The 58,819-nt window shown below is 43.1% G+C and overlaps 2 protein-coding genes across 8 annotated transcripts; one reads left to right on the top strand and one right to left on the bottom strand.

Annotated features, from left to right (window-relative positions):
- Nucleotides 1–661: 661 nt before the first annotated feature.
- LOC132894243 (ketohexokinase-like) lies at nt 662–15,271 on the bottom strand. 5 transcript variants are annotated; one of them, XM_060933817.1, is made up of 9 exons: nt 15,154–15,271; nt 11,546–11,662; nt 11,259–11,393; nt 10,187–10,321; nt 5,855–5,927; nt 5,594–5,740; nt 3,658–3,746; nt 2,809–2,966; nt 662–1,928 (listed from the first exon to the last, which is right to left on the bottom strand). In XM_060933817.1, exons 1-9 carry the CDS (start codon nt 15,243–15,245, stop codon nt 1,840–1,842), a joined length of 1,035 nt encoding a protein of 344 aa, XP_060789800.1. In that variant the 5' UTR covers nt 15,246–15,271; the 3' UTR covers nt 662–1,839. The 5 variants fall into 5 exon arrangements, with proteins under 5 accessions (XP_060789800.1, XP_060789797.1, XP_060789798.1 ...); XM_060933814.1 differs by lacking the exons at nt 10,187–10,321; nt 15,154–15,271 and adding an exon at nt 13,808–14,552; XM_060933815.1 differs by lacking the exon at nt 10,187–10,321 and having other exon boundaries at nt 663–1,928; nt 11,259–11,300.
- A 235-nt stretch (nt 15,272–15,506) lies between these two features.
- LOC132894244 (uncharacterized) lies at nt 15,507–53,230 on the top strand. Of its 3 annotated transcripts, none has more exons than XM_060933818.1 (7): nt 15,507–15,743; nt 15,914–16,004; nt 16,876–17,046; nt 17,610–17,860; nt 29,252–29,340; nt 29,660–29,787; nt 51,615–53,230. In XM_060933818.1, the coding sequence occupies exons 1-7, from the start codon at nt 15,600–15,602 to the stop codon at nt 52,865–52,867; spliced, it is 2,127 nt and encodes a 708-aa protein (XP_060789801.1). In that variant the 5' UTR covers nt 15,507–15,599; the 3' UTR covers nt 52,868–53,230. The 3 variants fall into 3 exon arrangements, with proteins under 3 accessions (XP_060789801.1, XP_060789803.1, XP_060789802.1); XM_060933820.1 differs by having other exon boundaries at nt 15,610–15,743; nt 16,871–17,046; XM_060933819.1 differs by lacking the exons at nt 15,507–15,743; nt 15,914–16,004; nt 16,876–17,046; nt 17,610–17,860 and adding an exon at nt 17,877–19,385.
- Nucleotides 53,231–58,819: the final 5,589 nt, after the last annotated feature.

Genomic DNA, 58,819 nt, shown 5'->3' on the forward strand with positions numbered 1-58,819 from the left:
AGCTAAGCTGTGGTTTAGATGACCATTTTTCTTTGTTTTTTTTTTATAAAAAAAAGACATATCCTGTCTGATAAACGCAGTCAGGTCAAAGCGAAAAAAAAAAGCAGATTAATAAATATGATTTTCTGCTAAACATGATTGTTAAATGGAGTTTAATGTAGATATAATAAAGATACTGTGAGGTAACAACATGTGTGGGATCTGATTGGACCTTTATCACACCAGGAATTTATTATTGCATCGCTGCAGCACTTCTCCATCTGTAACGATGTGTGCATCACTTTTCATGAAGGCCACATTTCAGCATTACATTTTTTTTCCTCCGAAGAACATTAATAACTAACGCCTGGATTACTGGAAAGAAGGAAATGACAGTGTCTGTGTATTTTGAGTGTGAGAGAGAGAGAGAAACAGACGTCATGGTAGGCTGAAAACCCTCTAGAGTTTATTTATCTAATAATACAACCACTTTGCATCCTGCTGTGTAAACTCTGATCTGTCCAGAACACACCCTGTTCACTCCATAGTGCTACTCAGGGAGATTTGCGTGTGAGGATGACCAGGACGAAGCTTGTGTTCCAGTCAGATACAACACCTTGTTTTTTTTTTAAATTCATTTGTTTAATTAAAATTATTCATTGAACATAAGACAGAAAAATACCAAACAAAATTCAACTTAATTAAATTACATTTCTAACACACACATCTATACTTTACAATGGAGATTTACTTACACACACACACACACACACACACACTTAAAGAATGAAATGATTTACTGAGCAAGATCACATAAATATGCTACATCATATTAAAAAGCAGCCTAAGACAATTTAGATGCTTTTCTTTATTATTTATTCTGTTTTCTTTTTCCCCTTCAATCTCTGTTAATTATTTATTTTGTTTGTATTTACTTTTATTCTTGGTTTTCTCATGCTCTTTCTTCATCATCTTCAACAACAACTATTATTATTATTATTATTATTATTATTATTATTATTATTATTATTATCCTGGAATTTAAGGTTCTAAGTATAGCAAAGTGATTTTATATTTACTTTTATACTTTTAATTCATATTTCAGTGTCAAATTTTTCACATGAATTCAGTGAAATGTAAAGAACAGATTAATTGACAGAATGGGCTCATTTTTTAATCCAGGATTTTTTTTTTTGTAAATTCATCAACATCCCATACTGATATCATATCACATCCAGACAAATAGAGCTTGCTGGTATTAAACACTTAAAATATACTTCAGAGTTTGTCGGGAGTAGAGAAATGATTTTTCAGAAATGATTTTTTTATTTTTCGCAAGCTGATATGTACAATCATATCAGCTTGCTAATGTACTAGCTAGCCTGATAGCTGATTAGCATGTGAATTAGTTCACTTGATATTTATTTATTTAGTACTTGGATAATTACCTAAAGTAGATTAGTGATCATCAGCATGCAGAAAAAGAATCAAATATTATTCAATATGAGTATTATTAAGTAAATTATAACTGTTCAGTATTATTTTGGTCTTGCTAATGTTCCCATTTCAGATCACTAACTAATAAAATTTCTGGATAAGTTCCCGAAGTGCACAGAGATGCTAAGTCCCTCATCTGACCATCTTCCTCTCTGCTCTTAAAAAGGGAACTCAAACTGAGGGCAAGTGTACGAGTGAGCGTTATCAATGAAGATTTGAAGGTCTGGAACAAGGCCTGGACACCTGCTTACTTATGATTATTCTAAGTGTTCATGTTGTTAAATCTGCTGATCAGCAGGAATGTGGTGTTTAAACTGCACATGATTTTCCTGAACATCTGCATCTTCATTTCTGTTTCTGTTTTCACTGAACGATCCCGTCATAGCCGTGTATGCCGCATTTCTTTCCTGCAATCTGGCAGCCAAATGTGAGCGCTTCCTGTAAAGACCCTCCTGCAGGAGAAACGGAGCGGAAAACAACAACACTTCATTCATTTATTCCCTCAGTTTTAATTCCAAACACATGAATGTTATTAGAAAATACGTCTGTTTTTCCACTTGGCTGTGTGGGCGTGACCCTCTGCGAATTTGCATATTCAGGAGAGACACTTGATTGACAGATGCTTCGTTAATAAGCATCACATCGCCGACCCTGAAAATCCTCAAAGCTTTGGAACTCAGTGATGATATTTAGGGTCATATGAAAGGACCGATCAATTTTACCACTCATGAATATGTAATTAGAGGTAGATGGTGATTCGCTGGAGTCAGTCAGAATCAGAACCATTTTATAATTATGGTGTATAAGTAACAAGCGCTCTGTGTGTGTGTGTGTGTGTGTGTGTGTGTGTGTGTGTGTGTGTGTGTGTGAGAGAGAAGTAGAGTTACTGTTATCACCCTGAAGTTGATTATTTTCCTATAACAGCACATCCCCCAGCGTTTTATTCCACTTACACCACAGTACCTTATCATCGATTACAATTGATAACGTTACAGTGTTATAGCAGCTATAAACATCCGTTCCCTCACCAGTCTCTCTTTTCCTCTCTTGAAGTTAATAAAACCAAAAAAAATCACTGATTGTCACGTTACCGAGAAACTGCAAAGTGCAAACTCCTCTGTCTTGAAGATGTAGAAAAGTTCGAGCACTGACACTGGAGACTCCTTCCATAAATAAATAAATGCAAATCTCCTGACAGAAAACTTCCCTACATCAATATAAACTTGATATGAACTACTGTCCGAGCTGCCACTGTAGTGTTGGTTACTTTCCAATAAAAGCACACCCACTGTGTTTTATTCCTGACTGTACAAATATTAAAACAGTTATTACCATTAGACAGGCTGTAAATGACTGAGGCGTTAAACGTGTCACCGGCTCCAAGTGTGTCCACCAGTTTCTCAGGAGAAAACGCGTCAGAGTGCAGTACAGTACCATCAGGACCCATCGCATCAGCACCTTTCTCCGCCCAGGCACAGATCAGTACAGCCCTGAACACAGGAGCTCACATATAGATCGTTACATAGAACTGAAACTGAATCTCCTGTTCACACACCGATTAGACGTACTGCAGTAGTGCGAGACCTGCTGCGCTCCTGAAATGGATAGCTTTAATATTAAAAAGTCTGACTTTAGATCAGCTTTAATGGGTTCCTGACTCTTTTTCTGAGTTACACACACTTGCTCTTTATAAAAACAGTGGTTTATGGCAATAAGATTTTAGAAACATACTTTATTGCACAACTGGGACGGAGAAGTAAAGCTCACTACTGACCTCTAGTGGAAAATAAAATATACCACTGCAAATTTCTCACCTGTACAATGCTCTAATCTACTGTAGTCTGCTTTACAAAGAAATCTAATTCCATTATTATTTGAACTCCAGGTGAAGTCTGTCTTCATTAATATACAGAAAGTAACATTTTATTACAGGCTGTAAATAAAATATAAACCTGATTATATTTTCCCTCCAGATTTCAAACTGTTCCAGCTAAAGAACCCCTTTTCACTGATCTTTTAAAGCCAAGAATATAGTTAAAGGAACAAAACTATAAAATGTGTACAAAAAAGAGAAACAATGACAAATACGGTTCACATAAATCTTGTTAATTCTGTTAAGTGTGTGAACAGAATATTCACTGCATTTCAGCATTAAAGATGATTTAGTTGTTTATTTCTTACCCATCTTTAACACGGCTGTAAAACCCCTTCACTGCGCTGGATGCCGACTGAAACCCAAAATGCAGTGCCACATCTTTACTCACAAACACCTACATGACACACAGGAATATACATGTTTATATTTTAAAACATTTCACATAATGTAGTAAAATCGAACTGTAGCAAAGTCAGACTGGAGTAAAGTCGGACTGGAGTAAAGTCAGACTGAAGTAAAGCCGGACGGTAGTAAAGTCGGAAAGTAGTAAAGTTGGACGGTAATAAAGTCAGACTGGAGTAAAGTTGGATGGTAGTAAAGTCAGACTGGAGTAAAGTCGGATGGTAGTAAAGTCAGACTGGAGTAAAGTCAGACTGAAGTAAAATTGGACGGTAGTAAAGTCAGACTGGAATAAAGTCAGACTGGAGTAAAGTCGGACAGTAGTAAAGTCGGAAAGTAGTAAAGTTGGACGGTAATAAAGTCAGACTGGAGTAAAGTCAGACTGGAGTAAAGTTGGATGGTAGTAAAGTCAGACTGGAGTAAAGTCGGATGGTAGTAAAGTCAGACTGGAGTAAAGTCAGACTGAAGTAAAATTGGACGGTAGTAAAGTCAGACTGGAATAAAGTTAGACCGGAGTAAAGTCAGACCGGAGTAAAGTCAGACTGGAGTAAAGTCAGACTGGAGTAAAGTTGAATGGTAGTAAAGTCAGACCAGAGTAAAGTCAGATTGGAATAAAGTCGGACTGAAGTAAAGTTGAACGGTAGTAAAGTCACACTGGAATAAAGTCAGACTGGAGTAAAGTCAGACTGGAGTAAAGTTGGAAGGTAGTAAAGTCAGACCAGAGTAAAGTCAGACTGGAGTAAAGTTGGACGGTAGTAAAGTCAGACTGGAATAAAATCAGACTGGAGTAAAGTCAGACGGTAGTAAAGTCAGACTGGAATAAAGTCAGACTGGAGTAAAGTTGGATGGTAGTAAAGTCATACTGGAGTGAAGTTGGATGGTAGTAAAGTCATACTGGAGTGAAGTTGGATGGTAGTAAAGTCAGACTGGAGTGAAGTCAGACTAGAGTAAAGTTGGATGGTAGTAAAGTCAGACTGGAGTAAAGTTGGATGGTTGTAAAGTTATACTGGAGTAAAGTTGGATGGTAGTAAAGTCAGACTGGAGTGAAGTCAGACTGGAGTAAAATTGGATGGTAGTAAAGTCAGACTGGAGTAAAGTTAATGGTAGTAAAGTCAGACTGGAGTAAAGTTAATGGTAGTAAAGTCAGACTGGAGAAAAGTTGGATGGTAATAAAGTCAGACTGGAGTAAAGTTGGATGGTAGTAAAGTCAGACTGGAGTGAAGTCCGACTGGAGTAAAGTTGGACGGTTGTAAAGTCACACTGGAATAAAGTCAGACTGGAGTAAAGTTGGATGGTAGTAAAGTCAGACTGGAGTAAAGTTGGACGGTTGTAAAGTCAGACTGGAATAAAGTCAGACTGGAGTAAAGTTGGACGGTTGTAAAGTCACACTGGAATAAAGTCAGACTGGAGTAAAGTTGGATGGTAGTAAAGTCAGACTGGAGTAAAGTTGGACGGTTGTAAAGTCAGACTGGAATAAAGTCAGACTGGAGTAAAGTTGGACGGTTGTAAAGTCACACTGGAATAAAGTCAGACTGGAGTAAAGTTGGATGGTAGTAAAGTCAGACTGGAGTAAAGTTGGACGGTTGTAAAGTCAGACAGGAATAAAGTCAGACTGGAATAAAGTTTGATGGTAGTAAAGTCAGACTGGAATAAAGTCAGACTGGAGTAAAGTTGGACGGTAGTAAAGTCAGACTGGAGTAAAGTTGGACGGTTGTAAAGTTATACTGGAATAAAGTCAGACTGGAATAAAGTTTGACGGTAGTAAAGTCAGACTGGAGTAAAGTTGGACGGTAGTAAAGTCAGACTGGAGAAAAGTCTGATAGTAGTAAAGTTGGACTGTACAACGTCTCCATGGGAGAAAAGCTGATAGAGTGAGGGACGGGTTTTCTCAATCTCCACAGAGATAGTGATCCTGTTCTTCTCCTCATGTGTGGCGTTGTAGCTTTTCACCTGCTCGATCATCTTTACCTGTTCATCAGCGTTACGACCCTGAACACACACACACACATTATATATATATATATATATATATATATATATATATATATATATATATAAACATGTTTCACTGTCAGTAAAAAATATAAAAGGATCATTTTTCACCTCAAAGTGAATCCACTTAAACTGACTGAGATCCACCTTTGAGAAATCATCTGCAGAAACATCAGGCAGGTTTCTGATTCAACAGAGACAAGAAATCAGGAAACTCATCCATCTCTCTCTCACACACACACACAAACACACACACACACACACACACACACACACACACACACACACACACACACACACACACACACAGAGCTTTGAATCTAACTGGAGGGGGCTAAAACATCTGCTCCAATCATAAGACAGATGTTTTAATATACAGGTTTTTAATTATTATTAAGCATTATTAAAAACACTAAGAAATAATTTTATAATGAGTGGCATTAATAAGAGCTCTGTTAAACACTGAGTATTGTTTTGGACTCTTAAGAGTATTTCCTGAAATAGTGTGAAGTGTTTTAGGTGTTTTTCGTACAGTCACTCACAGCATTATTAAAAAACAATTAAGTCATTTTAAGAGTTTTATTACATAGTATTATGTACTATAAAAATATTTAAAGTACTGTTTTTCATTAAAATCGTTTTAAATTATTTTTAATTTTAAGAGCCTGTGTGTGTTTGTGCTTTTATGTCTGATATACAATAAACTTTTAAAAATACATCTGAGGAAATAATTAGATTTAAAATTAGATTAGGGTGACCAGACGTCCCGGTTTTACCGGGACAGTCCCGATTTGGGGTTGTGTGTCCCGAGTCCCGACAAAAGTCTGTCAGGACACGGATATGTCCCGGTTTTCGCCACTCGCGACGTTTGCGACTGAGCAGCGTGGGAATCATTAGTGGAGAAATGTCTGCATTTACTATTTTGATCAGTGGCGCCTGCTGGTTTTTAAAACAGGGGAAGCCCATTTTACGCATTTATCGTAAAACCTGTAGGCCGGATATCAAAGCATAGAAAGGTGTGCCCCATTAGCATAGTGAACTAGACAACCCTACCTAGTGGCAGAAAGTATTTTTGCTTGTACATTTCATGTTATAGTCTGGCTTGCCAGGCTAGTGCCTCATATCCTTAATCAAAAATATCAAACATCCAAAAATCACTGGCTATTCAACGAAGAGCCTTGAACATCATACCCTGATATGCAACACAGAGTCTTTAACACAACACCCAGCTGTGCAACACATCCTTGAACATCTTCTGCAACACAGTCTGGAAATTCATAACCAGGTAGGCTATGCAACACACAGAACCTTGAATATTATACCCAGGTATAACTTATAACACAGAGCCCACCATTCTCTTAACATTACTGAACAATATACACACTTCAGATTCATGAACATGAACACTATTTATACACAAATTCTGCCTTCTGCTCCTTTTCCAGAAAATGGTCTGTGACCCTGTCATACCAGCTGGTTGTGCTTTCCAGAGACTTCACCAATTTCTGTTAGCAGCTAGCACTGCAGATCCCAATAAGGCTCAAGCTAGCCTACAACCAGATTGAACTACAAATGAAATAAACGAGTGAATTCACGAATGATCAAACTGATAGAATGGATGAAAGTTAACGGAGCACAACGAGTAATATTTACATTTATTTACAGAGTAATGTACAGAGACATCAATGAGAAGAAACGTTTATATGAAAAGAAATTCGGACAGCACTTTGGCACACGACTGCACTTTCTCGACATCCGCTAGGGACTGACTGATCATACTTCCGTGTTCCTCGCCGAAGTACCACCCTCCTCATGTCTTTCAAACACTACCTCCAATAATCCTTTATCAGCCCGGCTTCTTGTCCCTCCCACTGTCTCGTTTAGTCCCAGAGAAGCCCGGCTTCCCTGGAAGTGACGATTTTGTTGATTTTAACCAATAACAACTAGCCGAAATTGGCTGTTCAGAGCCCTCTCATAGACTGCAACGGATACCCGGCTGCCAGTCAGTGTTGCCAGATACTGCTGACGTTTTCCATCCCAAAATATGTTCAAAACCCGCCAAAATGCACTTAAAACTGCCCAATCTGGCAACACTGCTGTCAGTCCATAGAGCCCATTGAAATAAGAAAGGTTACAACCTGGCAGCAAAGGTGATTCTCGTAGCGAACTGCAAGTTCATCAGACATCACTCAAATAAGTTACAGGATAGTTATGAACATAAATACAATCTTGGGCATATATTATGTTATGCAAGTTATTGTTTTAATGAGAATTCAATATCGTAGACGCCGCAGTTTGGGGAGAGAATTTTAGGGGAAGCTCGGCTTCCCTTGTTGTCTCTGAGAAATCGCCCTTGATTTTGATGAATTGACAGGAATCGCAAACTTTCCTGGTTACTGCCCCCTGGCCCTGTAGCATGGGTGTTTATTTAGCCACATTATTCCAGACAACAGAACGTGTTGCCATGCAACAATAAAATAAACATTAACTGGCGCGAATGTTCTTTGTCTAGCAGCTAGCAGCAGTAATGCCACAGCAATTATGCCGAAAAGAAAATGTACCTTTTCCAAAGATTTACAGGGCACCTACCCCTTCCTCCGAGAGGTGCAGAACAATGCGCACGAAGCCTACTGCACACACTAAGTGTTTTGTTCTTGTACTGAGTTGGGTAGCCTATGCTGCAAATGCTGTGCGCTCCTGTGGGGGCTTTCCTCGGGCTGTCGCCCCTCTCCTCCTTTACTGCTGTTTTGTTTGAGTGTATATTTACGGAAGCCGCGAGAGGCCCTTCATATAATCTTTTTTTTATTCACCTTGTTATCCCGAGATAACGACATAATTAATTCAGGATCTCGAGAAAACAACACAACTAATTCGAGATCTCGAGAAAACAAAACCGTTATTTCATGATCTCAGCTGGATCACTGTATCTCCGTCGGTAGAGACGAAGCCGGGCCAGTCTTCTGCGGAGGTGCCGCGGACTAATTTTGAAATTATCCCTTATTAAAAGACTTAATGCAATCTCTCCCTGTGTCAACCCCTGATCAAAATATTGCCTTATTAGGTGATCGATTATTCCAGACATTCTAATGACCAAAGTTGCATCTATACAGAATGAGAAATAGCCCCAAAGTCAGCATATCATGTCTCTTGGCGCACCTGAATGAACCATTTCTCAGCTGTTTACTCGAGATCATGAAATAATTGTTTTGTTTTCTCGAGATCACGGAATAATTGTTTTGTTTTCTCGAGATCTCGAAATAACGGTTTTGTTTTCTCGAGATCTCGAATTAGTTGTGTTGTTTTCTCGAGATCCTGAATTAATTATGTCGTTATCTCGGAATAACAAGGTGAATAAAAAAAGGATTATATGAAGGGCCTCTCTCGGCTTCCGTAGGTATATATTCTCAAATCACATGTCTCTTTTTTGTTTCTGTTTAACATACCATTCTGACAGTTTGGCCATATTGCTGTGTTGAACAGCTTCCTTCCATTAAACAGCACCTTCCATTAAAGTGTTCACTTTTGTACATATCTTGCTTTATTCATTCAGTTGTGGGGAATGGTTAGTAAGGTTGATTCTGACCTAGGCTATGTTGAGGTCACATATCTACTTTTTAAGTTCATGCTATAGTGCATACAATTTTAGAGATATAGCCTACATGTGCTGCATTCTTCTTGGTGTTCTCAAAAACAGGTGAAATAAATCAGTTTAAATTTGGCCTATGGACATAGCCTGGCCTATTCTCAGCCATTACAAAATCTGTTGTCTGACCATAATTTAACTGATCTGTATATCACTATGCTACTAGATAACAAAATGCCTGTTTGTTTTATTTCATGTGAGATGTTGATAAATGTGAGCTTCAACAAAATGATAAGAGCACCTCGCTGAGTGCCACGTTTACGTAAAAAAAAAGGTGTGCGTGCACGAGCATGGTCGCGCGCAAAAGTGTCCCGGTTTCAGACTAGGGAAATCTGGTCACCCTAAATTAGATATAAAATTACTATTTCATCTACAGTAGTTCAATTAGGAACAAATGTAGCTGATTAGCATATTAATTAGCATATTAATTAGTATACTGATTTGTTGATATTGTTAATTAGAGTGAATTAATTCAGTTCCACTGTAGGCTTTTAATAATGTTCTGGGGTTGTTTTTTTTTTTTTTTTTTTTTTTTTTAGCAAATCCTTCATGATGCAGTATCACAACACATAATACTGATATTCAAGACTGAATAATGCTAAATAATGCTAGCTAACCAATGCTAGCCGATCAGGTCATGTTACGTTAGCTAACAAGTACATAACTGTTCTCTGGAACATCATTATGCTGATTAGCGCATGCCTACAGGGGACTGATCATCAAATATTAACGTATGATGGTCGTGTGATTGTTGAGATTATTTCAGATTATTACTAATACAACTGTTATTATCATCTTACGTGTCATAGAGAACCACGGTGCGAGAACCTGACTTTTGACAAACAATACAACATGCACACGGCGTCTCGCCACACTGTTGCCACACTACACCAGAAATATCCACACCGCGGCGGCTAAAATCACCCACGATGAAGCTAACAACATAAACAAAAGCATAAGGTCAGATTTATTAAGTTTGCATGTGCATCACTGCGCCACGTATTGCTAACATGGAGAACTGCAGTGTGATTATTCACCAGGCTGTTCCTGTTTTGCCATATTCAATTTAGCAAACTTGTTTACTTCCCTTCAGCGCTCAGAAGGAAGCATGATCTCATTGTGCTGCTTGAGTGTGTAGGGGAAGTCAATCAAACGCTGTAGCTGAAATGCTTTTCCTCTCAGATTTACTCCCTGAGGTCGCTCGCTACCTTGCTAACATGCTACACTAGCTAGCATTCTAACTATTTCCCAAACAGGCTACCTTGCTAACTAGCCAGCATCCTCACTAATTTACTAACTGCAATAAAAAGCCCCCAAACATTCTGTATTCCCATTAAAGATTTTTCATTTATCTTTTTTATTTATAAATATGAAGAGTATATGAACTGTATTTGCTAATATGAATTGTATTTGCTAATATCACTAATACTACTTGTAATATTTTTGTTACATTAAAGTACAAATCAAAACTGAATGAATATCGTAAAATCTGTGTTGAGTTATGAATTATTTTATTTTTGATCAATTGCTGTTACACATATTAGCCAGCTTAATATTATTTTTCTTAATTATCTAGCTTACTAGTCACCTATCTCTGGAACTAGCTAATCAAATGTTCACTCAAGTGATCCTGAGTACAAACTGACATCACCGTTTAACACTGTTCATCCTCATCTAACATTCATCAAATGGATTTCACAGAACGGCACTTAGGATGGATAAGTGCACTCAATGAAGAGGAAGTGAACGAGGGTGCACTAACAGCAGGATAGGAACAGAACCCCGTGTGTGTGAAGTGTGGATGTTTCTCTTCAGACATGGACAGCAAGCAAGAAAGTATACACATGCGTACACACACACACACACACACACCTGTTCATGTGCAGGATGGTGCGTGTGCCACTGGTCTGGTTGCTGATGACCACGGAGGCAGGGCATGAGCACTGAGCATGCTCAGTAACAAGAGACACATCAATGTTGTGCATTTTAAAATCATTCAGGATGAAGCTAAAGGGAACAAAGTATTTAAGTGTGTGTACACACACACACACACACACACACACACACTAAAAAACCCATGTATATGGTGCCCTGTGCCCACAGTTTGGTACGGTTACTGATCCGAATGCAGGGCTTTAATGAAGAGGAAGAGCACTTACTCTGCAATTGGTCCAGGAGCCAGAGAACCCATGAAGGCACAGGGAGCACTGAGCAGAGACAGAATCGTGCAGGAGTTTGAGGCGTTCCCACCTCGCTGCCACCTCTGGGACACACATCTGCAACACACACACACAAAGTTTTTAATTGACTTCTATCTATATAAAAGTTCTTATTAGAAAATCATATCCACTCATTTTTAACATAAATTGCAGGAAGTTTGAAATTATTTTTGACAGTATAATTCACTCTCTGACATCAGCGGTGACATCATTACACTGTAAGGAGGCGTGTCTCCTGAGCGCTTTAGCAGAGATCAAGCCCCACCCACATTCAGTATGAATGAATGTGCTAAAATGGCCAAAGTTCACAGTGTGTGGCTTTATTTTATTAACATCATATCCTAAACTGGAACCCAAATATTTATAGTGGTGCTTTAAAGTTTGTGAACCCTTTAGAATTTTCTATATTTCTGCATAAATATGACCTAAAACACCATCAGATTTTCACACAAGTCCTAAAAGTAGATAAAGAGAACCCAGTTAAACAAATGAGACAAAAATATTATACTTGGTCATTTATTTATTGAGGAAAATGATCCAATATTACATATCTCTGAGTGGCAAAAGTATGTGAACCTCTAGGATTAGCAGTTAATTTGAAGGTGAAATTAGAGTCAGGTGTTTTCAATCAATGGGATGACAATCAGGTGTGAGTGGGCACCCGGTTTTATTTAAAGAACAGGGATCTATCAAAGTCTGATCTTCACAACACATGTTTGTGGAAGTGTATCATGGCACAAACAAAGGAGATTTCTGAGGACCTCAGAAAAAGCGTTGATGCTCATCAGGCTGGAAAAGGTTACAAAACCATCTCTAAAGAGTTTGGACTCCGCCAATCCACAGTCAGACAGATTGTGTACAAATGGAGGAAATTCAAGACCATTGTTACCCTCCCCAGGAGTAGTCGACCAATAAAGATCACTCCAAGAGCAAGGCATGTAATTGTCGGCGAGGTCACAAAGGATCCCAGGGTAACTTCTAAGCAACTGAAGGCCTCTCTCACATTGGCTAATATTAATGTTCATGAGTCCACCATCAGGAGAACACTGAACAACAATGGTGTGTATGGCAGGGTTGCAAGGAGAAACCCACTGCTCTCCAAAAAGAACATTGCTGCTCGTCTGCAGTTTGCTAAAGATCACATGGACAAGCCAGAAGGCTATTGGAAAAATGTTTTGTGGACGGATGAGACCAAAATAGAACTTTTTGGTTTAAATGAGAAATGTTATGTTTGGAGAAAGGAAAGCACTGCATTCCAGCATAAGAACTTTATCCCATCTGTGAAACATGGTGGTGGTAGTATCCTGGTTTGGGCCTGTTTTGCTGCATCTGGGCCAGGACGGCTTGCCATCATTGATGGAACAATGAATTCTGAATTATACCAGCCAATTCTAAAGGAAAATGTCAGGACATCTGTCCATGAACTGAATCTCAAGAGAAGGTGGGTCATGCAGCAATACATCGACCCTAAGCACACAAGTCATTCTACCAAAGAATGGTGAAAGAAAAATAATGTTAATGTTTTGGAATGGCCAAGTCAAAGTCCTGACCTTAATCCAATCAAAATGCTGTGGAAGGACCTGAAGCGAGCAGTTCATGTGAGGAAACCCACCAACATCCCAGAGTTGAAGCTGTTCTGTATGGAGGAATGGGCTAAAATTCCTCCAAGCCGGTGTGCAGGACTGACCAACAGTTACCGGAAATGTTTAGTTTCAGTTATTGCTGTACAAGGGGGTCACACCAGATACTGAAAGCAAAGGTTCACATACTTTTGCCACTCACAGATATGTAATACTGGATCATTTTCCTCAATAAATAAATGACCAAGTATAATATTTTTGTCTCATTTGTTTAACTGGGTTCTCTTTATCTACTTTTAGGACTTGTGTGAAAATCTGATGGTGTTTTAGGTCATATTTATGCAGAAATATAGACAATTCTAAAGGGTTCACAAACTTTCAAGCACCACTGTATTATCAGCACATTACATGATATACAGTCCTGTGCAAAAGTCTTAGGCACATGTAAAGAAATGCTGTAGACCAAAAATGGCTTTAAAATAATGAAATGAAATGTTTCAACATTAAAAACCACTATAAACAGCAGTAAGCCATCATACATGAAACAAAGTCAATATTTGGTGTGAGACAATCCTTTGTTTAAAAAAATATATACACTATATTGCCAAAAGTATTCGCTCACCTGCCTTGACTCACATATGAGCTTAAGTGACATCCCATTCCGAATCCATAGAGTTCAATATGACGTCGGTCCACCCTTTGCAGCTAGAACAGCTTCAACTCTTCTGGGAAGGCTGTCCACAAGGTTTAGGAGTGTGTTTATGGGAATTTTTGACCATTCTTCCAGAAGCGCATTTGTGAGGTCACACACTGATGTTGGACGAGAAGGCCTGGCTCTCAGTCTCCGCTCTAATTCGTCCCAAAGGTGTTCTGTTGGGTTGAGGTCAGGACTCTGTGCAGGCCAGTCAAGTTCATCCACACCAGACTCTGTCATCCATGTCTTTATGGACCTTGCTTTGTGCACTGGTGCACAGTCATGTTGGAAGAGGAAGGGGCCAGCTCCAAACTGTAAAAACAGTCTGCATGCCTAGGTGCTTGATTTTATACACCTGTGGCCATGGAAGTGATTGGAACACCTGATTCCGATAATTTGGATGGGTGAGCAAATACTTTTGGCAATATAGTGTATATAGTCGTCTCAGGTACAGTGAGTGCAGTTCTATAAGGAAATGAGCTGTAGGTTTTACTGAGCATCTTACAGAACCAGCCGCAGTTCTTCTGGACACTTTGACTGTCACACTCGCTTCTTCATTTTGCAGCAAAACCCAGCAGCCTTCATTATGTTGTTTTTTTTAAATCTGAAAAGTGCTCTCTTATGTAATGTACTGCTCAGATACAAACTTTTTTTTTTCCCCTGTAACATTTAATTTTGTGCTGGAAAACGAACATTTGGACTCTAAAATGTTTTTGCACTGACTCAATAATGTACAAGTCATAAAAGAGAAATCGATAACAAAGTTTGTATAAAAAACAGGGTGCCTAAGACTTTTGCACACTGTACTGTAAGTTAATGTAATTAGATATAAGGTGGACACTTCTTGAAGCTTTTCTGAGATCAGACCTTCTTTCATTATTTCAGATCCAAACGTTTGCAAAAGCTGCATTAGTAGAAGGTTTTAATAAACACTTTTGACAGTGTTATAATGAGTTATAACAGTATCATACTGCTAAGTTTTTCTAACATTCCTCAGGTTTGTAGGGTGCATTGTGCACATCGCTAACTGATAGTCATTAGTGTATATTACCTGTTAGCTCCATTAGACTTGCAGAGCAACAGCTACACTATAACAGTAATGTCCTGGTTGATCTATCTGTAAAAACTGTGGGGTGTTTCTGAACCGCTCCTTTAACATGCACACAGCAGTAAGAGCTGTACTTTAACCCTGACTCTTGTCTTTATTAATGCGCCGTTATAATAAAGGACAGAATTAAAATATTTTATTAGATTATTTTATTCAGTATATAAACCTGGTGTCCGTGTCCTCTTCCGGAAATGTATCCACCACGTTAATGATGTCCAAACACACCAAACCTACACACAGGATCTTCTTCTGCTCCATTTTTCTGTGTGTGTGCGTGTACTGTGTATCACGTGTGTAGTGTTGTGAGTGGAACATGGACTTGGGGTGAAAGTTAAACCATGCCGCGCTCTGATTGGTCAAAAGAGAGGAAGGGCGGAAGTTTGCGTGTGCGTTCGCCTTCGAAGCACTGAGCTCTATCCCCGCTGTAGAAACGAATGAAGCTGTCTGGCCGCCATCTTACCACACCCATCGCAGTAAACGTCATTCATACGTAAGAGGAAATTGCGCGCGCAGCCTGGACTCAAAAAAGACGCAGCGACGGTAGAGACGAGAAGAAATATTTGGAAGAAATGCCTAGTTGTTGTGTTGTCGGGTGTCAGAATCGTAGCAGTGATGGGGTTAAAATGTACAGAATTCCAGCAGGATCTCACCCATTCCAAAAAAATCGCCGACGTTTATGGCTACAAGCCATCAAACGAGACTGGGATGAAAGCACCATCAAAAATGCGCGGGTTTGCAGCGCCCACTTCATCACAGGTAAGATCAGGCTATTCATTAAATCTTTCTTTTTTGTTCTTTCTAGTCTTTGTTTATTGATGTAGCAAAATACTTTGGTAACGTTTGTCTGATTAGCTGGGTCATAGTTACACAATGTAATGAATATTGTTAGCATGTTAACTTAGCTTTGCATGCAATTTTGTCTGTAGGAGAGGTCTCGCTTGACTCAAGCAGTCCAGATTTTGTGCCATCATTATTTGTGTATGCCGAAAATCACAATTTTAAAGCAAGGATGGAAAGGTAAAATTGTGTGCCCTCACTCTAAATGCCAACTTGCGCTGACTGCTCTAACCTAGCTCCCGCCCCGTTCAGTTTCATTTCTGCTCTCTGCCTCTCGCTTTTTACGCAGCTCTGATTTCTCTTAGCTGCACTCTTTACACTATCATTCCTTTCATGCCATTACCTCCTGCAAACTGCTGTTTAGTGTTGGTATTTGCTGTTGTAGCTAAAGCCACATTGCCATCACATCACTGGCATAATTTGATTAAAACAAAATGAATATGAATGTCCCATTGTTAATCAAGTTGTAGTCTCGCTGTAACCAGAATGTTGATGTCAGGCTACTTTTGTAAATAGTTTTTTTTTTTCTGAGTTTGACATTTTTTGTAAATAGTATGACTGCCTTCAGGTATCAGAGGAAAACTTACTAACATCGTCCGTCCACTCTTTAATTAAATACGGATCTGGTAGGCGATGTCCACTTGTTAGAGTTAACTTATTTATGTAGCATTCTCGATCTTGTAACGACAATTGTTTTGCATAATCTGACAGCTCATAATGCCGGTCTATGGGCAGCGCCATTGTTTCTGAGTCCAGGCTGCGCGCGCATCCTAGCAACGGTCGGGTTTTTTTTTTTTAAAGATATTTTTTCTGGGCTTCTTTCACCCCCATTGGATAGGACAGCGCAGGGGTCTTATGACGTCACAGAGTCGGGGATTCCCTGGTGGCGGCCATCTTGTGGGGCAAGCTTACCGTACGGGTCACTGAGCACACATTGTAACGCGCGCGTTACATTCATTTATATATTATTTACATTTATAGTTACATTATTACTATTTAAAGCTAGCAATGGTGCACACCTGTTGTATTCATGGCTGTCGTAATAGGTCAGGTGATGACGTCAAGCGGAGCTTTTATGGAATTCCCACTGTACGGGAGCACGAAGGCGAGCAAACAGAGAAACTCAGCATACAAAGGAGAAATCTATGGCTTGCGAGAATCAACCGCAAGGATTTTCAGCCTTCCAAACACAGCAAAGTCTGCTCCGATCATTTTATAAGTGGTAAGTTGTTTAAATAAACAATCAATTGTGTTTAAGTTTGTTTTTGGAAACCAAAACATCGTGTAAACAATCTCTGGAGAATGCCTAACTGGAGCCGCTGAGTGTACGTTTACATTGTAATGTACACTTAATATCGCTCACGCAAGGGTCATTTTTGAAAAACATTTTAGGTCTATTCTGTATGATTTGATTTGTGTTTAATCAACTTATTACGGTTACATAACATTCAACAGTCTATTTAATGCTAGAATATATAAAGTTGTATATATCAGACAGCCTTTAAAAGTTTGATGAAGTCAATTTCAGGCTTTGGAGTTTGGTTAGGCTAAATCATATTAAACCATAGAGAAATATAGGCCTTCTACTCAGCCACCAGATGCAAAGTAATATTGCACAGTATTCATAATAGTAGTAAGACAGTTTCAGTAAGTAAAATACACGACTGTGCCAAGTGATTGATAATTAAAAAATAGGTTCAGATCAGTATGTCTCATGATTAGCAAATTGTCTTTTGGGTTTTTTTTGCTTTTGTTTTTTTTAACACCAATTTATTAATTTTTCAGGAACATCGACTGACTTGTATGACACAACCAACCCTGATTGGGCACCTTCACGAAAACTGGCTGCAGGAAGTGTTAGTCCAGATCAAAAAGCAACCATGAATAAGGTCACCAGGTATGAGAGGGCTAAAGCCAGGAAAGAAAAGGAGCAGTTTGAAGCAGCTGGTTCACTTCTACAGATGGCTTCATTCGTAGAAGAGCCTCAACACTTTGCCGAGTCCACACCAAGTACATGCAAGGAAGAAACAGTGGATGTGGGTACAGAAAGCACAAAAGATACTGCAGCCTCCATATGTAATCTTGACATTTGCCAGAAAACTGCAACAGAGTGTCAAAGACTGCTCAGCGAAAATTTAGAACTGAAATCCACGGTGGTGTAGTGGTTAGCGCTGTCACCTCACAGCAAGAAGGTCCGGGTTCGAGCCCCGTGGCCGGCGAGGGCCTTTCTGTGCGGAGTTTGCATGTTCTCCCTGTGTCCGCGTGGGTTTCCTCCGGGTGCTCCGGTTTCCCCCACAGTCCAAAGACATGTAGGTTAGGTTAACTGGTGACCCTAAATTGAGCGTAGGTGTGAATGTGAGTGTGAATGGTTGTCTGTGTCTATGTGTCAGCCCTGTGATGACCTGGCGACTTGTCCAGGGTGTACCCCACCTTTCACCCGTAGTCAGCTGGGATAGGCTCCAGCTTGCCTGCGACCCTGTAGAACAGGATAAAGCGGCTACAGATAATGAGATGAGACGAGAACATGAGAAAATAATCCTGTTTCAACAACTGTCCTAAATAGAAAGGAAGTATTGTACAGCCTTTGTGTTGGTATAATAGATAGATAGATAGATAGATAGATAGATAGATAGATAGATAGATAGAAAGGAAAGAAGAAATATATGAAAGAGAAACATACACCGTGTAAGAGAAAAACTGAAATAATCTCCACTGAAATAATTATAGTAGTAAAAAAAAAGCCATTCAAAAAATGATCAGACTGAACTGGAAAAAGAAAAAAACAATAAGTGAAAGGAAGCGCTATAAAGATATGTAAGGAATGTGGGTAAAGGTGAGAAAATAAGAGGAGGGGAAGTCAGGAGATACTTTTCTTGGGGCAAATTTGATCAGATACGGCGGTTTAATACAAGCCAAATACATGCGATGGGAGTGGTAAGATGGCGGCCAGACGGCTTCACTCTGACGAGCCTGCTCGCTCTCCATATTTTATACAGCGCTCAGTGCCCAAACCCCCCTGACCACGTCATCGCTTGTTTACCGTAATGTATTATGGGCGATATCCGGGGTCAGCTTCGCCATATTCTTTACTTTCGCCTTTGTTAAACGCTGCGTAGTTCTGTGTAACCGGTTTTAAGCATGCCTAAAGTGAACTGCTGTGTGCCTTATTGTGTCTCCACAACAAAGAGAACTCCTAATTTGAGCTTTTATCAGCTGCCAGTCGAGGAGAACAGAAGAAAGAAATGGATAAGTTTAATCCGCAATGAAAACCTCCGAACTGAATCGAAATGGACGAGTGTTTGTAGCTTACATTTCTCTGGTGGGAAAAAGACGTACTTAAACCGTGACCCAGCGATATTTCCATGGTCTGCGGAATGGCCTTCGGTTATAGAAGATTATAACAATCGACACTGTTCATCATCTGAAACCAGCGACATTCCAAAGCCTGGAAAACACAGAAGTGTTATTCGGCCTTTACCTCTCAACATACCCAAGCACTCGGGAGCTGAACGAGGCTGTCGGAGCGAGGAAACTCCCAAACCACGGAAGGTTTTCATTCCGGTATGTTTGTGAACCCCACTAGCACCATGCACTGGATGTTTCCTGATATCAAGTTTTATTTAACTAATCACTCGTTTATAAATGTTTTGATGCTGTTCATCTGGATCTCGGATCATGAAGCAATACAGCTGATTTTTCAGAATAGTTTCCCTTAATGCAGCTGTAACTTTTTCATCGTGCTGGGTCAAGATTAAGCACAAGGCGATGATTTCATTAAAACAAAGCGTTTTAGAAAATGGTAAGGAATAACTTAAAGGGTAACGCCGTTTTTCCACAAAACCAGGTGTGTAATAGGAGAAAAACATGTACGTAATCAATTCCGTTAATTATTTCCATTATATATCGAACATGAAAAAATATTTTTAACTTTGAAATCATGAACTGACACAGAGGAGTCGAAGTTGGAGAAGGCAGCCATTTTGAGATTGTGGGCAACTATAAACCAATCAGAATCCTTCGTTAATGCGCCTCCCTCTGATCTGTGACGTCATTGAGCCCATGAAAACAGTGTTTACAAACGGATCACTGTTATGACATGGGTGTTAGTACCTGGACGGAAATACGGATTTCCGTCAAAAATAAAATGCCAATATTCTGGGGGGGGGGTTTAGCTTTCAAATTACCCACCAGTATATAAACGTTTTTTTGGTTTGGCACTATAAGCTTTCCGTAGTAGTTTTTCATGATTAGTATGCCGTAAAGCTCCATCTCGGGTGTGTTCGCATGTTGTGCACTGTCGCTGAAATCCGAATATTACCGAGCTGTATCTTAGGCCATTCTTGGCAAACTATCAACATTGTAGCAAGCAAACAACGATTGAAGTCTGACAGTTATAATGCCAAATTTTCTGGAAATCGGCGCATCTAAAGCAGAAATTAAGAAACTAGACAGGGGTATAAAAAATCGTTGGCGGGATGATTGGTTGAAGGAAACCGACAATTTTGGAAAACCTGTCCACGCATGGTGTCGAAAGTTGACAGACAAGCCAGGAGTTGCGTTTTGCTTATTATGTCAGCAAGATATTAGGTATGGACAGAATGGAAAGAAGGTGCTGCTTAAACACTCCAATGAAGATAAAACGCACCAAAAAGCCGGCCGACAGCAAGCACTGACGCAAACTCATGGGTGTTAGCACACAGAAGTCATTTTGACTGAAAAAAACTTACTGAAGCCGGAGGCTGAGGGTGCGCAGCAGCCGAACGAGCCGGCAAGGCGCGAAGCAGCGCCTTGGGCTTATAGCCCAAGGTGCGGGAGGGGGTATCCCCCTCCCGCAAGGGGGGTCTGGGGAATCACCCCCAGAAAATTTTTGAAAATACAGTGCTCTGAGGTGCTTTCTGAGCCCATTTTGCAAGGTTATAAATGAAAAATAACAGTGAGTATTCAAGACATAATATGGTCTATATATACAAAATAATTTTAATGGTTGGACCACAATTTTAAATTCAAATACAGGTAAATATCACACTAGATAATAGCTAGCTATTGTACCACACAACAGCCTACATAGTGATGGTAGCAAATCAACTTTCTTCTTTACTATTTGCAGAAGAAATATTTCAAATATTCATAGAACACTATTTTAAGACTGTTCAGCAATGTTTAACTAGTTTATCAAATGCTGGAAATTTTCTTTTTACATGTGTGAATACCACTAAATGTAGGTAAACCATTGCCACATACTAGATCACCTTTTCCATTACTACATACAGTAAAAGAATTATTCCAAAATTCATAGAACACTATTTTCAGTTTTATCAAATGCTGAAAACAATTTTTTTACATGTGTATACCACTAAATGTAGGTAAACTATTGTCACATACTAGATGATGTCTAGATCACCTTTTCCATTACTTCCATACTATGAAGTAATGGAAAAGGTGATCTAGACATCATCTAGTATGTGACAATAGTTTACCTACATTTAGTGGTATACACATGTAAAAAAATTGTTTTCAACATTTGAAACACCTTCGCTATCCAGCGACGTAGGGCATTTACAGGGCGAGCAGAGGGAGAGGTATTTGCAAAAATTGAGGTTAACAGGCTTAGAGAGCGACGTTTATCTGCTTCCGCCTGGATTGTTCACTGACGTACGGAAGTACACGAAGCCCTCGTCTTTACCTGACTTCGGCCCACATGATCTTTATACCTATATCGTTAAAAATCCATCGCCATACACAGGTATTGATCTGAAAACTCTTGTTTTGAACACTTATTTGTAGGCAGTGCTTAATTTGTAAAGTGGGAGGTCCCGGAGTGCAGAGGATGAGCGGCTCCGGTGCGGGAAAAAAAGAGGGGGAGAGGGGGGCGCGGCGCTGCGCTGTGCTTCTGGGCATGTTTTGTAATAACACTGCAAATTAAGTTCATCTGCAGATATTTTGTGGATGTCGTTTCATGAGAGAAATCACCAACAAGACAGATATCAAAATCAGACATTAACACTAAATAAACTTGCATTTTTTATTTAATTATTATTATTATTATTATTTTTTTTTGTTACATAGTCAAAAGAGGTGTCGGATCACCGGATCCAGTGTAAATAGCTGCCGGAGCCAACACCCGAGGTTCCGGAGCGCGCTCCGGCTTGCTCCCCCTCAAATTAAGAGCTGTTTGTAGGACACTGCCTCTGATCTGTCCTACAGTCTACCAACAGCAAAGGAACACAACGCTAGCTAATGTCGTTAGCTAATAGCTACTACAGAAGAACAAACCGGTTACAATGGGTTATTTTAGCCTATTTGGTTACACACTCGCCGCCACAGAATGTTAACAGCAATGTAATGCCTTTTCTGGCTAATTTTATTCGTCTTACCTCCAACAAAGTGGTCACTGCACAAGCGCTGGTATGCCGAGGGCTGCCAATCTTTCCTGTTTATGGCTGCTATCCATCTACCGGGATCCGATAAAATGATAAACCTTGCCTTGTTTGTTGATGGTTACTACATCCAGGTGCACAACAATATAGTGGCATGATGGAAGTCTTGCTGAAAATAAACATTTTCTTTGCTGCCGTTCCTCAATGCTGGCTGTGGTAAACTACTGGTAGTACATGTCCAAAATGGCGGCCGCGTTTGTCGTGACGTCACGTGAAAAGGGTCCATACTTTATTCAAGTTTCCAGAAATGCCAGGCCGAAATTGTGCGGTTTTTGGTTGTGGTTCCTGCAGAAGAACCAAAGGAATCGGCATTTTTAAGCTGCCGTTGGCGAGCGATGAAGCTCATAAGAAATGGCGAGAGGAATGGCTTGGTGAGCTGAAGAAGATGAGAAGTAGACCAAGATTTTAGAGAACAGATCGAAAGGGATACAGTCTACACCTGCGAGCAGCATTTTGTGCCTGAAGATGTTGAAATATGCAAGTATTCAGTTATTGTTTGTTATTGATTGGTGTGAGACCGTACAACCGGGGCGTCACTAGGCCTTTATTACTGGGCCACGTGCCCCAGTAAAAATCAGCTGTGCCCCAGTAAAAATCAGCTGTGCCCCAGTAAAAATCAGCTGTGCCCCAGTAAAAATCAGCTGTGCCCTAGTAAGAAAATGTTGAAAGATTTTCGTAACAAACTAGTTTCTTTGGCAGATCATTTATCTACTGTAAGTTGTAGGACAGAGTGTGTTTCAAACTTCTATCGCCTCTTCTTTCTAACTAATTTTCTGATTGGTCTGGGAGATTCTCACTGTAAACATAGCGTGCGTGTGGCGTGCCATGAGTCCATTTAGCCTACTGGAGAGATGAGTCTACTCTTTGGATGAGTCAGAGAACGGGCTCTGGATGAGTTAAGGTAGCGCAACAAAACTAAGCAATCCATATTCTAACAAACCCATTAAACTACATGGAATTAAACGATATTAAATTACTTTTCCAGATGGATATCAGACAATTCTTCTCACGAAGCAGAGACGGGGCAGGGAAACAGTGACAGGTGAGGAGGAGGGTGAGAGAGGTAAGATTAAGGTTGTAGGCTATGTGCTAGTCAGTCATAACTAACCAGCTAAGTTCGTGAATCGTGAGAGTTGAGGTGACACGTTTAGCATCAGCATGCATTAAAAGCCCAAATGCCAACGATAAATTTTTTGGGGACTGGGATGTGTTTTCCGTCTCGTTGACCTATTCCTCACATAACTTCATCCATGAGAGCATGAGAATTATCCACTTTGCATAGGTTGGGGACAGGAACGTTAAGGTGCATTGTGCAGGGGGGCATTTTGTGTGTGTGTCGGGGGGGCAGTGCCCCAGTAAAGCTTAATTCCTAGTGACGCCCCTGCGTACAACGCTAAGCTTTAGTTGAGCTTCCCTTTACTTTAATTTTTTATTTCTTTTGAACTGTTTTCTCAAAATATTCCTTTGTCTTTATTGTTTTTTTCTTTGCTTTTTTGTAGTTCACTCCGAAAAACTAGCAAAAAAGAAACCCATATTTGGTGCTGTGCCTAAGCTGAAAATGCCTAAGAGAAGCCATGAAACCTCTAACAAGCCAGAACGTGCACCAAGACCAGAACGTCCTGTTGTTCAAGAGGTTGTTAAATCATCAGACACTGGCTACTACAAAACATTGCCTGCACTCTGTCAACGAGTCATGAGTTTGAAATCCCTTGAAGAGAGACCAATGCATTAAAGAATGGCAACAATGAAAGATGTTCAAACAAAGCTTCTGATCTAAAACTACATGAAAACGAGAGTTCGGGTGCAAATGTTTAAAAAAAAAAAAACTTGATCTTCGGCATGAACTTGTATTTTTGGTTGATATCTAGACCACAAGAGATCGAGTTTAGTTGAGTTTAGTCTGGGCAGTCGCGTGGCTCAACTTTCGCGCAAATTCACAAATTTCATCCTCGCATCATCAACTGAGGTCGTAAAGTGCTCCTCTATTTCTTCATTTTCCAATAAAATATCTAAGATAGCATCAAAATCATCCCCAAACAAGAAGTAGTCATCAGATCCGTCCCCCATGTTTGTTGTTGCCGGGTTAAAGTGTGCACTCTCGTGATGACGTCACGGTACAGTTCAACCGCAAATACGAAACAATAGGACGGTCCTTTGAAGTTTGCCGGGTTTCCTAACCAGTCCCCTCTAACTATGGTCTGACACAGCGTTTGTACAGAGAAGGTGCATTACTCGCATGAGAAATACCTTACGCTTGCGTTGTTTTAGGCTGTTCGAATCGATCAAACCGTGAAACTGATAAGTTTCTTCAGGGTTCCTCATGAACTCATAAAAAAGGGTGAACGAATGCAGGATTTCACAAAAAGGCGTAGAGAAAGGTGGCTTTTGAACCTCTCAGTGAAATCGAAGGGAGTTGAATCGAAGCATGCTCGAGTTTGCAGCGATCACTTCGTGAAAGGCTTCTCTCTCTCTCAGCTGTCCTCAGTGTACTTTCCAAGTACTTTTCTTGCTATGTGTCGTTATTTTACGGTGCTTTTTTTTAAGCCCCGGAGCACTAAAGTCCCCAGCTGTTTCTTTGTTTACTTTTCACTCAATGGCCGCCATATTGAAAACAGTGTGTGTGTGTGTTTAAAGGTGCCCTTCCGCCAAAAACGTTTAATACTGGCTCTTTTTGAAATACCATAGTTCACTCCGAGTTGCATATGCATGCTGCATGTGAAAATGTAATTCTACCCCCATTCCCTGTATTAGCTTATGAAAGAAAATAGTCAGAAAAACGAGCGGATCAGAAAAAGCCATACGAAGTTACGTCACTTCGAAAATTAGTATTCATAGCCTCGCCCACCTTGGCTTGCGACCGCCCACGGGAAGAAAGTTCGGATTTAAGCGTGAGGAGAGATAGCAGAGCCCATCTCGTCGGTAGCTAATGAAGAGGACCTAACAGCAAGCTGAAAACATGTCTGAACAAGTTCGTGCCTGTTATTTGTGGCAGTAACACATTAACGTTGCATGTTTGGGGAGGCTGGGACCTCCCCTGCACGAGTTACGAGCGTCCAAAGTCGGGCTGGGGCCGCCGACAGAAACGAAACCTAAGCGGAGCGCCGCGGCTCGCCTCAGGGCGAATTACGTGCCGAGGCGCGGGGCTAGCCCGCCCTGGCAGTGCTGGTTCGTTGGGGAGAAGGCAGAGGTCTTTGGCTGCCAAGTTTGGGGAGGCTGGGACCTCCCCTGCCCGAGTCACGAGCGTCCAAAGTCGGGCTGGGGCCGCCGACAGAAACGAAACCTAAGCGGAGCAACGTTGCAAGATAGAAGTGGTGAAGAAGAAATGTTTGGAATTTCTCTTTGGAACACCACCAGCGAAGTATAATGCAGCATTAGTACTGTGTTCTGATCATTTCGACCACAGTGAGTTTTCAAACCTCGGTGCCTTCAGTAGTGGTTTTGCTTCGAGGTTGTTTTTAATACCTGGATCTGTCGACCACCAGCTCACAAGCTGTAAGTAAAACATGAACTTTTTGTTCGAAGGTTTTTGTTACAAAATAGCATGTTCATATTCTCCACGTTAGCATGCATGACATGGCCACAAGCTAGGCAGGGATGAGAGTTTTCCGCTTTTCGGCGGATTTCCGCTTTTTCCGAATAAAAAACGACCTTTTTATATTATGCCAAATCCGTTAATTTTTTTTTATTAATTTCGGGGGGTTGGGGTATGTTCCTTCATGCTGTTCAAACTTTATTAACTCCAACGATCTTTACACATTATTTGTAAGTCGCCATCTTTAGTCTCGTTTAAATCTCGTTGAATGTGATGTAAAATTCGTGTTATCTACATTGTTATTGGTCAAAACATCGATGTCGAGACCATAATAGCCAATCAGAACAGTTTTTACAAAGACACCCACATCGGCTTGTTCTGACCCACTGGAGGTAGCGTCACAGTGCTGTTAGCCAATCAGAGGTAACACGTTTACATGTCATGAATATTAATGAGTAAGAGCTGAAATCCTGTCGTTCTCCCGCCACCCACTCCTCCACCAAACTAGAACAGCCTGAAACAGGAGAACCACAGCATTTTTTTTTTTTTCACTAAAACCGGCTCACAGGGCATTCATTCATACTAGAGACCACCGCACAATTAATGAAAAAACGATGCGAGGAGACGTTTAACAGGGAGTCCTAGCGGGCTTTTCAACGACGACGATACAGACTGGGCTCCAACACTGAAATTAGGTCATGATAAAGTCAAACAGCAGTCAGAGGAAGATAAAGAGCGCGAAGTAAGAGCAAAATCTTTGTTTTAAAATCTCATCTCATCTGTAGCCGCTTTATCCTGTTCTACAGGGTCGCAGGCAAGCTGGAGCCTATCCCAGCTGACTACGGGCGAAAGGCAGGGTACACCCTGGACAAGTCGCCAGGTCATCACAGGGCCGACACATAGACACAGACAACCATTCACACTCACATTCACACCCACGGTCGATTTAGAGTCACCAGTTAACCTAACCTGCATGTCTTTGGACTGTGGGGGAAACCGGAGCACCCGGAGGAAACCCACGCGGACATGGGGAGAACATGCAAACTCCACACAGAAAGGCCCTCGCCAGCCACGGGGCTCGAACCCGGACCTTCTTGCTGTGAGGCGACAGCGCTAACCACTTCACCACCGTGCCGCTCTCAATAAAATGTTTTTCTATTAAAAAAACAAAGCACAAATAAAAGTAATCTTCGCCAGAAAAACCCAATATTATGGCATCTTTTCATGTATCAAAGCAGAACTGAAGGCAAATTTTTTTTTCTAATTAAAATTCTATTTCTCATTTCATTAAATATCGGAATGTATTTTTGATCGCTATTTTGTCGCTGCTATAGCAAGTTCTGAGTGTTTGAAATATGCTCTGTAATATCAGTCCATATGTCAAAGCAATGGCCGTAAATGAGAATTTGTTGAGACCTGTGCAAGACATCGTAGGACGGAAGTAAAATGTACAGCGGAAATCAAAATGACCGACATCTGCCAAGGTTGTCAAAAGACGCGCGCGCCCTCTTTCGAATGCTGATGTAATCAAGCCAGAAGTTTTGTTTGTTTTGATAGCAATCACGAAAGTTTGAAAAAAGTAGGCAGTAATCGTCATTTAAACTCGTTTTTGTATTTCGTTTGGAAAAGAGTTTTCAAAATGGTGGCGCTGACACTTTGTTTCGAAGTCTTGCACAAGTCTTGTGAAGATCACGCGGATAAGTGACTCCTGCCGTGGACCAAACAAACTAAATTCAACATGGCTAAAAACTGGATAGACTGATAAGTATATTTAATTGCAATTAGTTGCCAATACGAGTCACGATATAAGGTTACTAAAACCAAAAACGTCATTGAATAACACGTTAATTAAGAAATAAAGCAAGTTTAAAATGATTTCAGTTCTCCTTTAAATCAAAGTTTAAGCTTTAGACCAGCACCTAGTCCCCGCTCGTCATTCTCCATTCAAGATAGCGGCTTGATGTCTTCTTTATGAGTTATGTATGTGTTTGAGCATTTATAACCCTAAATCTTGACTTCAAAGCAAGAAAACATCACAGATAAGGTCAGAAAGTATTAGAAAAACCAGCAGGTTCTTATATTGTTAGCAATATTCATAATTTGTTTAGCTATTTGACGTTCATAAGTCGAATGTGATGTAAGCCTGATGTACAGAGCGAATTATTTATACAAGTTGTCTATAACAGAGGACAGAGGTTAGTTGGAATTTTTTTTTTTAGTGGAAATTCAGCTGTGGAGAAGGGGATTTAAGAGAAGTAGGCCCAGCTCGTAATAAAACAATAACAACATACAGTAAGGAATATCAGGATGAAGTTCATGTAAAACTTGAAGCCAAACTCGAATCCGATTCTCAATTAAAACTGAAGTGTCACAGAAGCTGTGTATCTACTTACACTTCAGCTCTGTTATTTCTTTTCATGTATACAGGTAACGAGGTATTAGCCAGGTAGTGTAGAGTGTATTAATATTAGGACGACATACAAGCTGTAGATACTAGTATCGTATTATCTTCATGCTCTTATTATTGGTTGGAACAAACTAGTAGGCCTGTTTTAATAAACTTGGCAACAGTGTGGACTGCTGAAGATTGTCATTTCTATTTATATCTTAAGGCAACCCCATACAGGGCATTAGACTCATTTATTTTGCATTTTTGACATAAAATAATATTTGTCTATGTTTATAGCTTTGCTGTTAATCGGTTTGTTTTCATTCGTATTTGATAAATGTATGAAGTTAATATTCTGTTTTAAATACATACCGGGATTCATACGAAATACCAGAAATAGTTTAAATGCTGAAACAAGAAAATCAGCCACATCAGTGGTCACTAATACCCCTTTTCCACCAAATCAGTTCCAGGGCTGGTTCGGAGCCAGTGCTGGTTCACAACTCGTTCAACTTGCGAGCCAGCTGAGAACCAGTTTGCTTTTCCATCGCTCGCGGTGCCACATCATTACGTTGCTGTATACGTCATTACGCCGCTGTATATGTCAGTTACGTCGCTACGTTTGCTTAAACCTTGGCGCGAATATCAAAGCAAAAACAACACGGAAGAAGCAGCAGCAACAACAATAATAATAATAATAATGGATGACTTCGCGTTTGTACAACTGCAGCTTCTCGCCGCTTAAAAATGGCGATCTTTCGTGGTCTTGTTATTGTTGTTGGTCTTAACAGCTCCGCCCCCCCGCTGACGTAAGCGGTTCTTTCCTCTGGCCCAGCAAAGAGTTGGTGCTAGCCTGGAACTGGTTTTTCTGGCCCCAGAGCCAGTTCTTTGTCAGTGGAAACAGAAAACCCGGTTCCAAACTAAGCACTGGCCCCGAACCAGCCCTGGAACTGCTTTGGTGGAAAAGGGGCATAAGTTACAGTATGTGCTCAGCTGCTACAGATGTTCAGTACTACAGCTGTTAAATCCACAGGACTTATTGAAATATGGACATGATGATTTGTTACAGACTTTTGAAGCAGCAGCTACCTTGCAGAGGGACGATGTGGAGAAACGGTTACAGACTTCAGTGCATTTCCATGATTACTTTCAGCGTCCGTAAGTGTTCTGGGTCTATTAAAGATATTAGAATGCCATGCTTAAGATGGTGCCACTTTATCCTTGGCGATGAAGTGAAAGCAAAATGGGTGAATCGGTGGATGAGGCTACTATTTCTGGTGTAACTTGTACTTCATCCTGTATTATGGAAAGGGAACTTTACAAGAGTAGCAGCTCTTAAAACGTGTGATTTTAATTATTCAAATTTATAGTGAAACACTTTGGTAATGTCTTACTGGATTTCTGTTGAACTGCGTTCATTTGAGTGGACCAGTAGGCTGAGTTCAAGCACTGTGTTAACGTGTTTCTTTTTCCTCAGGGAAGAGGAAACCAACAGCACTGGCATCGGTGTCGTATCAGAGACCAATCAAGAGATGCAGATAAATTTCACTTGTGCAGAGCACACAGATGTTCGCTGTCCCAGTGAAGCTGGAAAGCAGGATACAGGTATAGAAATAGAATGTCACTCGGTAGATCACATACCATCGCCAATATTGAACAATCACCAAATTGTACACACTCGGGTTGTATAACACCCCCCCCCCCCCTCCCCCCCCGAATGAGTCTGGTTCCTCCTCCCTCCCTCCCCATCAAGATCCATGCAACACTTTCTCGAAATGTGGAAGAAAATTGTGAAAAAAAAAAATTCCTGGATCTGCCCTTTTATTTGGACCCAAGATTTAGTGGGTTCTTTCTGGGCCCATGCCTTATCCTTCCACAAAGTTTAATTAAAATTACTTCAGCAGTTCTTGTGTAAACCTGATAACACAGGGGAGGAAAAACAGACAGGGGAAAATATAACCTTCTGCCACTGGCGAAGGTAATAAACACGTATACCTGAATTTTTCAAGCTGTATCATTCTAACTCTATTGTGATTGGCTGCAGATAATTAATTTATAAATTACTGGATTTCATGACCAGTGGAAAACCTAAAATGTCTGTATTTTGGTAACACGTAAAGGTCAAATTCTGTATCTTGTTGTATTTCGGTAATCTCTCGGATGAGTATGAGGTTTGGTTTTCTCTGCCCGCTCCCAGATGCATGTTTTCTGAATTAACGACTCTTCTAGCTTCAATGATTTCCTCAGTCAGCTGTGCTTTCTTTGGCTTCCATGGTTTCAATCCTAAATCTTTACAAGTTTTATCAATTTCACTCAATTTGAGGCACAGTATCGCTTGTCTCTCGCTGACAGGTGTTTGTTTACATGTTGAAGTAGCCATGTTGTCTTCCTTCTGCCATACAAGCTGGCCAGTTCTCACATTTTTTTGGTCTAAGGCCGAGAAGGGTCTATTGGGATGACGATGAAACAGGAAAACATTTGTACAGTATTCAAAGACAGGTTGATACTGGAAGGATAGAGGGCAGGAGTCGGAGAGAGGAAAACATCCCTCGTTTAAGAATAGGACATACAGGGTTTAACTATTCTCTCAGCATAATGGGTAAACATCCCACTGGGAAATGTACACACTGTAGCCATCCAGAAAGTGTAGGACATGCACTACTCCACTGCAAGTAGTATGAACATGAGAGAAATCAGCTTTTTCAATCATTAAGTAAGTCATCATCATTTTACATTACCTGGTTTGCTAGGAAAAGCATTAAGTCAGATATATCACTTTATCAAGTATTTAAAAGAAACAGAAATGGCTAAAAGAATATAGGCTTTTTTTCCCCACCTCCAATATCTCCTGTTCCACACTCCAGCCCAATGGGTGGCGGTAATGCGCCTTTAAATTGGTCTGCCAACCGCCAGAAAACCCTAAAGAAGAAGAACTGCAGGTTTGTTTATGTGGCCATGTTGCCGGACAGCTTTGTGTTTAACAACAAGTGGCACGAGTGTGTGTGAGAGTGATTGTGAGCTTAATTCAGTAAACATCTACAGATAAACTTGTAGAGATGACATCTAAAAGAATAATCACAGGGAGCTGTAGTGCTTTTTTTGATGTAATAACAAGCGTGGAGAGAAGCCTGGTTTAACTTTTCACCGCTTCCCGGTGAACTCCGAAAGACGAGAACAGTGGTGAGCTGCAGTTAAACGTGAAGACTGGATGCCTACAAAACATTCCCGTGTGTGCGGAGAACATTTTATATCAGGATAGTGTGGGACCTCTGTGCACTTTTTCTAGCTCAAGGTTGTTCTGTTATAAAAATCCCATAGCTATAGATCTAGATCAAGCCACTGTGTATCGTCATAGAACCGTGCTCGCGATAGCGTTCTATTCACTGATCTCTGTGTAAAATATCTGGATGGCTCATTGCCCATTCCCCGCTGTAGAGACGAGTGAAGCCATCTGGCCGCCATGTTACCACACCCTTCACGTATAGACCATGTGCACCTACGTCAGAGGTCAAGTTTGTTTATCCACCATATTGGGTATCAAGCCGCAGCTTACTTCACACGTGGAAATTTTTGGAGCGTGATTAACATTTTCAGTCAGAATGGCTTGTTGTGTGGCAGTAGGGTGCTCTAACAGAAAAAGCACGAAGGGTTTATCTTTTTGCCGGTTCCCCGTTGATCAAGAGCGGAGGAAGAAGTGGATTGCTGCCATTAAACGTGTTGACTGGGAACCAAGCGAACACTCGATTGTGTGCCCAACATTTCGTGCAGGCAAGTGGCTTCTACCCCTGTAACGTTAACTGTTTCAGTATAACGTGTAAATAATGTACATTTTTGTAATAAACAGGATACGCTTGTGCATTTTCAATTTTTATGTTTCCTAAATCACTGACTCGTGGCATTCTACATTGCCATTACTAAAACTAGTAGTAGGTCTAGTAATATCTATACATAATAGTTAGTCTCATCTCATCTCATTATCTCTAGCCACTTTATCCTTCTACAGGGTCGCAGGCAAGCTGGAGCCTATCCCAGCTGACTACGGGCGAAAGGCGGGGTACACCCTGGACAAGTCGCCAGGTCATCACAGGGCTGACACGTAGACACAGACAACCATTCACACTCACATTCACACCTACGGTCAATTTAGAGTCACCAGTTAACCTAACCTGCATGTCTTTGGACTGTGGGGGAAACCGGAGCACCCGGAGGAAACCCACGCGGACACGGGGAGAGCATGCAAACTCCACACAGAAAGGCCCTCGCCGGCCCCGGGGCTCGAACCCAGGACCTTCTTGCTGTGAGGTGACAGCGCTAACCACTACACCACCGTGCCGCCCATCATAGTTAGTACTACTACTAATTAAAAAACAGTATCATGCTACATGATTCGTTGTATCACATTTCGTTTCAACATCGATGTAGAGGTCAGAGCGGGTGGGTGGAGCACAGAAGTACGGCAGGCCAGAACTGAGTTCCAAAAACTCTTTTTTTATTTGCACTTTATAGTCGCAAACATACACTCTCCCAGCCACACGCGCATATGCGCACATCAGTCATCTGGTTTGGGAGAGCGCACTTCCTCTGCTCTCTCTCTCCTTATAGAGATCTTGCAGTCACGTGACCGGAAAGTACACAGCCGCCATCTTGTCGGTCAACAGCACAGCTGAATACTGCTGCACTCGTGTACAGAATGGATCAATTTCAACCGACGGACTACACGGCTCATTTTTCTAATGAACAGATAACGAGATACAGTGGTGCTTGAAAGTTTGTGAACCCTTTAGAATTTTCTATATTTCTGCATAAATAGGACCTAAAACATCATCCGATTTTCACACAAGTCCTAAAAGTAGATAAAGAAAACCCAGTTAAACAAATGAGACAAAAATATTATACTTGGTCATTTATTTATTGAGGAAAATGATCCAATATTACATATCTGTGAGTGGCAAAAGTATGTGAACCTCTAGGATTAGCAGTTAATTTGAAGGTGAAATTAGAGTCAGGTGTTTTCAATCAATGAGACAACAATCAGGTGTGAGTGGGCACCCTGTTTTATTTAAAGAACAGGGATCTATCAAAGTCTGATCTTCACAACACATGTTTGTGGAAGTGTATCATGGCACCAACAAAGGAGATTTCTGAGGACCTCAGAAAAAGCGTTGTTGATGCTCATCAGGCTGGAAAAGTTTACAAAACCATCTCTAAAGAGTTTGGACTCCACCAATCCACATTCAGACGGACTGTGTACAAATGGAGGAAATTCAAGACCATAGTTACCCTCCCCAGGAGTGGTCGACCAACAAAGATCACTCCAAGATAAAGGCGTGTAATAATCGGCGAGGTCACAAAGGACCACAGGGGAACTTCTAAGCAACTGAAGGCCTCTCTCACATTGGCTAATGTTCATGGGTCCACCTAAGGTATTAGGCAGAGACCCGTCCACCCGTAAATTTGACGGGCGATTGCCGATTTCAACGGGCAAGTGTACACACAGACGGATACTGAAACGGACGATAATGCCGAAAATTTTCGCACATGAATACTCCCACATGTCATCCGATAAATCCAGTTATGTTCCGCCCACACACGGACTGGCCATCGGGAGTAGCGGGAGTTTTCCCGGTGGGCTGGTGGTTCAGCGTGGGCCGGCGGAGAAAAAAAAAAAAAACAGTTGCGCGCTGGCCTTTAATATGATAAGCAATGTTAACAGTTTGTTAAAGAAACCGTTAACATTGCTTATCATATTAAAGGCCAGCGCGCAACTGTTTTTTTTTTTTTTTTTTTTTCTCCGCTGGCCCACACTGAACCACCGGCCCACTGGGAAAACTCCCGCTACTCCCGATGGCCAGTCCGTGTGTGGTTCCGCCATCATTTACAAATCGTAAGAAACACAGTTTAATACGAAAAATACTGAAAACTTGAAATGAAAAATCAGAATATTTCATCGTTTCCGCCATTTTGGCCCGCACTGAATCTTGTAACATGCGGACTGAATAAATCGCGAATTCTGATTGGTCGAAAATTGCAAACACCCTGCGTTGTAGTTTCCTCTTTCTTGGCGGGAGAACCGCATTTTTTTTTGCTGACTCACTCTTCTGGATCAAGATGAATCCCAACAAACGCCCCAAATTGAATGTGACAAAAACTGATTCGTTTTTCCACAAAAAGACAGAAAAGGTATGTGTGATACATTGATTAACAAGGGGGTTTCATTGGGGTATGGTAAAATAGAATACTGTTGTTTTTTTTTTTTTTTATTAAATACTGTAACTAGATCAAAAGATTATATACAATTCATTGTTGTTTATTTTCTTTTCACTTTTGTTACCAAATCAAACACCATACATACATCTGATACATTCAGGAGTGAAACTGAAAAAAATACAAAGTAAAAATATGCAATATTTCTGATCAAAAATTACACGCCATTTCACCCTGAAAATGTCCTAGAATGCAGGAAATGAAGTCTAAATTTCAAAAATTTTCTGGGGGGGCATGCCCCCAGACCCCCCTAGAGGGACTTCGCGCCTGCGGCGCTCGTCTTCGCACCTGCGGCGCTTATCAGGATTATATAAAATATTATTTTTGACTGGTAAATTTCTTTTTCTGCCTAATACCCTAGGTCCACCATCAGGAGAACACTGAACAACAATGGTGTGCATGGCAGGGTTACAAGGAGAAAGACACTGCTCTCCAAAAAGAACATTGCTGCTCATCTGCAGTTTGCTAAGATCACGTGGACAAGCCAGAAGGCTATTGGAAAAATGTTTTGTGGATAGATGAGACCAAAATAGAACTTTTTGGTTTAAATGAGAAGCGTTATGTTTGGAGAAAGGAAAACACTGCATTCCAGCATAAGAACCTTATCCCATCTGTGAAACATGGTGGTGGTAGTATCATGGTTTGGGCCTGTTTTGCTGCATCTGGGCCAGGACAGCTTGCCATCATTGATGGAACAATGAATTCTGAATTATACCAGCGAATTCTAAAGAAAAACGTCAGGACATCTGTCCATGAACTGAATCTCAAGAGAAAGTGGGTCATGCAGGAAGACAACGACCCTAAGCACACAAGTCGTTCTACCAAAGAATGGTGAAAGAAGAATAATGTTAATGTTTTGGAATGGCCAAGTCAAAGTCCTGACCTTAATCCAATCGAAATGCTGTGGAAGGACCTGAAGCCAGCAATTCATGTGAGGAAACCCACCAACATCCCAGAGTTGAAGCTGTTCTGTCCGGAGGAATGGGCTAAAATTCCTCCAAGCCGGTGTGCAGGACTGATCAACAGTTACTGGAAATGTTTAGTTGCAGTTATTGCTGCACAAGGGGGTCACACCAGATACTGAAAGCAAAGGTTCACATACTTTTGCCACTCACAGATATGTAATATTGGATCATTTTCCTCAATAAATAAATGACCAAGTATAATATTTTTGTCTCATTTGTTTAACTGGGTTCTCTTTATCTACTTTTAGGACTTGTGTGAAAATCTGATGATGTTTAAGGTCATATTTTTGCAGAAATATAGAAAATTCTAAAGGGTTCACAAACTTTCAAGCACCACTGTATATGTCTAAAATAAACGATCTACAGATTATTGACCCTTATGGCTTTCCAGACGGAGTTTTCACGACCGTGTCAGTGGATATGGAACTGCCAGTGGAATACCTGGACGTGTATAATTACCTCATTAACTTTCCCTCGCTGTTCAGTGGTGAAGCACTGCGTGCTTATAAATCTCTGGACAGTTATCTTTACAGAAATTCAGGATTTGTCAGCGACTCAGATGTGGCATCTTGTAAACAAGAAAATGATCATCACTGGATGGGTAAGTCACTTAAGTATTGAGTATTGCACTGACCAGCCGATTATAGAATAGAATAAGGTAATTCCAGCTGTAATTTCAAATCGTCCGTCTTGTTTACCTGGCGTTGGAGAGATAGAGGCTTAGCAGTGGAGGTTTGAGTGGCTGTTTTCTGAGCTTAGTCAACAGGCCGGCTCTGCAGCCTCGCTTCCGCTCCCGGCGCCGCCTCCTTAGCTTTGCTTCCAGTAACAATCCACGGAGACCCCGCTGGTCTCACTATCTCGTCCGGAATGTGTTTTTTTTTTTTTTGTTTGTTTGTTTTTTTTCTCGTCCGGAATGTTGTGCATGCGATGGAAATCGCTACAAACCGTCATTTTCTGCTGGAAACCAATGTCCAGTAAGTCCATACAGTTGTAGTGGATATTGAAGTCCGGTACAGACGAACAACACGCAAAAATACACACAAAAAACGTGCACAGGTAGGGAGAGCTTGTAGCCGCAGCCGTTGTAGTAGAATTGTATATAGTAGGTTTTTCCAGAAGAAAAGGTAGAAGTAGAAGGCGGAAATATGGCGTTTGACCGACAAGATGGCGTCTGTCACAATCTGGATCGGCTGTGACGTCACATGCAAGTGCTCCATATAGGGCGTGGTTGCTGGGAAGACACACAAACAGGTTAATTCACCTCAGGTGTAGTGATTCTGCCACTTACCTTCCCTGACTCCGCCCTCCGGTCACAGACCGACGCTTGACCACGCCCCCACTGCCACATACCCCCACCGCCCGACTCAGGCCGGGCAGCTGTCCGGCCTGCAGCCGACTCCCCCCCCCCCCCCCCAAGGGGAGAGGAAGTCCGCTACGACCATCTGCGCCCCCAGCCTGTGGACCAACTTAAAGTTAAAGGGTTGGAGTGCCAGATACCAACGGGTGATCCGTGCGTTGGCATCCTTCATGCGGTGGAGCCACTGGAGGGCCGCATGGTCCGAACAGAGGGTGAAAGGGCGTCCCAGCAGGTAGTAACGGAGGGCGAGGACCGCCTACTTGATGGCCAGGCACTCCTCTATGGTGCTGTAGCGCCCCTCATGCACTGACAGCTTACGACTTGTGTACAGCACTGGGCGATCCTCCCCCTCCACCTCCTGGGACAAAACAGCCCCCAGCCCTCTGTCCGACGCGTCCGTCTGCAATATAAAAGGGAGAGAAAAGTCAGGGGAGTGTAATAGTGGCCCCCCACACAGTGCAGCCATTACCTCAGAAAAAGCCCGCTGGCATTGCTCCGTCCACTGGACCGGATCTGGTGCCCCCTTTTTAGTGAGATCAGTCAGTGGGCTGGTGACGTCTGAATAATTAGGTAAAAACCTACGATAATAGCCGGCCAGCCCCAGGAACTGTCCCCCCCCCCCCCCCCCCCCTTTTGGTCTTGGGCCTCGGGCAGGCCGCAATCGCTGCCATCTTGTTAATTTGGGGATGCACCTGCCCATTGCCCAAGTGGAAGCCCAGATACCGTACTTCCACCCGCCCAATCGCACACTTCTTTGGGTTGGCTGTGAGACCCGCCCGCCTCAGCGATCTAAGGACAGCCCTCAGGTGTTGTAGGTGCAGCGGCCAGTCATTACTATAAATAATGATGTCATCCAGGTACGTGGCCGCATAGGTGGCGTGGGGGCGGAGGACCCTATCCATCAGCTGCTGAAATGTAGCGGGCGCCCCAAACAGCCCAAAAGGAAGCGTGACAAACTGGTGTAAGCTGAATGGTGTGGAAAAGGCCGTTTTTTCTCGGGATAATGGAGTCAAGGGGATCTACCAATAACCCTTCGTCAAATCCAGTGGCGAGTAAAAGCAAGCCGTGCCTAGTCTATCGAGCAACTCCTCAATACGAGGCATTGGGTACGCGTCGAATTTAGACACCGCGTTGACTTTTTTTCTATAGTCTACACAGACCCGGACCGACCCGTCGGCCTTGGGTACCAAGACCACCGGGCTGCTCCAGTTGCTGTGGGACTCCTCGACGATGCCCATTTCGAGCATGGCCTCAAGTTCTTCCTGAACCACTTTTTTCTTGTGTTCGGGTAGCCTGTAAGGGCGGCTACGCACTACCACCTCCGGGGGCGTCTCAATGTGGTGCTCTATGAGGTTGGTGCGGCCAGGCAGGGGCGAGAACGCGTCCAAAAATTCGGTCTGCAACTGGGCAACCTCCGCGAGTTAGGTCGGGGAGAGGTGGTCTCCACAGGGGACCGGAGAGGTACGCGATGCCAGTGCTCCCTTTTGAACCTCCGGCCCCAGCTCCGCCTTCTCCGGAACCACCGACACCAATGCCATGGGGACCTCCTCGTTCCAGAGTTTGAGCAGATTGAGGTGGTAAATCTGTAGCGCCCCACCCCTGTCCGTTCGTCTCACCTCGTAGTCGACGTCCCCGACTCGCCGTGTGACCTCAAAGGGTCCTTGCCACTTGGCGACCAATTTGGAGCTCGATGTGGGCAACAGTACGAGTACTTTATCTCGCAGTGCGAACTCCCTAAGGCGCGTACCCTTGTTATACAGGCGGGTTTGCCATTCTTGGGCCTGCTGCAAATTCTCCTGGGTTAGGTGTATGAGTGTGTGGAGTTTTGCGCGCAGGTCCATAACGTATTGAATTTCATTTTTACTTGGTGAAGGTCCCTCCTCACAGTTTTCTCACAGCACGTCTAAGGCTACGTTTACATTACGTCGAATCAGCGGATCATCAGATTAACGTTCTTAAAACGATTCGCGTTTACACTAAAACCGTTAGCCGTGCACACAGCAACACCAATACACGGATACGCTCGGCTCCGCAGGCATCCTGCGCTCCAAATCACTCCGCCCTGAACAGCGAGTGCCCTCTGGAGGGTGCGCACTCTGGCCCTGCGCAGCTCACACAGCGCGCGAGTGAAGTGCACACGCAGTGATTCGGGACTGAGCCGCTGTGTGTGTGATCCCAGCGCATATCACTTACTACTTGCAAGTGGAAGGATGGCAAGCCTAAAGACAATCATAACTACACAATGGGCAGTATTTGCATCAGTATTTGCAGTATTTTCATACTTTTATACTCTTTAATGAAAGGTGATACAAGGCGGAAGTCCGCGCCGTTTTTCAGCAGTTGCGTCACATGACCAACGCCAGCGAATCAGGAAGGTGGATGTCACAGTGACGTTGTCCAATGAGGACGCCAGCTAGAGCTCAGCACAGCGTATTCGCGTATCTCAATGTTTACACAGCACCGGACCAGATACGATCTATATTGAATACGTGGACGCTGGCGGATTCCCGTTTCCCGGCTTTTCCAGGTGGTTTAATGTAAATGGACAGTGCATCCGCGAAGAAAACGAGACAGATACGGTCTAATGTAAACGTAGCCTGAAATGCCGCGCGGCTTACGCCCGTATAACAATTCAAACAGGGAGAACCCCTTGGAGGCTTGTGGGACCTCTCGCACTGAAAACAACAAGGGTGCGAGCCATTTATCCCAATTACATGCGTCCTCGCTTATGAATTTTCTCATTATGTTTTTGAAGGTGCAATTGAATCGTTCGACTTAGGGCTGTGCGATATATCGAATATACTCGATATATCGCGAAAATTCTGTGTGTGATACATAAAATTATTATATCGTAACTATCGAGTATTTTATGGTCATCTTCCGACTTGCGTTTGTTTCGTATTTGTTTAAAACCTTTTCCGGTGGCTTTCTCCCTGTCCCTCAGGCAGTAACGTGAGAGGCTGCCTAAGGGTAAAGAAAACAATAACGTCACGCACTCGCCAACCAATCCCGGGCGACATCTCGGTGCTGAAAGGAACTTCCGGGAAGATTTTCTAGTTTCGGTTGTGTTGCCAGATTGGGTGGTTTTAAGTGCATTTTGGCGGGTTTTGAACATATTTTGAGCTGGAAAACGTTAGCAGTATCTGGCAACACTGCCGGTGGGAAGATTTCCTTGTTTCAGTTTACAGCGCTGACTCAGTTCGTGCAATCGCTGGTGTTGCATAGGCGACCGTGTAAGCTCTGTCAATTTCTGCGACAAATTACTTCCTAAAAGAACTAGTAAGGGGTCAGTCAACTGGCATTTTTTTGGATATCGCGAGGAGGACGTGGAACAGCAAATGCCAGTTTGTAAAGTGTGCAAAAAAAAAAAAACCTGTCATCACGAAAGGCAGCAGCACTACAAATATGTTCCTGTGGCAGCGGGGGCGTGGTCAAGCGCCGGTCTGTGACAGGAGGGCGGAGTCAGGGAAGGTAAGTGGCAGAATCACTACACCTGAGAGCAATTAACCTGTGTTTGTGTGTCTTCCCAGTGACCGCGCCCTATATGAGGAGGGAGAGCGAGAGCGGAAGGAGCTCATCCCTGAACCAAACGCCGGTTGTGTGTGTGTCTGTGCTAGAGTGATTACTGTTAGACTGAAAAGTGTGGCAATAAAGCCAAGTGATAAACCTGATCTCTGTCCTGCCGTCCTCTGTGCTCCACCCACATAGGGAGTCCTACAGTGGTGCCAAAACCCGGGAAAGTGGAGCACCAACCCAGCAGCCCCATGGAATCCTCCCCGTTCGCCGACCTGGTCCACGCCCTCGCCACGGCTCAGCAAAGCCAGCACCAGGCGCTCGTCACACTCCGAAAGGAACAAGAGCGGCGCTTCGAAGCCCTGGTGCTGGCCCAGCAGGAAGATCGCAAGGCGTTCCGGCATCTCCTCGCGTCGGCGGGGCCCACCAGCGCTCCGGCTGCGGGCCCGTCTCCCCTCACTGTCACCAAGATGGGCCCGCAGGACGACCCCGAGGCGTTCCTCACGTTGTTTGAACAGGTCGCCGAAGCCTCGGGGCAGCCGATGGAGCAGCGCGCGGCGTGCCTCCTCCCCCTGCTCACGGGAGAGGCACAACTGGCCGCGCTACAGCTCCCCGCCGACTGCCGGCTGGCCTACGCGGGCCTCCGCCGTGCCGTCCTCCAGCGCGTGGGGCGCACACCGGAACAACAGCGCCAGCGCTTCCGCGCGCTGCAATTGGAGGAAGTCGGCCGGCCGTTCGCGTTTGGCCAGCAGCTCCGGGACGCCTGCTGGCGGTGGCTGAGGGCCGACGATCGCGACGCCGAGGGAATCGTCGACCAGGTGGTACTAGAACAGTTCATTGCCTGCTTACCAGCAGGAACCGCGGAGTGGGTCCAGTGCCACCGCCTGGCGTCGCTGGATCAGGCAGTCGAGCTGGCGGAGGATCATCTGGCGGTTGTCCCGGCGGCAGGACAGCAGATGACATCTCTTCTCTCCTCTCTCTCTCTCTCTCCCTCTCGCTCTCCCTCCCTCCTCCTGTGTCCTGTCCTCGCCCCATTCCCCCACCGCGGAGGTGGGGGCCGGCACCACCCCAGCCGGCCCGCCGCACCCGCGGTGCCCTCCCGTTTCTCCCTTCCGTGTCTGTCTCTCCCCCACCTCAGGTGAGTGAGCCCCAGATCACCGGTGCAGAGGGAAAGCCCGGGCCGGTTTGCTGGCGCTGCGGGGAACCGGGCCACCTTCAACAGCAGTGCACAGCAATGGAAGTGGGCGCGGTGGTTCGGATCCCCGATGCGCCAGAGGCCGCCCTCGATCGGGCCGGAGCGTATCACATACCGGTGAGTATCCAAGGGGCTACATATCAGGCGTTGGTGGATTCTGGTTGTAATCAGACCTCAATTCGCCAAAGCCTGGTTCAAAACGAGGCATTGGGGGGAGCACAAGGGGTGAAGGTGGTGTGTGTGTGTGTGTGTGTGCGTGTGCGTGCGTGCATGCATGGGGATGTTCACCGCTACCCTTTGGTGTCGGTCCACATTATTTTGAGAGGGGAAAAATGTATAGTGAAGGCGGCGGTTAATCCTCGCCTTACCCACTCTTTAATTTTGGGGACTGATTGGCCGGGATTTCGGGGTTTAATGACGCGCCTAGTAGAGAGTGAGTCCTGCCAGTTGACAGGGGGAGGTCCCGGTGTCGCTTTGGCGGGAGCAGCTGTCACAGAGCCGTCTACATCATCTCCGCGTCAGAGTGAGGAGCTGCTGGCTCCTCCTCTCTCTATTGGGGAATCCCTCGCGGATTTCCCATTAGAGCAGTCGCAAGACGAGACTGCGGCATGCGTTTGACCAAGTGAGAGTAATCGATGGTCAAACGCTCCCGCCGAACGCCACCCCGTCCTTCCCCTACTTCGCGATTATGAAGGATAGATTATACCGAGTGACGCAGGACACTCAAACTAAAGAGCGAGTCACGCAGCTTTTGATTCCAAAGAGCCGCCGGCCGGGAATTGGTATTCCAGGCGGCTCACTTTAATCCCATGGCTGGACACTTAGGGAAGGATAAAACGCTAGCCCGAATAATGGCCCGATTCTATTGGCCGGGGATTCGCGGCGATGTCCGTAGGTGGTGTACGGCATGCCGCGAATGCCAGTTAGTAAATCCAGCGGCCATTCCAAAAGCGCCTTTGCGCCCTCTACCGTTAATCGAGACCCTGTGAGAGAATTGGGATGGATCTCGTCGGGCCATTAGATCGGTCAGCACGAGGGTACCACTTTATACTAGTTCTGGTGGACTATGCAACGCGATACCCGGAAGCAGTGCCTCTGCGCAATATCTCAGCACGCAGTATTGCAGAGGCACTCTTCCGCGTCATCTCCCGAGTTGGAATCCCGAAAGAGATTGTGACTGATCAAGGCACTACGTTTATATCACGAACACTGCGCGAACTGTATGGGTTACTGGGGATTAAGCCAATCCGCACCAGCATATATCACCCACAAACGGACGGTTTAGTGGAACGGTTCAACCGCACCCTCAAAAATATTAAGAAATTCGTAAGTGAGGACGCACGTAATTGGGATAAGTGGCTCGAACCCTTGCTGTTCTCAGTGCGAGAGGTCCCCCAAGCCTCCACGGGGTTCTCCCCGTTCTCATTATTATATGGGCATAAGCCACGCGGCATCCTGGACGTGCTGCGGGAAAATTGGGAGGAGGGACCTTCACAAAGTAAGAACGAAATTCAGTACGTTATGGACCTGCGCGCAAAACTCCACACACTCGCCCCCCTAACTCAGGAGAATTTGCGGCAGGCCCAGGAACGGCAAGCCCGCCTGTACAACAAGGGTACGCGCCTTAGAGAGTTCACACTGGGAGATAAAGTACTCGTACTGTTGCCCACGTCGAGCTCCAAATTGATCGCCAAGTGGCAAGGACCCTTTGAGGTCACACGGCGAGTCGGGGACGTCGACTATGAGGTGAGGCGAACAGACGGGTGGGGCGCTACAGATTTACCACCTCAATCTGCTTAAACTCTGGAACGAGGAGGTCCCCTTGGTGTCGGTGGTTCCGGAGAAGGCAGAGCTGGGGCCGGAGGTTCAAAAAGGGACATTGGCATCACGTACCTCTCCGGTCCCCTATGGAGACCACCTCTCCCCGACCCAACTCACGGAGGTCGCCCGGTTGCAGACCGAGTTTTCGGATGTGTTCTCGCCCCTGCCCGGTCGCACTAACCTCATAGAGCACCACATAGAGACGCCCCCGGGGGTGGTAGTGCGTAGCCGCCCTTACAGGCTACCCGAACACAAAAAAAAAAAGGTGGTTCGGGAAGAACTTCAGACCATGCTCGAAATGGGCATCATCGAGGAGTCCCACAGTGACTGGAGCAGCCCGGTGGTCTTGGTACCCAAGGCCGACGGGTCGGTCCGGTTCTGTGTGGACTATAGAAAAGTCAACGCGGTGTCTAAATTCGATGCATACCCAATGCCTCGTGTTGAGGAGTTGCTCGACTGACTCGGCACTGCTCACTTTTATTCGACGCTGGATTTGACGAAGGGATATTGGCAGATCCCCTTGACTCCACTATCCCAAGAAAAAACGGCCTTTTCCACACCGTTTGGTTTACGCCAATTCGTCACCCTTCCGTTTGGGCTGTTTGGGGCGCCCGCTACATTTCAGCGGCTGATGGACAGAGTCCTCCGCCCTCACGCCACTTATGCAGCTGCGTATTTAGATGACATCATCTATAGTAATGACTGGCAGCGGCACCTCGAACATCTGAGGGCCATCCTTAGGTCGCTGAGGCGAGCGGGGCTCACAGCCAACCCAAAGAAGTGTGCGGGTGGAAGTACGGTATCTGGGCTTCCACTTGGGCAACGGGCAGGTGCGTCCCCAAATTAATAAGACGGCAGCAATTGCGGCCTGCCCGAGGCCCAAGACCAAAAAGGGGGTGAGACAGTTCCTGAGGCTGGCTGGCTATTATCGTAGGTTTATACCTAATTATTTGGACGTCACCAGCCCGCTGACTGATCTCACTAAAAAGGGGGCACCAGATCCGGTCCAGTGGACGGAGCAATGCCAGCGGGCTTTCTCAGAGGTAAAGGCTGCACTGTGTGGGGGGCCACTTCTACACTCCCCTGACTTTTCTCTCCCTTTTATGTTGCAGACCGATGCGTCGGACAGAGGGATGGGGGCGGTTTTGTCCCAGGAGGGGGAGGGGGAGGACCGCCCGGTCCTGTACATCAGCAGGAAGCTGTCAGTGCGTGAGGGGCGCTACAGCACGATAGAGAAAGAGTGTTTGGCCATCAAGTGGGCGGTTCTCGCCCTCCGGTACGACCTGCTGGGACGCCCTTTCACCCTCTGTTCGGACCACGCGCCCCTCCAGTGGCTCCACCGCATGAAAGATGCCAACGCGCGGATCACCCGTTGGTATCTGGCGCTCCAACCCTTTAATTTCAAGGTGGTCCACAGGTCGGGGGCGCAGATGGTCGTGGCGGACTCCCTCTCCCGTCAAGGGGGGGGAGTCAGCTGCAGGCCGGACGGCCACCCGGCCTGAGTCGGGCGGTGGGGGTATGTGGCAGCGGGGGCGTGGTCAAGCGCCGGTCTGTGACAGGAGGGCGGAGTCAGGGAAGGTAAGTGGCAGAATCACTACACCTGAGAGCAATTAACCTGTTTGTGTGTCTTCCCAGTGACCGTGCCCTATATGAGGAGGGAGAGCGAGAGCAGAAGGAGCTCATCCCTGAACCAGACGCCGGTTGTGTGTGTGTGTCTGTGCTAGAGTGATTATTGTTAGACTGAAAAGTGTGGCAATAAAGCCAAGTGATAAACCTGATCTCTGTCCTGCCGTCCTTTGTGCTCCACCCACACATAGGGAGTCCTACAGTTCAATCACCTGAAACTCACCCGGTACAGTATGAAGAGTCTCTTAAACTCCGAACTACTTGCCCACGAGCTAAACCCCCCCCCCCCCCCCCCCCCCCCCCCACACACACACACACACACACACACACACACACAAGCTAAACAAATGATCATAGCGACCTCGTTCTCCAAAGCCACCCTATATGAGAAAATGAGTCAGAGATGGAGAGCTATAACGGATGCAATCACTAACGTCATTGCCAAAGACATGATCCCAGTTAGTATAGTGGAAAAACCAGGCTTCCAAAAATTACTAAACACACTCGATCCCAAACATGAGTTGCCTGGTCGCAGACATTTTACAGAGGAGGCAATATCAGAATTATACACATCTGAGAGGCAGAGCCAGAAAACATTCAGTTCAAAAGTGTGCAAAGAGAGAAATTGAGAGAAATGTTTTGCAGATCTCTCTTCTCTCCCTCAATCTCTCGCTCTGTTGTGAATGTTTCAGTGGTTCTCAGTAGTCAGGTTAATAGCTTGGAGATCTATTTTTTAAAATAACTTAATGAATGAGCACTTTTCTTATTTAGGCTAAATGTCTTTCTCAGTGTTGAGTTTGCACTTTGCAGCTCTGTATTGTATTGCCCCTTTGTTGCAATTTTCAAGATTGTTTTTGCAGTTTGTGGTACATCTTTGTTGAATAAAAATAGTCTTATTTCAACTCAATTGTGATTAATCACTAACATGAAAATTTAAAATGTGTTGTTGAAAACCACCTGTAAAGTTAACCAAGAATGTTATTTAATCTGCAGGGATTTTAGTGAAAACAGTAAAGAGTAAAAGTTAGATTTCATGGGGATTTAAATATATCGAGATGTATATCGTGAAATGGAGAAAATGTATCGGGATATTCATTTTTTCCCATATCGCACAGCCCGAGTTCGACTAAACCGTCCATTTGTGGGTGATAAACGCTGGTGCGGATCAGCTTAATACCCAACAACCCATAAAGTTCGTTCAGTGTTCGTGACATAAACGAGGTGCCTTGATCAGTCAGAATCTCTTTCTGGATTCCAACTCGGGAGATAACGTGGAAGAGCGCTTCCGCAATACTGCGTGCTGAGATATTGCAAAGAGGCACTGCTTCCGGGTATTGCGTTGCATAGTCCACTAGAACTAATATAAAGCGGTACCCTCGTGTTGACTGATCTAATGGCCCGACAAGATCCATCCCAATTCTTTCGAACGGGGTCTCGATTAACGGGAGTGGGCGCAAAGGCGCTTTTGGAATGGCCGCTGGATTTACTAACTGGCATTCGCGGCACGCCGTACATCACCTACGGACATCGCCGTGAATCCCTGGCCAATAGAACCGGGCCATTATTCAGGCTAGTGTTTTATCCTGCCCCAAGTGTCCAGCCATGGGATTAAAGTGAGCCGCCTGGAATACCAATTCCCGGCGGCTTTTTGGAATCAAGAGCTGCGTGACTTGTTCTTTAGTCTGAGTGTCCTGCGTCACTCGGTATAATCTATCCTTCATAATAGAAAAATAGGGGAAGGATGGGGTGGCGTTTGGCTGGAGCGTTTGACCATTGATTACTCTCACTTGGTCAAACGCATGCCGCAGAGTCTCGTCTCGCGATTGCTGTAACGGAAAATCCGCGAGGGATTCCCCGAGAGAGGGAGGAGGAGCCAGCGGCTCCTCACTCTGACGCGGAGATGACGTAGACGGCTCTGTGACAGCTGCTCCCGCCAAAGTGACACCGGGACCTTCCCCTGCTGAACTACGGCAGGACCCACTCTTTACTAAATGACTCATTAACTCCCCGAATCCTGGCCAATCAGTCCCCAAAATTATCGAGTGGGTGAGGCGAGGATTAACCGCTGCCTTTACTCTAAATTTTTCCCCTCTGAAAAAAGTGTGGACCGACACTAAAGGGTAGCTGTGAACATCCCCGTGCACACACACAACACCTTCACCCCCTGTGCTCCCCCCAATGCCTCGTCTTGCACCAGGCTTTGGTGAATTGAGGTCTGATTACAGCCAGAGTCCACCAACGCCTGATATGTATCCCCTTGGATACTCACTGGTATACGATACGCTCTGGCCTGATCGAGGGCGGCTCCTGGCGCGTCGGGGATCCGGACCACCGCGCCCACCTCCTTTGCCGAGCATTGATGCTGGAGGTGCCCCGGCTCCCCGCAGCGCCAGCAAACCGGCCCAGGCTTTCTCTCTGCACCGGTACTCTGGGGCTCACTCACCTGAGGGGGGGGAGACAGACACGGAAACGGGAGGACGCCGTGGGTGCGGCGGACCGGCTGTGAGGGAGCCGGCCCCCACCTCCGCAGTGGGGGAACGGGGCGAGGACAAGACACAGAAGGGGAGGGGGGGGGGGGGGAGAAGCGAAGAGGGGATCTGTGATCCTGCCGCGGGAACAGCTGCCAAATGATCCTCCGCCAACTCAATGGCCTGATCCAGCGACGCCGGGCGATGGCATTGGACCCACTCTGCCGTTTCTTTGGGAAGTTGCGCGATGAACTGCTCCAGTGCCACCAGGTCAACGACTCCCTCGGCTTCGCAGTTGTCAGCCCTCAGCCACTGCCTGCAGGCGTCCCGGAGTTGTTGGCCAAACGCGAACGGGCGGCCGACCTCCTCTAGGCGCAGAGTGTGGAAGCGCTGACTATGTTCGGGGGTGCGCCCCACACGCTGGAGGACGGCCCGGCGCAGGTCCGCGTAGACCAGCCGGCTGTCGGCAGGGAGCTGTAGCGCAGCCAGCTGCGCCTCACCTGTTAACAGGGGGAGGAGGCGCGCCGCGCACTGTTCCACCAGCCACCCCGAGGCCTCTGCTGCTTGTTCAAATAGCGTGAGGAAGGCCTGGGGGTCGTCGTGCGGGCCCATCTTCATTAGGGTGAGGTGGAGTGGGCCCGCAGCGATGGAGATTGTGGACCCCGCTGACACGAGGAGGTGCCGGAACGCCTGTTGATCTTCCTGTTGCGCCAGCACCAGGGCCTCGAATCGTTGTTTTTGCTCCTTTCGGAGGGCGAGCAGTGCCTGGTGCTGGCTCTGTTGGGCTGTGGTGAGGGCGTGGATCAGGGATGCGAAGGGGGAGGACTCCATGGGGCTCTTCTCCTCTGTGCTCGGCTCCTGGGTTTCGGCACCACTGTAGAGGTCAGAGCGGGTGGGTGGAGCACAGAAGTACGGCAGGCCAGAACTGAGTTCCAAAAACTCTTTTTATTTGCACTTTACAGTCGCAAACATGGGCGGCACGGTGGTGTAGTGGTTAGCGCTGTCGCCTCACAGCAAGAAGGTCCTGAGTTCGAGCCCCGGGGCCGGCGAGGGCCTTTCTGTGTGGAGTTTGCATGTTCTCCCCGTGTCCACGTGGGTTTCCTCCGGGTGCTCCGGTTTCCCCCACAGTCCAAAGACATGCAGGTTAGGTTAACTGGTGACTCTAAATTGACCGTAGGTGTGAATGTGAGTGTGAATGGTTGTCTGTGTCTATGTGTCAGCCTGAGGAAGATGAAATTAAAAAAAAGATTTCAGGAGAAAGCTAAAAACCTGTAACTTGCTAACGCCGAGCAAAAACATGGCTGAATTCTGAATGAGACAATTTTGTATAAATAGGGGACTACATAGGTGGCAAAATGTAGGGGGGGGGGGGGGGGGGGGGTTTGTTTGTTTTTGTTTTTTTCCTGCCATGGAAGTGCACTTGTATACCGAGGTGGAAGCAATTTGCATTACAGCCGTGAATGAGGATTCAAAATGGCAGTTCGCCTCGGCTCAATTTTCCCTTTCAGGCGCTCTCGTTTTCTGTTAGAATTTGGAAAAGAAAAAAATATTATTTACCAGCTTAAGGTCAGTCCGTATGGTGAAATACCGTGACCTTGGCCCAGAGGGCCTCAGTCAGTACTTTCAAGACCTCGGTCATAGTATTTCACAATACGAACTGACCTTAAGCTGGTAAATTTTATTTAATTATTAGAGGTCACATAATTCACATCACACATGAATCGATCCTGATAGAGTTCGATAACAGATTATTCCTCAGTGCTCTCACTAATATCTCACATCTCATTCTCTTTAATACACATTGGCTTTTTTTATATACTTTTGAATTATTTTGATCTTGTTTTTGTTTGATAGTTATAAATAAATATTGCCTGGTGTTATTGAAATATTAATTTTTATGGAAATATTTTTCTAATAATTGGAGTATTTAGAATAATTAATTTTATTATGCAGTAAATTGTAATTAATTTAGGACTTATTTTTATTATTAATAATAATACATGTCAAGCACATTCAGTATTAAAAGGAACCTGAGTGGTACTTTTTGTCTCTGTGTCGGTAGATAGATATGTCGTAGTAACACAGAACAGAAAACTCTAATATGTGGGAAATCCCATTTCTCAGAAAATCTCCTCAGCTGTGGCGTCATGTTTGTAGCTATCGAGAACTCGGTACGCCATTTTCTTCACTACATTAAAAATGACGCGCGCGTGTGGATGGCAGTGAGTTTCAAATACGGCCAGAATTTGCTGAAATTCAGTTGACCCATCTAAACATTTATTATATTGTGTCCAAATATAAACGCAAGTCGTCAGTATTTTATTATTAGTTTGACGGGACACGTTATGCTATCGGGGACTGGTTACGCTGGGATACTGAAGTTCACATTCAGTAAGTCTGTAAGTTGGTGTAACATGAACAGAACTTTGGCCGAGATAGTAAAGCTTCCCCGGTGTGTCGGCCTGCATCTGTAGTGACCTGTAGTTAAAAGGTTATTTATAAAAAAAGCAAGTTACAGGAGCAAGGAAATGAATAGAATAAATATTACAGTGCATGATGTTCCTGGTAGTATTAGATTTGTTATCTGTATTAGATCAGTTGGGGGGGTCAGCAGGTTCGTATTTGGTGTGGGTTTGTTTTGTTTGTTTGTTTAAAGTAATCTGTGATCTAAGGGGATTTGCCTAGCTTTGATTCTCCACGAGCTGTAGGCCTATTAAACATGGCTAATATTAATAAATAAACCTATTAGGTCCAGCCATAATCCTTTCCTCTTTTATTTAAAATCCAGTTCTGAAATTTAAATCCCTTTTGACTTTTTTTAATAAGCTTAAGTAATGCTTCTTGAAGCCCAACAATCATTAGTTACAATTGTATGAATTAGGGATAATTAACAATTATTCACCACAGGCTCAGTGGATAATAATCGAGATGGGGTTGAGGTTATTATTCACTGAGCCTGAGGTGGATAATTGTAGTATAAATAAACATTTAAACTGTATATTAAAAAATTATTTCAAACTTCAGAAGCAACATGCAAATGTAACGTGCAGCGCAGACTTGTCATTTATCTATGCTGAATTACGTAAGCTACTTTGTTTTGAACGCGATGAAATAAATCATAATTCCACCTTTTTGAATAGTTTCACAGCAAACTTCGTAGCATCTTTTACTGCTTTTAAGAACAGCATTAAAGTGCGGATCACGGGTAAATTCAGGAGCAAGCTCAATGTAATTCCCCTATTTTATTTTAAACTTTGGTCAAATATCTGTCATTTTTCATTTGTGCAATTTTTTTTACCTTGCGCAATCTCAGAAGAATTCAGTTGAACTCAAGCCATCTGAGGTGAATTGGTCCGCCTCTGAAAAAACTTGGCATTTGGATTTCCCGGCAAACATTGATTTTCGTGATGTCGCGTGCGGGACGCCTCCCTCTGAATCCTACGTCAGCGCTGGTTTGTTTATGAGAAAACAACCTTTTCTGCAAATTTCTTCAACGTTATCGCGTAATTATTAAAATGGTGAACAGATGTATCATAGGAGGGTGTAGCAACACCAATCTTGATGGGATTAGTACTCATCGTTTCCCAAAAGACCGGACAATGAGAGAGAAATGGGAGCGCTTGGTCTACACAGGCTGTGCACTGAAACCGTGCAAAGCTCGCGCAGCCTGCTGGCGCTTCCGCAGGTAACGCCACGAATCTGGCTCCAGACTCCCTTGTGATTTTTCCAGACGCATTTTATTTTATTTTTTTCTGCTGTAGACAGATGGCCTTGTGCAAAATTACCCTTCTGGATGAGTGTGTAAAGGGACATACTTTCATATAAAAAAAAAAATTGGTCCAGAATATGCACTTTAAGAACAGCATTTGTAATTCTTCCTAATTTTTGATGATGAAGCGATTGGCCGCCATTTTGCCGAGTCACTTGAGGTGATTATCGAGAAATGGTTTGAATCTCTCAACCAATCAGCGCACAAGATTTTCTATAATCACCTCTGTATTTATACTAATTGCTATTAAGTATCTTCATGATGATAAATGGACTCGGCATAAATGAAACTGAGCTGTTCATGCTTTTAGCAAACAATGAAAATATTACTTCTTATAGCTCTACATTGTTTGTTTGCATCTAAGTTTTCCCAGCATGCTTGACACTACTATAATAATGAGTTTAATGAAAATAACCTGTAAATGAACTAATTAACATTTTGTTGTGATTTACAGGGAAGAAAAGTAATCACCCCCTGTCACCTGATTATGGGCCGAGCATTTTCACACACAAAAAGTCGTCTGCAAAACAAAAAAACACAAAAGCATTGCAGAAGTCTGAAAAGCGACAAAACCTGAAGAAAAGGAAACGTGGAAGTAGAAAACAAGTTACAGCAGAATGTGCAGTGCTTGGCCTTCGAGACACTGATGTAACCACTCCTTCTGAATGCTCCACGGATTCCACTGAATCATCTCCTGAAGTTGCAGATCTCAAAGATGAAGGAAGTGCAGAAACTTTAGATGAAAATGAAGCATTGCCTTTTGAGCTTGAATGCAGAATCCTGAGGAAGGAAAATCGTACTTTGAAGGAACAACTGAAAAAATACTCTCTCTGTCCGGAGTCTTTTTCAGAGGACAATGGCAAAGTGGAACAATTTACAGGTCTTCCAACATATGGGATTATGATAGTGACGTTCCAGTTTATACGGCCTTATTTAAATTTAAACAGGAAGTTTTCACCTTTCCGGCAGTTCCTGCTGACATGTATGCATCTTCGACTGAACTTAAACTTACAGTTTTTAGCCTTCTTATTTTCCGTTTCTTTAGAAACTGCATCCAGAGTATTTAGTAACACGTGTGATGTTATGTTCTGTCGCCTCGTTCCGGCGCTGGTGATCTGGCCAGATAGGGAACATTTACGGCAAAGTCTGCCAGTTTCATTTCAACAAAACTTTGAGAAATGTTGCTGTATAATTGACTGTTTTGAAATATTTCAGGAAACACCGAGAGAAACCTGTTCGCAGAATAAAAGCCACAACTCTTCAAAATATCTGATAGGTATTGCCCCACAAGGCGCGGTTTGTTTCGTTTCTCAGGGGTGGTATGGTCACTGCAGCGACAAACACGTAACAGAACATTGCGGATTTCTGGATGAACTTTTGCCAGGGGATCTGATCCTAGCAGACAGAGGGTTTGATGGAGGTGACGCTGCTGGATTGCCTTCTGCAAATGTAAACATTTCTGCGTTTACTCGGGGAACGTCCCAAATGAGCGCGTTGGATGTGGAGGGCACAAGGGCGCTTGCGTCAGCCAGAATCCATGTTGAGAGGGTTATTGGAATGGTTCGTCAGAAATACACAATACTGAGCAATACTGTGCCCATATCTCTTGTACATTCAAAAGATAATGGAATAACATCTTTGGACAAAATCGTACATGTCTGCTGTGCATTGATGAACCTATCTGACCCCATGATTCTTTTTGAGTGAAAAAAATGACAAAATTCACTTATTTGAAACCCCCATTTTATGGATTACATGATGTCTGAACAGCTACTTTTTTTTTTTATTTGTGTAATACTTATGACAAAGACGGCTTAAAATTCTTTTAACAATTTTAGATGTGTGATATTTATAATATCACAGTTAATGTACATATTTGAGAAGGATTTGATGGAAATTTTTACCATACTGCAAATGACAATTCAGTGTAATTTGTCAATATTATACAGTGACAAAGTTTATAAACATTGCTGTATGCTTTATAGTTTGAATTATAATTTTGACGTGGAATTCTTTGCAAAAACTGCCAAATTATTGAATTGCTGCAGATTTGAATGTAATTGTAACAGGTGTAAATAACTTGCATGGTCGTCAGTGGTAAAATTTGTAATGAAATGTTTGTAAATTAAAACATTTATTTGTAGTAAGAAGCACGTAATGTGTATGTCTGAAAGTTTTCACTTAATTTTACATTCCTTGAAATAAATGTATAAAGCGGCTAGAGATGATGAGATAAAGTCACTTGTTGGTCTTACTTGGAAGCGTTCTATAACCTGAACAATGCCAGTTTGATTTTGGGATTCTTTTTGGACCCAAACAAGATGTGAACTCTTCCGATTTTACACATACCTGACTCACGGTTCAATATTACACCACTGTCAGCATTTCTGCAGTAACACCATGTATTTTCAGGGTCTGTACTGGCTGGATTTCTTTGTGTGGCAGAAAAGTATTTTCCAAACAATTCTCGCAAAACATAAATTATGTTGACTTTTTAGACGCATCATCTATATTTTTGTCCTTTAAACAATAGGGGCATTTTATTTCAATGTAACTCTTTCCACAATATGTGCATTCAACTATACCACCTGGTAACGCGCCCAAGTACAGCTATTCTTTTAACATAAACAGACCACATTCCTGTACAGTAAAATCTGTGGTATTTCCTGCAGTGTTTTGCATACTTCTCTCTGGCTGTTTCTTCATGGCTGCATCCCCATCTATGGCAAAACTGACATTAATTTCTACTCTACAAATACATCAGTCAGCCATAACGTTATGACCACTGACCGGTGAAGTGAATAACATTTTAATGATTCTACCCAGATTCACTGGATATGGAGCAATCATATGCTCCGATTGGCTACTCTACTACTAGGCTATCAGCTCATATACTGTGAGTAGAAAAAAAACAAAACGGCGGAGTGTGTTGCTGAACCAACCAAGGATGAAATAAAAACTACTCAAAAACAAACCCCCAAAATGATCAAGTATTTAAAAGAAACAGAAATAGCTAAAAGAATATAGTATTTTGTTTGTTTTTCCCCCCCAATATCTCCCATTCCATACTCCAACCCAGTCGGTAGCGATAATGCACCTTTAAGTTGGTTTGCCAACCACCAAAAAACTAAACAAAAAGTAAGCCACAAAAAAAGCAACAACATATGGAATAAAAGTATTTGATAGTAAGAACGTATCTTTTTTTTATTTTTCAAGAATTACTATAGCATTTTTCACATTCTTGCTGTTATTTCACCAATTTGTTTATATTCTAAGAGGAAATGGTTTTGTTGGATGTTTTGTATAAAGTTTTTATTCATCAAATTTGCAAAAAATAATAAAAATGTTCTGTTTCTCAAAATCCACTAAATGTGAACAGAATAAAAGTTATTCCACTCAATCTCGTCGTACATGGCTTATACCCAACTCGGTGCTACACGCCTCGTCAGCTATCAGCTCATGTACGACTCGATTTTATGGAATAACTGTTGAAAACGTGTATATGTGAATATCACTGGGTAATGTGTGTGTGTATAAACAGTACTAGTCCAAAGTTTGTACACCCCTCCTCATTCATAGATTTTTTTTCTGTATTTTGACTATTTTCTACATTGTAGAACAATACTGAAGGCATCAAAACTATGACATAACATATGGAATTATGTGGTAAACAAAAGTGTTTAAAAAAAACAATGTTTAATATTGTACATTTTTCTAAATAGTCAACCTTGACGTTTTTCACACTATTAGAACTGCTCAACTAAGTAAAGAGAAACGACATCCATCATTACTTTAAGCCATGAAGTGACTTTTAATTAATAAAAACAAAGCAAAACCATTGAATCAGAAGGTGTGTCCAAACTTTTGGTTGGCGTGTGTGTATATAATCTCATCTCATTATCTCTAGCCGCTTTATCTTGTTCTACAGGGTCGCAGGCAAGCTAGAGCCTATCCCAGCTGACTATGGGCGAAAGGCGGGGTACACCCTGGACAAGTCGCCAGGTCATCACAGGGCTGACACATAGACACAGACAACCATTCACACTCACATTCACACCTACGGTCAATTTAGAGTCACCAGTTAACCTAACCTGCATGTCTTTGGACTGTGGGGGAAACCGGAGCACCCGGAGGAAACCCACGCGGACACGGGGAGAACATGCAAACTCCGCACAGAAAGGCCCTCGCCGGCAACGGGGCTCGAACCCGGACCTTCTTGCTGTGAGGCAACAGCGCCATAAAGAATATGGCGAAGCTGACCCCAGATATTGCCCATAATACATTACGGTAAACAAGCGATGACATGGTCAGGGGGGTTAGGGCACTGAGCTCTATATAAAATATGGAGAGCGAGCAGGCTCATCAGAGTGAAGCCATCTGGCCGCCATCTTAACACTCCCATCGCATGTATTTGGCTTATGTGTTAAACCGTCGTATCTGATCAAATTTGCCCCAAGAAAAGTATCTCCTGACTTCCCCTCCTCTTATTTTCTCACCTTTACCCACATTCCTTACATATCTTTATAGCGCTTCCTTTCACTTATTGTTTTTTTCTTTTTCCAGTTCAGTCTGATCATTTTTTTAATGGCTTTTTTTACTACTATAATTATTTCAGTGGAAATTATTTCAGTTTTTCTCTTACACGGTGTATGTTTCTCTTTCACATATTTCTTCTTTCCTTTCTATCTATCTATTTATTATTATACCACAGTGTTTCCCACAGACCAGGTAGCAATTTGTGATGCTCCACTGTGCTGATGAGAGAATCGTGCGCGGTGGTGTCGTGGCAGTTGGTGGAGTCGGTCATTGGGGTGTATGCAAAGTGTTTACAGCGGGCGGTGTTCAAACACACAGTATTTTTCTTCAGAGTCACCTGCTGGGACTATTTTAAAGCTACAAAAAGCATTTGAGATTATTCAGTTCAATCTAAATTCTTTTAAGTTCTTTAAGAGAAGACAGCTAAAACAATTTTTACCAGAACCCTGCCTGGTTTCATTCCTCGACCCAACTTTACATTACAGGGCAGGCCATTAGTTTGCTGGGCTTGATGTTGGTGGAAAACCTGTCTTTTAAATTTATGAAAATTACTCACCAAAATTGAAGTTAAAGTTTAGTTTTTACTAGAGATGCACCGATTGCAATTTTTTGGGCCGATTCCGATTTTCCATGAAGTGTGACCTGCCGATACCGATTTTGGTCGATTCCGATTTCATTTTTTCAAACCACTTCACAGCACACACAAAGACTATTTTCTTTTTATCTTTTCTTTAATAGAACATTCTGCCAGATTTTCAGTAATAAATTTTCAACACCTCAAAGGTTGAAAACAAACAAAAAGACATTGTTCTTTGTAAAATCTTTCTTCATGTTTGGTATTAACATTAATTCCTGAAATAGGAAATTCACACAAACATTTTTTCTTTTCCCATCCAATATCTGGCACAAAAACAACTTCCCCCTCATATATTATTTGCCTACTGCTATGGAACACACTTTCATAAGCCTATTTAGATCTGAAAACTTATGCCTTATACACCGGCGCGGGAACCGGGGGTGCGGGGGGTGCGGCAGCACCCCCTGGTGGTGGACCCTCAAAACTGACATGAACATAAAACAAAACTTACGTGAAAATATATTTGTTTATTTATTTGTTTTCATTTGGCTCTGCTGATTTTATATGTCATGTTTTAGATGTAGGATGATGAGGGCTACATTTTAGTTATTTAAAAAAGGATTTAATTAAAACTTATAACTTAATATGTAGCCTAGTGGACCATCAGAATTTTTTTTGTCGTGACGTTGACGTTCAGCTTTTCAGCGCGCGAAATTACAACAGGAAGCGAGTACAAGTTGACTGTCTGTAGAGAAGAGTAAGAGTTAGTTAGCTGATACTTAATAGTTACTATGTCTCAGAAGAGAACCGTGTGGATTTAAGTGGAATAATTGCGAGAAGTCATATGATCAAGACAGCGTTTTAAGGTAAGGCCATTTGGTTATTAATTTTGCCCGCTGTGTCGTGTTCACTTGAGCCTATTTGGTATGCCTTGAACAAGTGCAGGGCCCTGTACTACGAAGCGGGTTTTCTGGCTTACCAGGGTAACTTCGAGAGTAACTTGATCACGTGCAGCGTAACTTCCCGATTAACCCATACTACGAAAGTTGGCTATGTTCAAACCGAGGTATGCTGCCATGGCAACTTACGCTGCATCTCAAACCTGCTCGTCTCAGGTTATGTTCTTGGTTAACCCGAGGTTTCCGATTAACCACACCCTTTTTAAACACCACCTCTCCACCGACATTTCCTCTAGAGACAATGCCAGCGTACCTGGATGACCCGTGCGATATCGGAGCGCAGATTAGAGATGGGATTTATGGCTCTTTGATCGCATCTTTGTGATCCGTTCTTTGAAAAGAGCCGTTCAAAAGACTGGCTCATTTGGCTCTTTTTAAATATTTATTCAGTTTTAAGAAGACAGCGTCTAAAGAAGCCAGATCCCTCTGCTTAGACAGTGACATCAATATTTCTGGACATACCTTTTATATAAAGCAACCTAGACTTACATTATTGTAACCCCTAAACGCTCATAAATAACCATTAAAAAACAATGAGGGCTTCAATGAATGTCCATGCAGAACGGCTTTTCTGTAAAAAAAAAAAAAAAAAAAGAAAAACACTCAAGAACATAGTTACCAAGAACGCAAGAATATTTTATAAAAAACACTTGTTTTACAAAAATATTTAAGTCTGAGATACAAAATAGATACAACTACAATAAATATAACACAAGAACTAGTTATCACACAAGAACATTTTAATAGAAAAAAACAAACTTTCTATATTAAAAATATTGAAATTGTAACAAAAATAGATACAACTAAACAGTCAGATAAATAGATAAAGTTATAACAAGAACACAAGATTATTTTAATAGGAAAAAACAAACTATTAATGCAAAAAATATTATTATTAGAAAAATAGATACAACTAGACAAACAGATAAATAAATAAAATACACAAAAATAGAACAAACAAAATGACGATAGAATAAATTAAATGAACGTCCGTGCAAAGTAGTTTTCCCACAATATTATCATTAATATCACACAACATTATAAACTATATACAAAACAATTTGAACTATTAGGCAAACAGATAAAACTTGAATAAATAAAAGGCAAATGAATGCTTGCTTGCACGCGCGCACACACCATTATGAATGATGTTTTTATATTTCATTTTCACCTGTTGCCAGGTGCGTTTGGCGCTGCTGTTGCCTCTGAAATGTTCACAGGACCGACACCAACTTAGTCAAAGGGACTGAACAGTCAGTCATCCTAATTCATGTGACTCTGTGCACATATCAGCTTAAGTAGGCTACTCCATGAATTTACCATACCAAATTTTATTCAGGATTTTTCGGACATTAAACAAGCTATATATGACTGGGGCCACGTTGAAGGACCATTTTCTGTGACTTGTGATTGATCATGAAGCTTTCTCTCATCCTATACTTCTGTTCTGGAACATGTAGAAGGGTGAATGTACTTGCGCATTTACCCGATCGGCAATTCGTTGCCAACATGCTTGCCGCTCCTTATTGGCAGCCGCTGTGTTAGATTTTGCTCTTAATGTTGTTTTGAACTCCTCGTAGCTTTGCA

This window comes from Neoarius graeffei, chromosome 11 (assembly GCF_027579695.1).
Source record: "Neoarius graeffei isolate fNeoGra1 chromosome 11, fNeoGra1.pri, whole genome shotgun sequence".
Classification (NCBI taxonomy): domain Eukaryota; kingdom Metazoa; phylum Chordata; class Actinopteri; order Siluriformes; family Ariidae; genus Neoarius; species Neoarius graeffei.

What these genes read in the sequence shown, in the direction of transcription:
- LOC132894243 (XM_060933817.1), bottom strand. Translation starts at nt 15,245, where the DNA reads ATGGAGCAGAAGAAGATCCTGTGTGTAGGTTTGGTGTGTTTGGACATC. An exon ending in GAAGAGGACACGGACACCAG is followed by an intron (nt 11,663 to 15,153) that starts GTTTATATACTG and finishes TGTGTGTTGCAG; the next exon opens with ATGTGTGTCCCAGAGGTGGC. An exon ending in CATTTACAGCCTGTCTAATG is followed by an intron (nt 1,929 to 2,808) that starts GTAATAACTGTT and finishes TTTCTCCTGCAG; the next exon opens with GAGGGTCTTTACAGGAAGCG.
- LOC132894244 (XM_060933818.1), top strand. Translation starts at nt 15,600, where the DNA reads ATGGGGTTAAAATGTACAGAATTCCAGCAGGATCTCACCCATTCCAAA. An exon ending in CAGCGCCCACTTCATCACAG is followed by an intron (nt 15,744 to 15,913) that starts GTAAGATCAGGC and finishes TTTTGTCTGTAG; the next exon opens with GAGAGGTCTCGCTTGACTCA. An exon ending in TTTAAAGCAAGGATGGAAAG is followed by an intron (nt 16,005 to 16,875) that starts GTAAAATTGTGT and finishes GTAATAGGTCAG; the next exon opens with GTGATGACGTCAAGCGGAGC.